The sequence below is a fragment of the Rhamphochromis sp. 'chilingali' genome, assembly GCF_963969265.1.
Source record: "Rhamphochromis sp. 'chilingali' genome assembly, chromosome: 7".
Classification (NCBI taxonomy): domain Eukaryota; kingdom Metazoa; phylum Chordata; class Actinopteri; order Cichliformes; family Cichlidae; genus Rhamphochromis; species Rhamphochromis sp. 'chilingali'.
Window position 1 is genome coordinate 24,582,113 of NC_137934.1, and position 60,948 is coordinate 24,643,060.

A 60,948-nucleotide genomic window follows, 5' to 3' on the forward strand; every position below is an offset into this window, starting at 1 on the left:
TTAAATATTCACCAGATGTTTATCTTGTTTTTTTCTCTGAGGACATGTAACCTGGATGCGTGTCCCTCTATCCTAATAAAGCGATCCACCCTACTGGCCCCAAGTATAATATCTACAATGTTCGGATCTAGGGCCTTCCAGTGTAGAATCAACACAAGGCTACTCAGACTCGCACTCACTAACCCACTAGGTTTCTAAAGGAGATTGGCAGTAGCAGACTAAATGGAAGCAAATGAGACCCCCAGCCCACACAACACACAGGAGCCCACGCTGATGAACAGGAAATTTCTTTATGTGAATACCTCATTCAATTTCCATTTAGCTTCTGTTAAAGTAGGGGTACCCCTAAAGTAAAAACAAATAACCCAAATATACCAAAAAGTAATCTTAACAACTTAGATGGGTGTAACAAGGAAAACAAATGAAATTACTCCAACAAATGAAGGAAATGTGGTACTACTTGACTGTCCAGGTTGTGAACCTCCAGTTCATTATGGTGTCAATTTATTCAGTCACCTGTTATCTTGGTTTGATAACAAAAAACAACCTGAGTCTCAGGCGGAGGAAAAAGGTAGCAAAGTAAGACAATAAAGTAGCTCTCAGGTGGACTCCCTTTTGTTTTTTCCCCCTACCAGCCTCCTGGTACGGCAGGCATCAATGTGTCGGCACCCTGACACACAGAAGGCCTCCACAGCCAAAACGGCATCTCAGATCCTCACACGACACAAATGGAATTATCCCTCAAAAAAAAAAACAGTCTGGGAACAACAGTTTCCTCATGAACTTCCACGGAAAGTTCTCCTTCCCCACGAACTGGACAAAACGTGCTTCCCTTCTATCTCCCTGCTCATACTCCTGTTTCGGCCCCACCCGAGCTGCAGGTGATGCCTCCAGGACAAGCCCAGAAAGAGCGTCACAGGAGAGCCAAACAAAGACCACGAGTGAGCCTTGGGTTTAAAGTGCAGTTTCATGTTCGCCTTTCTTTCACAGAACAAAGCTTTGTGACGTTTGGTGCAGCTGATCCTGTAAAACACTCACAAGGGCGCAAGGGGAAGATTAAAGTCTTTATCAGAGACCTTGTATTGATTAGTCATCTGGCTTTCATCACCTTAATCTAATCGGGTGTAAGTATAAAACCCTTGCAGAGCTTCAAGCACATGCAGCGTCTCTGAGGCTGGAGGATCCTCAGCTCTGCTTGTGTGGCCACAGTGGTGAAACAGGGCCAGGTTAAACACTGAAGAGGGTTAAAGGGAAAGAAAAGGTCAGCCGCACATGCAGAGGAGATGTCAGCAGAGAGGTGAAGACTTCAACAGAAGAAACACCTCGAGCAGAACTCAAATAAACATTAAAGAGACAAAAGTTTGAGACAGTAACCTGTCCTGATGGTGCAGAGAGCGGCGGCTGGTCGCTGCCTCTGCCACACACTCACTGAGTTTTGGATGGTAAAAGTCTGCGGTGGTCTGTTGGATGTGTCTCACTTTCTGGTATGCCACATGTGTTTCCTCTCCAGTCAGAGATACTTGAACTGAACTCACATCATTAAACCATCACAAGCAGCTGGAGAAATGAGAGCCCACTCTCCACTTAGTCTTCATTCAGCACCTCTCTGTGTGCTGTGGAGTCTCAGTCAGTTCAGCATGAGCACACCTTGTTCTGTTTAATGAGGGGTGACCGGGTCACCTGAACCACAGCTCACTTTATGAGGAAAAGTCCAAAAACTATCACCAGCTGGCCGGCTGTCATTTCCACAGCTGGAACAAAGACGTGCTGCTGCTCTTCCAAGGAGCTGGAGGGAGGGGAAATCAGGCTTCAGGCCTAGCTTTCATGGCTTGAACGTGATTGGCAACTTGGCGTTGGCATGCCAACTCCAGGTGAGTAGAGCAGGTGAGGGGATGACAGCCCTGCCCAGGGGCGGGTACGAGGAGACTCAGGAACCTGGTGGAATCTTCCAGCCACTCACCTTGACCTTAACAAGGAAAAACTCCCTTAAAATAGGAAGAAACCTCAAGTAGAACCAGGATCAGGGTAAAGGAGTCTGACAGATTGGAAAAGTTCAGATCAGCTTTAATGTTTCCATGGTGATCAGATGTGACATCAACGCTGCTTCTGTCACAGCTGCTGTTTGAAGATGGGCACATGAAACAGGACTTACTTGTAAATACAGGTGAGGCTGAAGTCAGCAAGGAGAGGACAGGTGAAGCTGCTGCGAGCGTATCTGAAATCATAACTTCTGCTTTTCCATCTAAAAAGTTGTACAAGCCCCGACATGAGTCGGTTATTATTAGGAAGGTTTTATTCTCTCTCAGATGCCGAGAAAGAACCAAAGTGACCTACAGACTTAGAGTGATCAGAGCTCAGTGCAGAGTGTCGGGTGGAGCCTAAACACTGAGCGTTTGGACCACTGGCTCCTCTCAGAGCACCAATGCCGAGTCCTGATTTCTTCCTGCTCTAAAAAATAGAACAAAAGATAAAATAAAGACATAAAAACATTCAAATGAAAATTACATTTTTAAAAATCCAAATGGGAAAATGTGAAAAAAGAGAAGGTCATCTTTCCACATAAGTCACTCTGAATGGTGAGGACGCAGTTGAAGGACGTGTTGGAGCCAGTTACAGAGTTTATTTCAGGAGCAGACCACTTGAAGACTGGGTGGAGGTCTTTTATGGTTATTTGAGGGCCTTTTAGTCTTTATTGTGATAGGACAGAGGAGAGAAGACCAGAAGAAAACATGCGGTAAATGTTTTCCGGGGCAGATTTGAACCCAGGACTCTGCATGGGCGTTACAGGTCACCTGCTGGACCCTGTGGGCTGAAACAGCACCACCGTTGTGTTATTTTAATGAGGACTGTGTTGATGTTCTGGTTGTGATGATACGTCCTTTGGGACTGTCACGAGTGGATAAATGAGTAAATTAGCCCTCTGACTGTGTCGGAGGGACTCGGCGCCTTGTTTCTGGGTTCAGTGCTGAACTTTGAAGCATTGTATTTGTTGATATTCAGACAGGAAATGAACATCAGTTTGTCAAGATGTTTTTCTGCATAACGACACTGAGACAGATCCTGTGATTTCTAGCGGCTGCTGTGACAGATCCTTAATATGACCCTGATTTGATCTCGATGTCCCATGAGCCTCAGACATATGGACCTTGTAAAACTGGAAGTGTTTGCGCTGGAAGCAGCTGGAGCATAAATAGATCAGATCCTCTAAGATGTGATTTTCCTGTCTCCTGGTTTCCCTATAGCTCTGATAAACTCAGGACTGCATAAAAGAGCAAAGAGAGCCTTTTCTGTCTTCACGTGGTCAGCATTTCTCGTCCTGATCCTTTTGATCTGGTCATCCTGACTTTTGTGTCCTTCTCGTTTTCTTTCCCCCATCACAGCGAGCAGCCTCGAGGTCATAACACACTGTACAGGAGCTAAAACCCCTCCTCCACCATCCTATATTCCCATCCTATTTATAGGCCCGCACCTCCCCTCCCTCCACAGAAAGATGTTTCCTAATGTGGTTATAAAGGAGGAGAAGAAGGATGAGGACTCAGACTGAGGCTGATTTAAATCATTCAAATCTGCATTACAGACCCCAGCTGAGAAGGTGGTGAGAGATTAGCTGGTCAGCCTGTTATTGATCAGCAACGCTCATTATTCACCACAAAAGAAGCAACAAGCATTACTGACTTAATGGAGTCTATAACCAAACAAGATGTGAGGATTTATTACTTGCAGAAACTACACGCCGGTCTGATACCGCCAGTTTAATAATAAAAAAAGATGAAGGCATGCATCAACATTTAAGATCAGAAGTGAAGCCTGCATTTCCTCTAACGCCCACAAGACGCAGGCTCCAAAACTGAGTCATGATGAAAAAGTCACACCAAAGAGAAACGTGGCATCTCTGGATGTGTGAGAGGAGCCGACAACACAACACCAGAAAAAAGCCTTAGATGTGTTTTTGGAAGTTCAGGTCGAGTGTTTCCGACAATTTTGACTCACACGGTCAGAAATATTATAATCCTGACAATTTACCAGTACATATCCATATTTTTATATCTGCGGATAAAAACAAAGCTGAGACTTCATCAGAGATGTAAGCATCACAGCAGATGTCTTTGTGTCAAAGTAACTGAGGATAAAACAGAAAAACAGGAAGGAGATTTTCCTGGCCTGGCTTTTTATGGCAGATAACTGCCTTTAAAATATTCTGCAGTAGATCAAAAACTGAAGAAAACCAAGAATCATTACCTGCTGCTGCTGAAGTGAAGCAGAGCAAAGTTACAGAGGTTTTATTAGAGACAGAGCCAAGCATTTTGCAATTTGGCGTCATTTTAAAACGTTTACATTTCTTTGGTATTGAATAGCAGATATTTATAGAGATTTTTGATGGTGAACTGGTCTCTGAGTAAACTGGAGAGAGAGTTGTGCAGGAAGTGTGACTTTGTTGTGACGGAAACAAAACTGCCAAAGTAAGAGGGAATTCATGACGATGTTTTTCAAACCTGAAGCATAGTTTTGTGAGCTTTAAACTCAGATTCTGATGTTTCTGACAAAATACATTTATATCTAGAAATCAATTCAAGATTTAATGAATCGATATTGGGTTATTTATACAGCTTTAAACGTGAGTGCAGACCTGCAGAACCAACTCATCAGCTGGTTCAGTCACACCTGCACAGGTAAAACACTGAGGGAAGAAACTTTACTGAGGTTTACATCACACCCTCACTACCCATAATGAACCAGTGATGGTGTGGCCTCTGCTTTTGTTGTTTGAATTATTAAAATCCTGTGGAAACGGCTGCATTATTTATTTTTTATTACATTACCACAACAGCATGACTGCAGACACCACGATCAATTATGGATGAGGTTTACCTTCAGAGGTGCACACGTGCACACACACGCACACACACACACACGTATATACACACTCACACATGATTATACAAACAGATTATTGAGTGAAGCTGCTGTTTGAACAAACTGCTGCTGAAGCCTTTAAATACTCCCTGAAGCCTGGAGGCTGTGACAGCAGTGCTGTGCGATACTGCGATGTTGGTATCGATACGTTGAACCTTTAACGGCAGCGTATCCAGGAAGAGAAGTGTGTCATGATTTATGAGATGATTCATCATCAGTCTATAATTCTGAATACATTTTAATAATCACTAAATCAGAGCTTTACTTTCCACAATAACGCGTTAACTCAAAAATCACCTTTCATATTTTTATTTATTTTGAAAATGTTTTTGATTTTTGGGGTTTTTTTTGTATGTTTAGGAGACCGGGGTGTAGATGTGTCTGTGTCTGAAGAAGTTGGAGTTTCTGGTCTTTACATGTCTTATAGGCTATAAAAACCAGATGTGACATCGACACAGAAAGGTTCAGACTGTCTTCATACTGCATGTTTGAGGGATATTTTTCCATCTGCAAATAATTCAGTGATCCACAAACTGAACTTACAGAAACAATGTATTGATCCTATCACGCTAGAATTAATTTGATACCGATACCTGTGTTGGTAAAATGACGAGCCCAAAATCAATACAGCATTTCTCTGCAATTACAAACTCTGTGTAAACAATCTTGGTATTAAACTAAAGCTAGTGCTTGAGACACTTCATCAGAGGTGTAAATATTACCACAGATGTGACTGTGTCAACGTAACCGAGGCTAGAACAAAAAAATAAGAAGATTTTTTTCCTGGTCTGAAATCCTTTTTCTATTTTATAGCATATAAAAACATGCTGCCGTAGACAATAAACTCCAGGTTTTAGTAAAAACAACCAGGCGTTCTTGTCAGGGTCCTGGGTCTGCTGTCCCAGTGTTTGTGATGTTTTTTGGTAAAAATTTGTTAAAAATGAGGCCGGGGGTCCATTTCTCGATTTTAAAGAAAATCAATAGGTCACTGCTTCACCCGTGCTCCACCTCTGCACTGCAGGTCATGAATCACACCTCAAAGAAAGATCACGTACTCCACAAAGACGGTAATGAGCTGGTGCTTGGAAGCTTTTCCACTGCGGGTGTATTTTTGCAGCTGTGATGGTGAAACGAGGGGAGGAAAAACAGATATTTATGATTGTACTCCATCTTTTCTCAACTAATTTGAGTCCAGTTTTCTCGGAGCAGAGCTGAAGGTTGTTTTTCGGAGGTTTCGCTGCCACTCGGAGAGCGAGCAGGAAGCTGTTCATAAAAACCTGAGAATGAAAGAACGGAAGCTCTCCTCCACCTGCTGCATCACATTCAACATTCATCCATCCACATCTCCTTTCAGCACATCTCTTCACATGCGCACACACAGGGTCATTATGAGACTGTTTTGGCCTGAGGCAGCTGCTCGGCGAGGACAAGGAAGATCCTGACCTTCATCTTTCTGAACACTCGTACAGATAAGGCCTACCTGTTTCTAACTACAGCACACAACTCTTTCACCTGTGTGTGCGTGTGTGTTGCTTTGAGGTCACTGTCCTGCTCTGTAATTGGCCACAGTGGGCATACGTGGAGACAGGAAGTGGGCTTCAGGGTCGAGGCTGGCATCCTGCTGCATTATTCATTCATCTTTAGTGAACGCTGCAAGGATAAAGAGACGAGAGCGGCTCTATTTACTGGGATCATTGGAGATCGATATCAGGAATCTGCAGAGGCAGAGGAGGATGAAGAGGGAAATTACTCTGAGTCACATGTTTCTCTGTGTCAATGGGACATCTACCACTAAAGCCTGACACAGAAACCGTTTCAGTCTCTGTGGATAATTTCCTCCTTCAAAACACCTGTTTTATAACACAATGTTTAATCATGAGTAAGGCTTAGTTTGCATTATTAGGGGGCGTGGCTTATTTGACAGACTGGTGAGTGATCCAAGTGTAGCAGAAGATTTTAAACGAGGTTTCATTGGTATTTTACTGTTTTATGACCTTGTTCAGGTGTGTTTTGCCTGCGTGTGCACCCTCAGAGGGACGACTGTGAGCAGGTCTGGAAGTCTTGAGGGCGGACATTTTGGTAAATTAAATCAGAGAGAGGGCTGAATGTTACCGTGTCCTCCAGGATGTCATCACATCCACCCATCCACGTTCTTCATCATGGGGAGGTGGAGGACATCTCAGTCCCACCCTCACAGGGCAACCACACAGACACAGACAACCACACATAGTAAATATGACACAAACTCACAGTGTAGGAAGTGGCCAAGCCTGGAATTAAGACACAGTCTCTAAAATGTGAAACTCAAACTTTTACCACCTTTGGATCAGCAAAAAGTTCCTTCTGTAATTAAAGCAGTGTGATTTTGCAGTATTTGGCCAGCAGTAATGTAATATTTAACCTCTGTGCGGACTCTCCTCTGGCTCACAAAGCCAATCTATGGAAGCCCATTTCTGCCACAAAAAAAAGGATCCATAACTCGAAATTTTGAGTTATTTTCTCGAAATTTTGAGTTATTTTCTCGAAATTTTGAGTTATTTTTTCAAAATTTTGAGAAAAGTAACTCAAAATTTCGAGTTAGCATTGCCAATCAATAATATACCTGGATGATGTTATTTCCTTGTTACCCGCAAGCTGAAGCCCTCAGGTAGAAATGCTACAGCTAAGCTACCGGTATTACATCCAGTCATGAATGCACAGATTGCTGATTATTTTCAGCATGGCTTCAAAAATGATGAAATCCTTGTGTTATTAGCTGAATCACATGGAGTTACTATCAGCAAACGTACTCGCGAAAGCGCCAATTTGTTGCAATCCGGTTTTGAGTGCACGTTACTCTGCGCCATATGATTCCGGGTAACAAGAAAGTGACCTCATTCACGTAGATTACCGATTGGCAGAGCTAACTCGAAATTTTGAGAAAAGAAACTAGAAATTTCGAGTTATGGATACTTGTTTTGTTTTTTATTTTAGTGGCGGAAACAGGCTTCCATACCAGTCGGCTTGTTTATAGTCCCAGAAATAAATCTGGGACTGTAGAGCTCAGTGTGAATTTTTACCTTCAGCTCTTCCAGGAAACAGCAGATCAACATGAAGCATCACAAGCAGCACAAGCTCAGAGCTCAGAGAGGATGGGCTGAAGGTGGGAGACATGGCAGATGTCCTGCTGCCATATGGTTCAAGAAGCAGAGCTGAAATAATGAGGATGTGTGATTGTTTCAATTTAATTTTTTAGACACTGTGTGTGCCGTGCTTTGCTTTTCTACAAGACAAACATCACAAGGTTACACCGACAATAAAACCCAGCGCAACAAAAACAGACGACAGCTCAAAAATGAAAAAGCAAGATTTTTCCAGCATGAAGACACAAACCAGGAGAACTTTTCAACAACGCTCAGACAGACAACTTGTGCAAAAGTGACAGGCGCCACAGAAACACCACCTCTGTCATCTCCAAGAAACCTGATCACAAAGTCAAGCAGTGATCAGAGATTTGATATGAAACAAAAACATTTACGAATGTGGCCATTGTCTGTGTTCTCTATACTGCTGAATTACTGCTGGTTCTATTTGGATACTGAAAATCATTCAACAGCTTTCAACGTACATAAATGGTCGATGCCACTGCCGACAGTTATACGTGTGTGGTTTGCCTCTATTGCTCTGCAGTTTCCCTCCAAAACAGCAGCTGGTCAGAGAAGAGACATCTAAGTAAACAAGCGTATCATCTGCATAAAGGAGCGCTTAATCAAAGAAGAAAGCAGGACCTGAAATCAAAGCATGAGGGACTCCTTTGTAGAGGACCCCAGGAAACATGACCTTTGACCATGCGTAGAAACACGCTGGGATGACCTTAAAAACCGTGAAGAAAACTTAGTGTGACTAACAGCAGCTCATGGTGGACTGAAGGAAATGCCAATAGCGCTGCTTTCTGTCCACAACATCTTTTTACTGTCCGAATCTTGTCCTGATGCAGGCTCACACTGCTTTGAGGAAGTTAAATAAATAAATGAATAAATATTTAATGCATCATCTCACACACTGGACCCAACACATAAATCCTTCAGCTTCGTGTAACAACAGGTGATGTAACAGATACAGCCAGAGTGAGGAGGAAGACAAGGAGAAGGTTCATTTCTCTCCCTCAGCACTCAGTTTCATCTGGTTCACTGCTGAGAGTGGACACCAGGCTCTGTGCGTGCGTGCATGCATGTGTGTGAGATCTAAGTGAAGGCAGGGGGTCTCCGACTGCAGCCAATCAAAGATCAGAGAAACATGAAGCTGCTGCTCAGCAGGAAACACTGGCAGAGGTTTAAATCCTGCTGCTGCTTGTTTGGGTTGCTGAGCAGGAGTGAGGATGAGTAGCTGTGCAGGTCGGTCCTCACAGGTTCTACATGTAGACTTTAACCCTCTGAGTGTCGGCCTGTTCTGCTTCTCTCAGATGGTCACATGGTTTTGTGGCTAGATTCTGAATTTTGGTTCTTGTTCTCAGATTTTTTTCTCTTTTCTTTGTGTTTTTAGTCCAGTCAGTGTTTGGTCTTCTTGCTTTGTGTGGTTGGGATTTAATTTTCTTCACCTGTCATGTCTCTCACCTGTGTGTCTCGCTGCTGTTCGTGTCCATCCTTGTGTCTTACTTTTAGACGTGGGGCTTGGTTATCCACTCATTGGTCATGGTTCATGTGCTTTTACCTGCACAAATATCTGTCACACGTTCTTAACCCGAAATTCCTGAAAACCACTTGATTATTTGATCATTTAAGGTTAAATTCTTATATCAAGTGCTTAGAAATGGAGAAAAGCTTTTTGTTAATGACCCAACTGTCTTCACTTTGATGTGATAAAAGACAGTACATTACAGAGAATGCTCATGGACACGATCATGATGCTGAGGTTGTCTGCAGCCGGCTCTTAGCTGTGTGCTTTTCTAACCAGTGCAAACAGTTCACAGAGGGACTGTCAGACTCAAGCTTATTGATAAATGTGATCTGCTCATCCTGCACATCCTGTGCAGTCACACACTTCAGCCTGCAGATATACACAATCCGTACAGATTCTTCCAGGTTTCTTGTGTAAACGTGGAAAAAAGCAGTGAACAATTTCTGACTATTAATAATTCAAAAAATTCTTGCTTTTTCAGAGCCTTTCTGCATCTCTGAGCCACCAATGAAGAAGAAATCTCCATCTGTGATTCGCTCAGAGCATTTCTCTCTGTGTGTAAGGGCACAGAAAAGTCCAGAAATCAGGATTATAAACGGATCTCTAACAGAGTTTATCAGCCATCACATCCTTCAGGTGATGACGTCCAGCTCAACGCCACCGCAGCCAGGGGCAGCCAATCAACCGCCAGCAGCAGAACAGTATCAATGCGTTATTTCCACAGTTGAAGCTGAATGTGTGTGTGGTGTCATTCGTTCACTCCGACCACTCATCCACTCGCTCGCTGTCACTTCAGATAAACAAAAACAGGCCACCATCGATCAGCCTCACTCTGAATCCTGAGAGGCTTTTAATTAATCCTCACCTCTGCCCCCCCCTCCCCGCCCCAAAAAATAAAAAATAAAAAAACCTCGCCTGACATCAAGGAAGGAGAAGGGGGCTAGAGAGATGGAGGTGGAGGGCAGAGGCGAGGAGGGAGTATGTAATTAGAAAGCAGAGCTGAAAGGAATCAGTCACCTGAGCTCAGGTCTGCAGGTAGAAACTGTCAGACAGGATTAATGCAAGAGAGACCGAGGGAGGAGGAGGAGGAGGTTACCAGCAGTTTCATCATCACTCCCCCCAAACTCAGCCACATGACCTCTGTTTACTGCCAGGATCACAGCGAGAAGGTCCAAACCAGTAGAAGAGAGAAAAGAACCCCAAACAATCATACATCATTAAATGTGTCTGGAAAGTGTGGATTTCATGACCTTCGCTGACCTGAGGCTCCACAACAGTTCAGGTTTCACTGCTTTATTCTTCAGGAAAGCTGTATCGGGCTGCCCGAAGAGACTGCCTTGCTGTGGTGGATCAGCATCATCAGGCCCCACAAACCCGAAAACCTCCTGTTCCTGAGAGCGGAGGTTATTTATGATCAGGTTCTCCTAGTTAATCTCCTCGCTGTCATCGTCTTTGTTGTTCTCGCAGACATAAGCTAACTGGGTTTTATGAAATTCTATGAATGTCTACCAGGAGCATGACTGCTGATAGACATCTGCAGTTAGTTAATTAGTTGGAGGTGCATCTAACACAGTTAAAGGGTCAGGATGCTCGGCTGCAGTGAAAGCATGAATCCTGCAGAGCTGAGCTCAGAATAGATCTCAGAGACTGAGCAGCATGGTTCAGATGTACGCCGCAGTTCTGGTCGGAAGCCTGTGATTGGTTGACTGGTCAATGATGAGCTGAAGCTGGGTTCACAGACGTTGGCCTTGCCTTTCAAACACCTGTGAGGTGTTCTCCTGTCAGAGAGCATAAACATTTGTCCTCAGCTCAGCAGGGACCACCTGCGCTCCACCTGTGAGGTCATCAGCAGGTGTGAATACTGATGCGTGCTGCAGCTGTATTCTCTGTCAGCCACCTGAGCGAGACTTGAGCAGCTGAACTCCATCGATCGCCTCTCACTGTTTTTCACTGGTATCAATGAAAGTCAGCAGCAGTCCTGCATGCTGATGCCTCTGAGTGTTTTCTTCTCTCCTTCTACTCTCACACTGAGCAGATGATTAATTATCAGGAAGTACAAGCCGGGGTGGAGACGGATCTATCAGCTCCAAGTCCAGAGGCCTCCGGTCTCCTTGGGTTTCACACAGAAATCATCTACATTGAGCTTTGAGGAGAACTCTTCGCTGAAATCTCAATGTGCCGAGATGAGGCGAAGCTACGGCTGAAATTATGATTCCCTCCTGCTTCTACACAAAAGCCATAAACTAAAAGAAAAGTTTGTTAGGCCTGTGACATGAGGCCCACCTGCCCAGGTCTACAATAACAGTTGAGACACTTCACCACCACCTCCACCTCCACTCCCATGACCTTGAATTGGATAAGCAGAAGAAAATGAGTACCATGCTAGAACTGAAATAGAACAACTCACAGCGAAGCTGGTTCTGCCCATGAATGGCTAATATGCAGCTCATGGATGCTGATTGGTCGGTAAAGGATTCAGAGCAGGCCGCGCTTGCTCGATGATGCCTGTTTCCAAGTGATAACTCCAACAGAGGATAGCAGCATGGTTGCTAACCTCTGCCCAGCGGACACAGCCGTCTGGTAGAAGGTGAATCTATCCAGGGGCTGCTGCTCGCTTCATGCCCCGAATCAAAATGGGGATGATGCAAAGCTGCTCAAGCAGTACTGTGCTGGGTTTCCGTCATTTATAAGACATGAGACTTGAAAAGAGCCCATAAACTCATGTCATAAAATTTCATTTTAGTGTAGTTTTTGAAGACTTTCCTTATTTGGACTGTGTGATGATGATGATGAAGATGATGATGATGACGATAATGATGATAAAAGGCTTCACTGGTATTGAAAGAGAAATGAATGTGGGCATCGGTAGGAACAAATACAGTGCTTCAGAAACACAGTGTTGTCTCAGAGGCAGCAAACGAAGCAGGACAATAAGTTATTTTGGTGGGTTTCAATCAGGCGGCATCTCAAAAACCGAAGGATCCTCCTCAGGATCTGAGTTAGTTCTGCCTTGTTGTCTATTGAAAACAAGCAAACATTTCAGACTTTTGTTAATAGAAATCATTTCCACTGACTGCCTGATGCCGGTGAACTACTTCCATGTTCTGCAGTGTAGGTACCTTGGCAGTCAGGTGTCGAAAATCAACAGTGACACTGCATTCCAAGGCTAAAGTCGGAAAAGCAGGAAAAACAGGTTTCATTTGCTTCTCTTGGAAGCACAATACATTTTTCCATTTAACTTCACTGCCGTCATCTTGGATTGTTAACTCAGGGTTGGCGGGGCTCTTCTGACTTTCCGAGTTAAGGTGATGATCCACATGAAATATTTCAACTGGGAACTTGGAAGTCCAGACTTGGGACTCGCTCTAGACTGCACTAATAGACCCTGCTACTGCTACGACATCCCTGTGTCAGTCTTTGGAGCGTTTCTCAGAGTTCATCCGAAAACCAGTGATCGAGGTCCTCAGCAGAACAAAGCATGAGATTTGTGACCGAGGCAGAGACTCAGACACATTTACAAACCTTACAAACCAGCTGCAGCTAATCAGAGACGACCCAAATCAGGAGAGTCACACATTAACTGAATACTAATGGCTGTCATTACTGCCTCCTCCTCCTCTCTCAGCGGGAGGAAGATGAGCAGAAGTGATGAGCTTCTCCTCACTCTGTGACAGCAGCAGGCAGCTCCGAATTTCATATCAAGTACTTTAAAGGATACCTTGAACATAGACACATGCTAAACTGCATCACAATGACAACTTCTGGCCTTGCTTCATTAGGTTAATTTACTTAAAGAGAAAATGTGATGAAGCTGCCGTTCTTCAGGAGAGCCCACAAACTAAACTAAACTAAACTAACCCCCCCCCCACACACACACACACACACACACACACACACACACACACACAAACACAGGTCACCCTCCATGGGTTTCAATCTGACTTCTGTAATGGTTTTTCTGCTTTGCGTGGAGACGATGGCTCTGACCATCAATCACCATCAGCTGACTGTTTTTGTGGGGACGTCTCTGTCAGCAGAACGAGCTAACACACACACACACACACACAGAATGTAAAACTACCCATACATGTATGTGTGTGAGGCAGGTTTTGGAGAGAAAGGTGTTTGTTCCCTGAGTTTGTCCAGAAGGCAGCGCTGCAGTGTTTGCTCATCAGTTGGAGAAGAATCTGTTTTTGTGGATGAAACGAGCACAAACCTGTTCAGTGATCATCAGCCCGACAGCCTGACCTGCAGACTGTGACAATGAGTGAATTAAAATAAAGACTAATATCTGGAGGGTTGATTTGAGATTCTCACGGTTCTGTGGTCGACAGCTTGGACAGACAAAGATTTAGTGTGTGCATCAAAGTCCAGTTGGTTACAGACAGGATGTGAGATTCTAAATAAAAGGAAGAAGCTGGTGGAGGTAAACACTGGAAGCCTAAGATACCTGGAGTACCTCAGGCATGCATAGTGGGCCCTGGGCCCTTTGTTTAGATATAAAAGATTTCCATGTGATGAACACAAAAGTTCAGTGAGGGTCACAAATGTTGTTTAAAAGAAGCAATGGCCAGTGTTTGGCGCCAATTTTCAAAGAATCCTGATACGTTTTATCTTGATTACAAAGAACGATTTAAAAGAAAGAGGGAGGATGACCAAAGTTCATTCACCTCAAACGTCGAGAGGAGGAGTCTGAATGAACACGCTCGCTGGGTGTGACTGATTTTCAAATTTACAACACAAATGGCGCTCTGAAGGTCAGAACAGACTCAGTGAGAGATTATGAAATGATAAAGAGTTGATGAAGAGACAGTCACCATGATGCTTTCACTGCCCGCTGAGGAGTGTTAACATGTCACATTTACAAACATTGCTGCCTGATGCAGAGACACCTCATTGTCGCACGCACACACACACACACACACACACACACACACACACACACACACACACACACACACACACACACACACACATTGTTGACATTTGTTGAGAAGAGGCGTCTCCATCCTAATGATCATTTCACACGTTAGTTTTTCCTTCCTGTGAGCGTTGTGAGCTTCACACAGCCAGGAGTATGTTAATAAGATGAATGGGTGGAGGAGAAGGTGGTGAGGAAAAAGGCTGAGCGCAGAGCTGGCTGTTACTGAGGCTGCAGTAAACCATTGATTTAGGTGATGGATGGAGTGATAAAAATGAGGAACATAAAAAGAGGAGAGTGAGCAGGGGAGCGGTGCTGAAGGACACAGGTTCAGGGTCTGAGATCAGCAGTTTAACAGGAACATTTTCAAGGCTGGAAACGTTCACTCAGGTCCTCTTTTCAGGAATTCACACAGCTGAGGCTGAGCCAGAAAAACCTGAATCTCAGATTTCAGCAGCACTCATACTTTCTCTCAACATTTACCCAGAAGAAGCCGTTAGATCCGTCTATCACATCACACAGTCGCCTCCTATTACTGGAAGTATGTTTGTGTTGCTGTGTAAGAACATCAGCAGCACCCAATCAGAACTTCTTCCTGTGAATCCAAACAGGTGTAGAGTGGAACAGCTTCTGTCTCCGACTCTGATCTCAGCCGGTGAACCTGGAGGCTGCAGCTTCCTGCTGGGAGGATTGATGGGATGGCTGAATTTATTCACAGAAGCTGGTGCACTCTACATGATGATGATGATGATGATGATGAGGTAATGGCTGTCAACGCAAATGCATTCACTATGTGTGAGCAGCCTGAGAGGCAGAAAGCAGGGCAGAGCTTCCATGTGGACTTTTGAAACCTCAGTTGGATCCAAACTGGAAGTGTTTGCAGAGATCATCGTGACAAGCGGTCATTTGGGGTCTAACTTGAGCTCTTCAAGCCTGAAGCGTGAGGCAGGAGGAGGCGGAGTAATTTAAAAGCCTGGAAGCACCCGTGTGTACACCTGTGAGCACTGGTGTACACACGGGTGCTCACACACACAAACTACACCCTTTTTGGCTCCTACCTCAAAGCACACTGTGCGCTGTCGATCTTACGTGATGCACAATAATATTCAATATTTAATATTTACTGTTATATTCACATAGATCATCGCAATGATGTAGTTTATTATATTGCCCTCTTTTTTTTGCTTGTTTTCTCTTTTTTCTTTCTCAACAGGTGATCCAGGTGATTGATATGTGTATTTTTTGTCTGTTTGTTTTGTTGGTTTTTGTTTTTTGCCCTTTATCCCCATTCCTCTTCCCCGCTGTTTTTCTTTCCCTCTTTCTTTCTCCCTTTTCTTTCCCCCAGTCATGTCTGTCCCGTGTGTAGCAAGTGAAAATAAAATAAAATAAACAATAAAAACAAAGGTGAATCAAATAGAACAATACGGCAAGGCCGGGATGGTCCATTTGGTAAATCCGTTGGGCATCTTTCTTTGCCTTTAGACAATAATTCTGATGGCAAAAGAACCAAACAAAAATAAAATAAAATAAAATAAAAGCCTGGAAGCTTAAAGGCGATCTCTGTCGACGAGCCCATCGAAGTCAGAAGCCGTTTTCCTGTTTTTCTTATCGTGTTCGCTCATCTCACACAAACACTGATAAGAGTGATCGCAGGAGGTGAAGAAGTAAATCACAGCAGGGCGGAGGGAGCGGGGGGAATACAGAGGAAACAGTGAGGAGGGGGGCAGTGTTTTATCACTGTCAGCATGGTGAGTACCGCTCGGCATGCTGGGATGAAAGAGTCTGAAGGAGGAGGCGCAGGAGGGAGTTCCACCTCACTAAACTCAGCTCGTTTGTCTCTAATCCCTCCGTTTCTTGCTGCCATCAGGGGTCTGATATCAGCGTGTTTGTCGAGTGGAGGCGTCATCAGGAAGAGATTTCTCACTGCGAGGCCGTTTGCAGAGGAAGAGCCCAGACGACACGATGAGACAGGAAAGATGAGAACACGAGCTGTAACACACCAGCTCAGCTACAATTCAGTGTGGCGGGTCAGAGGTCACAGAGACGCTGCTGCTGCGACAACACTGAACACTGAAACTGTTGCAATGGAGACGTGTCAGTGTTAGAGTTCACCAACTGTAGACATGCAAGCATTACACATTAGAACAACGAACGCCTCTTGGTGTACGTACAGCGGCTGTCAGTCATGCACACACCTGAGTCTCAGCCAGCCTCTGTCAACAAATAGCTGACAGGAAGCACTCATGACCCTGACAGCCAAAAACACAGGCTGAAGCAACAGAATGGGAACATGACAGGGAACTAACAAACCTACCAGGAATCACTGAGGACAAATTTCACAAGAATATAAGAAAACTACCCAGTAAATGAGCAGAGGTGTCTGCCTCAGCTATGAGAACCATGTTTGATAAATGGTCGACAGCTCGTTTACGTGTCTTCCTCCCCTCACCGCAACTGGTTTCTTCCTGTTAAAAGGGAGTTTTTCCTTCCCACTGTCACAAAGTGCTTGCTCACAGTGGCTGGTGTGATTGTTGTGGAGGTCTTTGATTTGGTGCTGTATGAATAAAACTGAATTGAATCTGTGATGTGCAGCACGTGGAGGACATGGAACCGAGCAGGATTGCTGATTGGCGTGTTTGTGTTCTTCATACAGGGACCTTCACAGTTAGCGATCAGGTGTTTGAGTCTGTGAGAGCTGAACCTTACAGGTATCTGCTGTGAGGTTTCTCCTGCCTCCTCTCAAGCAGAGATGGAGAAAAATGGCAGGGAGGTGGATTTCCTGTGTTTGTGGATGGTGAGGAAGCAAGATGTGAAGAGCACAAAGTGCATCATTGTGCTGGAATGTGTCGCTGCAGGAGGAGCCGAACCTGCTGGAGGTTCATCCACCATCACAGTCAGCTGATGATGACTCTGACACTGCGATGAAGATAACGATGCCTTCGTGTCCGGGTGCTTGGTCACTTCAGAGCCTCGTTATGCCTCGTTAAGCCTCGCTGTAGTGCTGACACTGAGCTGATTAGAAATAACGAGTGTTTCTGTGTGAACTTCTCCCTCCATCACCGATAACGCAGCCCTCGCCTTTCTGCACTCGGCCTTCATCTCACACTTAGCTTCACATGAAAGTCCACGTCCAGAACGGCAGGGCTAACTTTGGTTCTGACCCCAGACCGCAGGAAGTGATGCAGCCCTGTAACTATCACTCTGTACTCACATTAGCCTCCTTAGAGCTTTTCTTAATGCTTCCTGTGTGTGAACACGGTTTTAATTAACTGTCACAAAAATTTATGTTGAACGTTTAGGTGGAGGCAAATGGAGCATCAACAGGACACGCAGAGCCTTCGGCGGAGCACACAAGCAATTATGAATGTAGACAACGAGAGGGTCAAACGGGGCATCCTGATAGGCTCAGTCAGCTCTTTCAGCTTCAGAGGATCTCACCCACTGTGCTCCAGACCCCGCCTCTTCCAGCTGAAACCCAGACTGAAATCGGTTCATTTCACCTGTGAGGTAAAAACACCCTCTGACTCTGCCTGCTCACTGAGGCCTCATAGTTGATTTTAGGTGAGATAAGTAAACTACACACATACCTGCTAATCAGTAACATCCAGATAAAATCCCAAAACTAGAGCTCAGACTTACAGTAACTTCACAGCAGCCAAATTATTGGTCAGATATTTGCATTAAAAAGCTCCAGCAGTCTCTTAGTTATTTAATATATTGTCTCTTCAGTCCTTAGCTTCACTTTCACCTTTGGTTCTAAGAGTTTATAATGTTCTCTTACGGTCTCGTGTCCAGTGTCATTTCCACATCTTACGTTAGAAAACGCAAACATATTCCTCCTTAACTTAGCTTCACTGGTGTCCCTTCAAGTTTAGGATTAATACTAAGATTTAACTGATTGATTGGGCTGGCTCATGTTCACACTCTTGTCAGATCACATGATCACATGACCCCAATAACTGAGACGATCGAGCTTTGAGTTTCTGGGATGTATTACCATTTCATATTTGACATGTCCAAACTTTACATTCAAATCTTTGCTCAAGGCTCATTTTTCTTCTCTGGACTTTAATCCACACTAAACCTCGACCTCCTTTAATTGTTTTGTTTTCCATTAGCTTTTAATTTTGGCTTCCTGTGAAGCACTTTGGTAAATTGCGGTTGTAAATTTGCTATATAAATAAACGTGACCTTGACCTTTAACTGTGTTAGGTTATTCATGTGTGTGTGTTTCCTGTTGAGGTTAATAGTTTCTTGTTATTGCTGCTTCCTGCTCATTATTGTCATCTGTGTCTCTTTACCCTGCTGTGTTAGCTTCTCTTGCTTTCCCTCGTGTGTATAAATAGTCCAGTCTTCTTAGTCTTTGTCTCAGTGTCTGTTTACTTCCTTGCACATCTCCAGCCAGATTGATTAGTTCATTGTATTTTGGGTTTTTCATCAGCTAAAAAGCTATTAACCTTCATGCTTCATGACACCAACAGCACCAACACAGGTCCATTTAGCTGAGGTGAAGCCTAGCAGACAGCTAGCAGCTGCAGCTGCTACATGTTTCTAATATCTTACCTTTTTTTTTCTCTTTGGCATGTATATTAATAAAAGTTTCCTGATTCCTGAGTTGACTGGCTTTTTCTTCGTAGATATCTTAAAGTGAAGGTCGCTGAGCTGTGTGACTGCAGTGTGAGCAGATTGTAAAGCGGCGATCAGAGACTGAGGCCTTTTTATTGTCGTCTTCCTGCTGACAGATGATGGCCGGGAATCGTCCCAGAGAAACAATCGCATGGCGTGTCTACGGTCAGTCCAGCTGCTCACTGAGTCACACCTGATTTACCTGATGTGATTCTGCGAGCAGCGTCTGGTCCTGCAGCAGAGAAGGTGGAAAGGCTCGCCTCCTCCTCTGCAGTGGGAGGATTGTGCTGGAGGACAGGTGTCGGGGGATTTGTGGGAGCAGGCGTGCAGAAAGCCAATATGAGCTGGAAATGGGGAAGAATTCATGCGTGCTGTTTTGGAATGAATTGAAACCTGCAGAAGGCGTATTGATTCACGTCCCGGCCCCTCCGCCCACCCTCCCCTCCCGCTTTGTTTTTCGCTCACTGACTGATGGGAATGGACGGCGATAGGGCTGGGTATCGTCACTGATTTCTAGAATCGATTCAATTCCGATTCACAAGGTCCCAAATCGATTCGATCCACGATTCGATTTAATTCGATTCGATTCGATTTAAATCTGGGAAATTTTGACAGTCAGAAGTATAATTCAGATCAGAACATTTACATATTTTTGTATCTATAAAAAGGAAGCTGACACTCGCAAGACTTTATCCAAGGTGTGAGCATCACAGCAGATACCTTTGTGTCAAAGTAGCTGAAGATAAAACACAGAAAAACATGAAGGTGATTTTCCTGGCCTGGGATTTTATAAAAATATTCTGCAGTACATCAAAAACGAAAGAAAACCATTAATTAATGAACATTACCTCTGACGTTACAGCGGTTTTATTAGACACACGGCTAAGCATTTTGCATTTTGAATAATATTAAAAAGTTTAAATTTGTTCAGTATTGAACAGCAGAAATGAGGTTTTCTTTTCGGAAGAATGTAAAAGGGAAAAAAACAGCGGCCGACAGCGCTGTAAGCAACAGTAGACTTGTGCATAACAAGCAAGCGAATAATGAAGAAAGCGAAACTGTTCGAGAGAGAGAGAGAGAGAGGGTGGGAGGGAGAGAGGGGGAGGGAGAGAGGGAGAGAGAGAGAGCTGCGCATCGCAATGGAAGCAAAACAGTAAAAGAGTGAATTCATGACGATGTTTATGTGAAGCGTTTGGATCTTCTTTAGCTGCTGGTTCGGTCAATATTGTTTGGAGAGAGATCAAACTAACAGCTTTAGAATCAGCGCATAAAGGGCGTGAACACAAAGCGCCGACCCGGATCAGCGAGCTGTCGGCTTTCAGCCCCGACTGTGAGAAAGGCGACATCTAACTGATTCTGATCCGCGGGTCGCGCTGTGTGTTTAAGTCTATGTGCAGAATCCCTGTACCTGCTCTCATTTACTGTTTGGTGGTTCTTGAAATTTTGTGAGATGTCACCAGAGATTCTGGCATTTCGGACAAAATAAATTTATATTAAAAAATCGATTCAGGATTTTAATGAATCGATTTTACGTTATCCAAGCCAGAATCGATTTTAATCGATGAATCGATTATAAAAACCCACCCCTAGACGGCGATGATGGAGAGGAAGGCGGTGACCTCTGGCTCCTCTCAGCTGAAGTTTAACTGCAGACAGAATGAATTTGTGTCTGACGGCTGGAGGTCGCCAACAGAGTGAACCTGCTGTCACTCGGCTTTCTCTGCAAACACTCAAAGTGAGATAAATATGAAAAATATATTTGCTCTATCCTCCTGTAGAGCCTCTGACTGCGACAGCCTCCAATTCTGCAGCATGATTGAAAACGCTGTCAGTCTGTTTTTTCAGCCGCACGTGAGAAAGGAAAAGTCACAATTTCAGGCTTTATTTCTGAGTCTGTTAAAAAATTGTCTTCAGATCAGATTTAAAGATGGTAGTTGATATTTTACAGCTATGTGTTCAGGCTGGCCTCACTTTCATTGGAGTTTTCCTGCAATGAAGGCATAAATGAAAAGTTTAACTCATTAAATTTTAAGTGAATTCACTTTAAAATAAAAGGAAAATAAAGGAAAATAAGATGTTTGATTACAGATGTGTCAGAGTCCTGTTTCGCTGACGCAGTGTTTCAGGTTGGGGACTTTCTTGGTTTTCCTTGTGTTGTGCTTTATCTTCGTTTCCCAGTGATCATTTTGGTTTTTATTGTTCTGCCTATATTTTGCTCCTTGGCTCTGTTCTTGGTAGTTTAGTTCCTCTTATGTCAGTTTCTGTTTTGATTGTTTTTTGGTTTTTGTGCCTGCTGTTCAGTTTTACTTTCCTTTGTCTCGTTTTCACAGATTTTTTTTGCTGCTGTGTCTCATTCCCAGTTTCCCTCGTGTATGTAGCCCAGTCAGGACTTTGCTCTGTGTCCCTGCATCATTATCCCTCCCATCATGCTTCTGGTTCATGATTCTCCTGAACGTCTTGGGTTTTTGTACCTCTTGGATTCAGTTTTCTTGTGCATTATTTTCACAGACTGTCATTAAAAGTACGCTTTGAGTTTTCATCCTTGTTGGGTCCACAACCACACGCTCCCGAACCGGATGGAAAGAAAAACGGACCCCTCCAACTCCTTTAAAGAAAACATGATCACAGCTGGAAACTGACTCTGTTTTATGCTCTGTTACGTTCAGCCTCTGCGTTATTATGATGGAGCTGCTCCTGGGTGGAGGTAGGAGGTGTGTGCTGTTTAGAACAGTGTTAAGCTGCTTTGGTTTAGCTGGCTTAGCTGCTTGTTTTCAGTAGTTTTGTCTCCGTGACACATGAGGTCATCATGAGATTATAGTCATCGCTCCCTGCCTGAGAAACAGCTCTTTCATCTTTTCTAATAGTTTGTATCAGGCAGGAGGTGAGGTCCAAACACGATGCGATCCATGGTCCCCTGATGATCCTCAGACTTTGCACACTGGACATGTAAAAATTTGTGCAAATGTTTTGCCTTTTAAAAATATTTTTCGGACTCACTGTTCACACCGACCACATAATTTTGCTTGATGAATTTGCAGTATTCATTTCCCCCCTGCAAATAAACAGATCTGACCAATTAGATCACTGAATTTGGCAACAAGTGTGCTCGTAGCTCGAAACATACACCGGTACACAACAAACTGAATTATTTAATTTTCCCATTTAAACTGTAGTGCTGTGATTACAGGGGAGACTCCTCTGCACTCTCATATTGGAAGGAAGCTGGAAAGCAGGTCTGTGATGTAGAGTAGTGATATCCCCTCTTTAAAGACGTGGTGATATTATTGCTACAAAGAGAAGCATGTTGGACTTCCTGATATTGTTTGACTGTTGGTGTGTTTGGTGCTTTGTGCTCGCTTTTCTTTGCTGATGTTTTAAAAGAGCGGTTGAAGAGCTTGGCACCATCAGCTCAACTACGACCGAGCTGTCTTCTAGTTTGGATACTTCTGACTCTTCTACTGCAAACCACTGCAGAAGCAAAGCCTTCATCGTGATGCTCGGCAGCGTGAAAACGGACTGACGTGGTGACACCACAGCAGCTTTTTCAGAGACAGTCCAGTCTGATCAAAGTGAAAGCAAACTTTCTGCATGTGACGTTTCCATCAACAGTTCTCTGAGCCGGACCAGGCGGGGTGAATTGGGGTGAATGTAGTGTTTGTGTGGATGATGAATGGTGGTTCTGTATTCTGTCCCCTCAGCTGAGTAAAGAGCTGCGTGGTTGTCAGGTTATTTTCTGTGGATGACTTTTGTGTCTGTAGGAGGTCATATCTGCAAATGTGATCTCTGTGAAGTCACTGAAGCTGCGACGACTCTGTGAGGAAAACAACAGCACGTAAAGGAGCAGGAGGACATATTGGAAAAATGACTCAGGACCAGCACGCCCTCTGCACGTCGTGCTTCGAGTAGAGGAACTGTGAAAACGTGACCTGCAGTGTTTTTGTCGTGAAGCATGCAGAGAAGGAAAAATGAAAGATGGCTTCAGGAGGAGCAGCAAGCAGTTCCTCTCTTTAAATCCCTCGACAGGAGGAGCAGTCAGAGATCTAGTGACACCTCCTCCACCTGCTGGACTAGTTCGTTAAACCTAAAGTTCTATTTGCAGACAAATGTCACCTGTTAGTCAGTGAAGACCTGTCCTGATGACATGTCTAAGTTTTTTTTTACCTTCATTGACTTGGATGTTTAAAAGCACACCTGTCAGGTGAGGGGTGGCTCATTAAACCCTCCCCTACTTCCTGCTCCTCTCCGCTCCAAAATTTCCACAGTGAACTTCATGTTTGATTCAGTCTGACCTGAGACCAGGAACTCACCAGAAAAGAGTTCACCGAGGAGGCACTCCCTGCTGAACAGAGAGATGGTCTGTGGAGGTCAGTGGTCCTCAGAGTTCTCACATTAAACCTCATTAGTCAGTGTGAATTAAATCTTTCTTTTTAAAGCTCGTTTTGGTGCTGGTGACTCTGAAGAGCTAATGTCCGGCCCATCTTGACCTCTGACCTTGAACCCTTTAAAGTGGCAGTAAAACCATAATGGAGCCATTAAAGACACTTGGATCCTCGCTGACCACAGAAAAAGCAGAAATGAGAGCTGCAGAGGCAGAGGGAGGGAGTGGAAGTTTAATTTGCTCTGCAGACTGAGAGGTAATTAAAAGAGACTGACCTAATTAAGTTAGAGAGCCGGGACTCTCCCTCTGAATTACACTGTGAGACTCCACTGTCACTGTTTAATCACTGCAGCCACTTCACTTTAAAAGCCACTTTCTAACCACCAGATTACAGTTCAGATAACAGCTGGTATTTATTAGGAAGACGTACAGAGATCAAAATAAACTGCAGCGTGTAATCCTGGAGCTTAAAGAGATTAAATCATGTACGATGGAGCATTATGGACTTAAACACCCATAAAGACAACAGCAGTAGCTCCTCAGAGGTCTCATCCTGTAAAGTCAGGCTTCACATCGACACCAATGTGTGCTTTATTCGATTTTTTCCTGCACACAAACGATCACAGGGTCATGGTGGAAAGGGTGGAAAAGAGTGGAGTTTCCGCTCCCGCAAATATCTTGGGGTCCTGTTCATAAATGAGGGGTGAATGAAGGGTCTGCAGTGATGTGGGTGATGTACTGGTGTGTTTTCTGAGTTTTCTTCCCTCATCTGTGACTGTGAGCTGTGGGCAGACACCAAAACAGGAGAGTGAGGATACAGGTGGACGGTGTGAGCTTCCTCCAGAGTCTCAGCCGTAGAGAGCCTGAAGAACTGCTGCTCCTCCACATCAAAAGGAGTCAGCATCTGAACAGGAGCCTCCTACACCATCCCACGGGAAGTGACTGCCAGGTGCTTGGACAGACAGACGGACGGATGGATGGACAGATGGATGGGTGGATGATGAACTGACATGAAACTTCATGGGAGTGGGGGATCATTGAAGAATTAGTAGGGCCATCAGACGGGAAGTTACAGAGATGAGGATAGAGTTCCTGTGGGTTCTTGTGATCTTTTGGGGTTTTTTGGTTCCGGATAATAAACATGAAGCTGTGTGAGAAACCGGGACTGGAACCAATTCATCTCAGGACTTAAGTCTGAGATGATTTCCCTCTTGTGTTTTCAGTGCATGTCACACATTAACTGGCACATCTTCTGAAGGTTTATGTGATGTTCATGAAGGAATAGAGAAGTACCAAGTCACCTCTCACACTGGCAGTGACACAAATGCACACTAAATAACCACAAAGGAAGAAGAAACCAAGAAAAAGCACTCAAGAAACACAAACACAAGCTGTTCTCATTCCTCTGGGTTCAATTAGACAGACTTGTCAAAGCTAGTGGCATGGCTCATTTACACACAAGATGTCCTTCATTAGGAAAATTATGCTAATCAGCAGTGGGACAAAACACAACAACAGAATAGGCCAAACTAGATGTGCACAAAGCTCTCCTGACTGACTAACCTGTGACTTACGCCAACACTATCCCTGCAAACTCAAGCTGAAACTGCTGCGTGCAGTGCACAGCAACAGCATAAAGATTTAAACAAAGCCAAGCACAGAGACTGCACTGCTCTACCTGATGAGCAAAGCGGCTTTCAGCTTTTTTAATTGAACACTCGTAGAAACAAATCTGCTGCTGGGTCTGAAATATGCAAGCTGCGGCTTGAAACATGAGTTTGAGCCCAGAGCGAAAATCTTCAAGCAGCAATTCGCAGAGAAGGATTTTTGTTTGAAACAGGCAGAGCACAAGTCAGCTGCAATTGATGGAAACTCAGCTCAGACTTCAGACTCCTTTTGAGCTGTTTAAACTCCAAACTGCAGCTCGGTCACATGGCCAGACACACATATCTTTATGCTGATGTCAGCTCCTCTGCAGCTCCCACTGACACTGACAATAATTTTATTTTAACCCTTTAAGACCTACCATAGAACCAAGTCCGCCAGAGCTTATATTATATTTTTACATGCTGTGGAGCCATTTTTGGGAGCATTTCAAGTTGCTATACATCAATACAACCATTATAGCCCAGATTTTAATAATATGTATTCATTAAGTGCATAGTAATTACATAAATTGCAAAAAAGTGCAATAAACTACAAAAAAATTGAAAATCGTTTTTGATTTTTTAACATATATTTGTAGTTAGAGAAATTTAAGAGTCTTATCCCTCAAAACTGTAAATACAAAAAAGTTGCACAAAATAGTTTCCTACCACAGGAAATTTATTTTGAGTGTCTTCATAGTTTTATTTTTGAAATACACCAATTTTTATACACTGCAGGAAAAACGAAAATAAATATTATACTGCAAATTTGCAAAAAAGCAGCATATGCATCAAAATAAACTATTTCCAGCAGTGCAATATGAGTCCTAAGCATCCCAGAAACGACACAGAAAGTCATAAAGTCAAAGATAACTTTTAAAAAGAGCAGTATAGGCCCTGAGGCCCTGATCGCAAAAAAGACTACATTTCCGCGAAAATGACGTCACTTCCGGTTTCGGGCAGGTAATGGCGGAAATGCAAAAATTCGCGCTGACGTCTATTCCAACGTAGGAAGTGTTTTGAACAGCTGATCAGATCGGTAAAACGTGTTTCTGGAATATTATGTTTTTGTTCCTGCAAGCGCTTTTTATGCAGTTTTTGCAAAGCTATATGTGGAAGGAAACCGTGACCTAGGACAAGCTGATGGCATCAGATGTAAGTACAACTCCTCCGGTTTCATATGCAAAACAAATTTTTGCGCTAGCTTACGTGGTTGCAGTGCTACTGGGATTTAAAAATAGTTACGCATAACAGAGCGTTCCCGCTCCGATCGGCTCTAAAGGGTTAATGGTGTACAAAGCACTAAATTAGATCCAGGATATATTATAGAGCCACTAAAACCACATTCACACTCTGCACTCTTGGCTGTACCACATCATCGCACACACGAACTCTGGAGACCCATGCTGCTCTGGGAAATCAAATTAAACCTGCATCTACACCCCATTATCAGCATGAGCAGCTAATGCCAGCAGAGCAATGTCCAGCTACCGCAGGAAAAATTGCTTTTAAGGAGAAAAACCAGTTTTAAACACACTGGTCTGGATCGGCACACAAATGTAATGGGCTCTTCCTTTGGCTCGCTCAGCCCGTGACCACGAAGAAGAAACAAAAACAAAGAGCAGAAACAGCAAAACGTTTGAGAAGCTTCTCGTAGTTCTGTCAAGTCACAAAGTCCGAACAAAGATTCAGATTTTCATCCAATATCTAAGTGAGTGGAAAAAAGCAGAAAACAAACAGACAAAATAAGCAAAAAGTGATGTGAAAGACAAAAAAGACACAAAATGAGACAAAGTGATCAAGATTCACAGATTCATGAAGTTCAGCTCAGAGCTGCTACTGACAGACACTTTAACAAACCATCAATCAATTAATCGCCAATCAGTCGTGCAGGCAGCAGATACCTTTGCGCTTGCAAAAGTCCAACATGGAGACTTTCTGTGTGTCCTGGAAGACATCATTAAGAGAACCGTGAACTTTCAAAGCCTCTGCTGATGTCACAGAGGTGATCGGAGAGCTTTGATTGGGCTCTGATGTGTTTCAGGTAAAGTCTTTGATGGTGTTCCAGAGGACCTTCAGGACTTCGCAAGGGAGGGTGAGGAGGTTTTAGAGCCTATAGTGAAGGTTGTAGAGGATTTAACGACCTTCTGGGGATCCATACATCATTGTTACAGTGTTTACCTGCAGTTTATTTAGACCAGAACTCAGCCAATCAGAATCCAGGGCCAGCTCCCTGCAGAAGCATTCGTAGTGAGGCTGGATGGAAACAGCATGTGTCCTTCTCATATTTCGTGTGGTCTCTCGTGGAAACACGGCTGCAGGAGATGGGAGGTAATGATCATAAATACGGTGGAAAGGTCAGAGCATGAATCTCTGAGAGCGGCTGCAGCGTCAGTCCTCACCTGTCCTCTGCATCTCTGTCCTCAGGTGGTGCCAGGGTGGGTAGGAGTGTGTCGTTTCTGCTGCTTTGCTGTTCAGCAGTACTGCAGCACTGCGACAGCTGCTCTCCCTAGGCCTCATAATGGCAATATCAGTCAGAGCTGATTCATTACAGGCAGACACCAGAGAGTAGCCCGAGTCCCAAGTCTAAAGACGTCTCACACTGGCTCTAAAGTCAAGACAGCACATCATTCATTCATGACTCTTCTTTATCCTTTCAAACCTGCACAATCCTTTATTTTTCATTATTGAAGAGATGCAGGAGCAGACACCCTCAGGATTTCTGTTTTTTTTTTCTTTGTTAGCAATTTCATCCAACTAGGACTCATTAAACACCTCAGACAGAGAGGAACAAGACTACAAGTCTGCAACGGCAGGAGTTTAAGTTTAATGTGAGATTTGTATTTCATAAAATTGTGTAAGGCGTGTAGTCCTGGAGGCTTAGACAGACTGATATTTAAATGGACAGATTTGTTTCAAATCACCTTAGTGAAGCTGTGGACGGATTACGGAATCAACCTTAGCACAAAGCCCTGATGCAAGCTTTACTGGGAAACGCATGAGACGACGCACACACACAGCAGTGATAAAAGTATACAAAGTGACCACAAAGACACAAAATGACCACATGCACAGATTTCCTGAGCTGATGAGCACAAAATAAAGTTTAAACCATGCTGCAGAGAAACTTTCCTCGCTGTCTTTCTTCTCTCAGCATTTTATTGACGTGTTTTCAGTGGAACCAAAGGTTCAGCTTTCATTTTTTATTCCAGGAGCATTTTTTATTCATTTTTTATTCTTTCTTCTTCTTCTTCTTCATCTCTTCCTGTGGTTCTTCCCTCCAGCTGCTTCATCAAATGACCTGAAATCAGTAAGACCTCCCTGACCATCAGAGAGAGCAGAGCATTGTGGGATACCAGCTGACTCAATGAATCTCTCATCAGACAGAAAGTATCAGGTAGGTCCAGGAGCTCATTCACTTTTCAGGATGGCTCACACTAGTCCACACTACAAAACTAGCTGCGACCAGACCAACGTGGACTCCACTCATTCATTCACTCATTCATTCAGTCTCAGCTCAGAGAAACAAAAGAGGACTGCTATTAGGTTTATATTGTGGATTGTCATTTATGCTTAGAAATATGTACCCATATATGCTTAGAGTTTTATAATCGATTGCATATTGATAGGATGTCTGATCCTTAGCAGTCTGCAAAGACTCTGTGTGCTTCCCAGAGCACCCTGGCATACACACACACATCTTACGGTCATGAGAGAGGTCGTACCTTCTCTTACTGATTCATGGTATAGGAGGACACCTACTCTGTATTTGTTTAAGTATAAGAGCCCTTTGTGTAGGTGGACCGCTGGACTCCTGGCACCAGCTTTGGGGAGTCGTTCACAGGGTCACATCTTGACACCCCCCCCCCCCCCCCCCCCCCCCCCCTGCACACACACACACACACACGACACACAGACATGGAACTCTTTGTTTAATTGTATGCCTATGTAAGACGTCATATGTTAATGAACGTATGCCTTAGTCATGTAACCGCAATAAAGAGCAGTGTTACGAGGGAGCAGACAAGAGCGACTGGAGTTCGAGCGTCAAGAACAGCGCTCGTCACAGTTCTCTCCCTCGTGCACGAGATCACACAAAGAGCTCTGCTTGGTGTCCAATGCTTTTTGCTGTTGTAGTAGAATTGTCTCGTTCCAGTGGTGGGTCTGTGCTAGACAGACCCAACAACTGCTTTATATATGGGCAGGGCTTATTGTAAGCAAAGTAGCTGCTGTGATGAACAGCTAACATTAGCTAACATCAGTTGGTTCACAGGGGATCAGAGCCGACCCTGAGCTTTCTTTCTTCAGGCTAAAGACAGACTCATTAGATGCTCTCAAATGGGGGTTCCTGCTAACAGCAGAGGTGCTCTGACTCCAGCTCCAACCGCTCTGAACTCTCAGAACTTTCCTTTGTTTCCTGAAACCAAGTGCTCTGCCTCTTCGTTTATTCACCCAGTCCAGAGTTTACAATGTGAGAATGAACACATTCAGTTTCTGCCACTTTGACAGCAGGTAAAACACAGTCATCAGTCTCAGTCACACAGGTCAAAGGTCAGAGTCCCTCAGTCCTTACCCCACCAGTGTAAATGTGCTCCTGTGTTTAGTTTTTTGGCAAATCTGCTTCACTGCCTCCACAGTCTTAAACCTAACAGCCCGTTCTGCTGCGTTCCACTGTTAGTCTTCAAGATCATATGATCAGTGTATTAGCAGTCAGGTGAGCAGCTCTGAGGGACTTGAGTGGAACCCTGGGCTGAATGTCATTTAGAAAGAGAAAAAAGACACTCATCAGCTGGAAAAGGAGGAGGGGAACCTCTCTTTAACAAAGAGCTCACACTGAGTCTGAAGAAACTCAACAACCTGCAGAGTCTTTATTCTGATTCAGGCCTTTTGATCTCCCTCTCTGTCTGCTCCGGTTCTGATGTTTTCCATCACATCCCTCGGTCTACTTCCTGCCATCGAGCCAACACTTTGTCTTTTTTCTGCTTTCAGTAAATGAATGCAATGCTTTTTGCCCCAGAGGCAATTTATCAGGAACAATGTGCCTTCAGAATTCATGTATCTGAAGGTAGAAATGGTCAGGGTGAAGTAAGACTCTGGGGTACCGAGTGTACTGTACTCAGTCTGTGTTTGAAAATGCAAAGGGTATGCTGAAGTTGGAGAGCGAATAATGACTTTTATGACCTGAAACATAAAGATTTGTACAAAGAGTTGATGTGGATTTATTGCTGTGGAACTGAAGACTTTTTGGTTGGGACCTGGAATTAATTCCGAGATTTGTTCAGGTCTTAGAGCTGAGCTTGTCTTTACTTTGGATGCAGTTGAACTTCATAACAGCCTTTATGTGGAACACAATTTGTGAATTGTTAAGTTAGTTAAAACTTGTTGGATTCAGTTTACAGCTTGTATTACTTTAACAGGGCCTGGGTGGTTTGGCTCTGGAACTTGGAGCTAATATATCTAACATGTAATATAGGATAATCAAACTTTATCTTGTTGGATACACTGGGACTTGATTTTGGACTTCATTTAGGAGTTGTTAGATTTGACATGTGGATTTGTGGGTTTTCATTTCAGTCTTGATTTGGAGCTGATGTTGGATTTGATGGACTTGATTTGGGATTTAGCAAACTAGATCATGGTCGTCATTTTGTGATTTAGTGGCCTTCGTGCGGGACTTGGACTTATTTCAGGGCCTATTTTCCGCTGATTTGGGTTTTGTTGGATTATGTTAGGGACATGGAACTTGATTATGGGCCTCGATAAAATGATTTGGGATTTCTTAGCCTTGATTTGGGACTTGTTTTTCCTGTTCTCAGACTTGATTTAGAGCTACTTACTACTTACTTTGGGCCTTGTCTGGATGTGACTCTTGTTCGATTTGATTTGGGATGTTCATGTGTTGCTCTGGAACTCCTTGGTGTAAATTTTGAACTTGCTGGATTTGATTTATAACCTGATGGGACTTGTTGCTCTTGGTCTGTAACAAAACTTGGCACTGGCATGCTAACCCACTGACATTAAAGGTACTTGGATGAAAATAGCGTTTATACTTTTCGGCTGAAGCTGGCCTGCATGGCGCTGTTTGTTGACTCACCAAAGTTTTCTTTGCTTTATCTTCAGCTCTTTATTAATAACAGGAGCTTCATATGATGTATTTGTGCAGAGCGAGTCTTCATCTCCTTTGTTCTTGGCGGTTTCTTTCCTCTCACGTGGCTCCAAACATTCTTCTGATAAACACAAAGCCATAGTCTTGAACCTGCCGAGAGCCTTGAACTCACCTTTTGTCTGTAAAAAGAGAAAATTAATGTGGGCCAGATGAGACTCAAACAACAGCAGCGACTCGTCTCTATTGGGTTATTTATCATTCGGCAGCGTGCTCGGCTCCCTGCCCTCGCTGCTGCCGACACAAATTGGATTTTCTCCGTCACAAAAACTATCAGAAGAAGCAAAAACAATCTTTAAACAGATCCGAAGGAGAGGTTTCCTCTGTACACAAAGGCTGTCCTTCATGTGCCATCCTGCAGTAAATTCTCTCTGACACAAAACATCCCTGAGCTCATTCACTCCCAGTTTCATCTCTCAGCAGCCTCTATTGCCTCCCACACTGACAACATAAAATCCTCTCAGCTTAATTCTTCTTCTTCCTCTGTGGCCTCCATGTCCGCTCACAAACAGAGGCTTTCTGCAATTGATTGTCACATGGACGGCCAGCACAGCGCATTTAAATACCTAAAATATTTTCTTTACTGAGCAATCATCTTTCAAGGAAAATCACATAAATTTTTGTTTGTAACTATAACGAACAATCAAATATCTCACATTCACACAAAATAGTATTTTTATCATTTAGAAAGAAAATCAATGCATTCATTTTAAATTTATCCCCCATTAACTTTAACACGCCAGCCTGTACTAATGAAGGTTAAAATATTTTTGATTGGTTCAATGATCCTTAAAATTCACCAATTGTGGGACTTAGCTCTGAAAATCAGCAGAACTGCTGCGTTCAAATAGAACAAATCATCTTGAGTTACATTAAGATTGAAAAAGTTTGAAAAATATTTCTTTATAAATCTGACCAGACACAGAAAAAGAAATGTATTTGTATGAATAAATGTAATACTTTTCGGGATAAAAGTGAGCTTTTATTGTTATTTGAGACATGCAAACTTGTTTATCTTTATTCTTCAGATTTTACAGCTTTTATTGTGACTTTTCTCCTGAACCGATTCTCATATCATTTTATACTTGTTTATACAGTTATAATTCTGGCTTTCTAATGAATTTCACTCTCAAATGTCCACTCACTATTCTGACTTCTCCTGAAAATGGTCTGTTAATTAAAGAGTTGAAGCGTTACCGACTTTCACTTGTATGTGTTGATCTTCATCTTCCTCTTGATCTTCATCAGCTTTGTGATGGAGGGTAAGAGAGCTGTGCATAGACTGAGAGAGTAGATACCTCTGGGCTTTATTGAAAGCGAAATATGCTCGCTGTGTTTCAGGACAACAATGCATGAGCCGCTCTGCTGCCAAGTGAAGCGCCTCAGGCTCTTATTCACGTATATATAGAAATGTCTTCTGTTCTCCAGGCTGCGAGGAAACAAACGCTGCATCTTAAAACTCGGATGTAAATAATGAAGTTCTCTGAAGCGTTAATACGCTCATTCATCTGAGCAGCACATCTCCTCATTATTTATTCTTTATTCTCTTTGCTGCCTCAGCACTGAGGGACGTTAAAGTGTCTGCATGTGATTCATCGTAAATCCTCTTATGTAAATGTCTCTGCTCCAATATGAAGAACAGAGAGAAGACGACAACTTATTAGGAGAAATCAGCTGAAAACTGAAGGATCTGCAACAGCCGACAGATAATTACATATGAAAAGTGAGAGGGATCAATAATGCTCAGAGGAAATCCAATCAATCAGAACGCCAATACACTGAATAGAACTGCAGTCACATTACTTTGAATTTATTCCTTGAAGTGTCAGAAATGTACGGTGGCCCTGAGAGGCCAAACGGACTGCAACTTCAGAAAACACTTGCAAAAAGAAAAATGCTGTAAAAAGAAAAACGCTGCACTGCAACTTCAGAGAAAACCTGCAAAAAGAAAAACGCTGCAAAAAGAAAACACCTGCAAAAAGAAAAACACTGCAAAAACAAAAACACCTGCAAAAAGCACACAAAACACAACGGAAATAGGAAAAAAACACAATGGAAATGTTTCTGGGGAGACAATAACCCGACGGACCAGTTGTACGAACCAAAAGATGTATGTATGGCTGTATCCCAATTCAGGGGCTGTGTCCCAATTCAGGGTCTGCACGCTTGAAGTACGCGCACTACGCGCACTACGTACAGTGCGTACGGTCTAGCCTTCATTGCGCTGTTCCATACAGCTTTGTGTGACAGAAATGAAGGAGAAAAAATGTTTTGTTGGACATTAATTTTTGTCATGACATCACTTTGATTAGTTGAGTATCTGAGGCTGAGACCACAGGACTGTAAAACATGATTGTCGGGCTTCATTTCTGTACTGAACAGTTATTTCAAGATTAGTTAGTAAATAACAATTAGCTAATGTTGTTCATGAGACTAAGATCATCTCACTGTGGTAATGTAAATATAATATGGCCAATATTATATGTATTGTCAGATTATTATTATATATATATATATATATACTACAAAAGAGCACAAGAGAAGAAGGATTTAGTGTTTGTGTTATTACGAGTGCTAAACAAGAAGAGTTCCCAGATGGTACAGTGGACACATGTGTGACTCCTGTGATTAAAGCATCTTTCTTCCAGCTTAACGAGTGAACCGTCAGCTCGTTCAAACACACGTTAAAGTCCATTTGGCTTGACACCACCGAACAGAGGCAGCAATATAACATAGCTAACATTAAAAGTGCAGTGAATCCTGCTTGTGTCGTGATATTCAGGACTGCAAACCGAGCAGCATCACTGACTTTGAGCTTGTTGTGTTTGTGGATATATGACTGACTTTAATTATCCACAAAATCATCACATTCTCTGTAAGATTAAGGTCACCTATCGAACGGCGTATAAAGTAAAGGTTTTAAAGCAAAGTAAACGCTGAAAGTACAAACATCGCTAATGTCACATAACTTTGCCGACATGTGGCCAACAGTAATGTTTTAATGTTCTTCATTATTAAACATTTGCACATAAATAAGTGACATAATATTCAGTACTTACTTTTGAAAGTTTACTCTTTGGCCGCCCCGCTTCCACCGTTTTTTTCGGCAAAATTATCCACACCCACCACCGTGCTATGCATTCTGGGATATGTTGGGCCACGAAGTCTACACCGCCACATCGTTAAAATTCAGGGAAATGAAGGACGCATTTGAGGGCCGCATTTCGAGCAGCCTTTGAATTGGAACAGCCTTCGTCGCGTCGCTGTGACATAATCGCCCTTAAAAAGCGGCCTTTAAGGCTGCAGACCCTGAATTGGGACACAGCCTATATTTCAGATATCTGTAGTATTATTAGAATCATATGATTACAGTTGCAGTGCAGTGTTTTTCTTTTTGCAGCGTTTTTCTTTTTGCAAGTGTTTTCTGAAGTTGCAGTCCGTTTGGCCCCTCAGAGAAATGTCCCCATAGAAGAGAAATGTCCCCACGAAGCAGAAACGTCCTCACAGAGGAGAAATGTCCCTAGAGTGCAGTAACATCCCCACAGAAGAGAAATGTCCCCACTCTGCGGAAATGTCCACAGGAAGTAGAAATGTCTCCACTGTGCAGAAATGTCCACAGGAAGCAGAAATGTCCCCGCAGAGAAAAAATGTTCCCACAGTGCAGAAATGTCCCCACAGACTGAGGTTTTGAGCTCAAATTTGTCGAGTAAATGTGGAAATGCATTTATCCATTTACACACATACCGGCCTTTGTAAACCTGAACAACCCAACCTGTCTGACAGTCTGGACCATGCAAGAGTTTGTCCATGCTGAAGACTGTCCCACAGTGATGAGTGGAACAAATGTCCTCACAGTCTCTAAAATGCTCGCTGTTCCTCACAAATGCAGCCATGCAAGCACACAGTCTGGCATCAATCGTGCAGTGAACGAGGGCCGGTGTTTACGATCCCCTTCAGCCTTCGGCCATGATGGATTTAGTGCTGATGGGAGAGGAAGGGCTCCAAAATTCATCAGTGAGACACACACACACACACACACACACACACACTGACCCAGTTAAGTGGTCCAGGAGTGCTGCACTTTCTTCTTCTCTCCACAGCAGCCAGCAGAAACACTGAATGTGTGATTTATGTTCTTAATTACTCAAGGAAGCAACAAGCAGCTGGACAGGAAGTGGAAACAAATCAATGTCTTGGCAGGTCAGCATGCCGCCTCACCTGTACCTGCAGCCTGATACAAACACTGTTTTGGACTCTATAGTGACAACCTCCTCCTACATTATGGGAACGTGTTTATGACTCACCTGTCTTCATCATTAGGGCGCAGCCTCTTTGACTGGCAGGTGAGTGGCTGGACCTCTGGACCATGCCTGTGCTGTTGGATGTTTCCTGAATTGTTGTTAATAAAGTTACAGATTCAAGACGTCAGACTTGAGCTCGCAATAAGAAGCTCAGAGATTTCACAAGAACTCCTGATGCCTCTCTTCTCTCTGCTGCTGCTCCCTGTGTCATGAATCTTTATTGATGTTCACTCACACAGCAATCCGACACAACACCAGGAGCATGTGATACAATCTGCAGAAATTATAATCTGTGGGATTGATGAAGCCGTGTTATTACTGAACTGATCAATCAGACTGAGCGACGAGGCCATCAATCAGATTTTATCGTGGATCGACAGATTTGTGTCCATCATTTATTCATTTATTTAAAGTCAGTGAATTTCCTGGATTTGGTCAAAGTTGCCAAAGTGTGTCTGTGCTGTGATTGGCTGTGACAGTCCCCTGAATGAATGCTGGAGTAGAGCCATGAGTCAGTGCAGGCCGTCAGAGGAAGCAAATAAATCCTGAGAGCTGAGCGTCCGGACGCAGCATTAAAATGCAGCTCTCAGTGGTTCATCACAGCATCCTGCACACTCCTCACAGCAAAGACTCAAACACACTTTGACACACTGAGGAAGAAACGTCTGCTCTCCTGCTGCACGCTGGCCTCGTCGCTCAGTCTGATTGATCAGTTCAGTAATAACACGGCTTCATCAATCCCACAGATTATAATTTCTGCAGATTCCATCACATGCTGCTGGCTGTGTGTGGGATTGTTGTGTGAGGGAACAAAAAGATTAATGACACAGTGAGCAATTGAAGAGAAAAGAGAGGCCTCAGGATTTCTTGTGAAATCTCTGATGTGATCTTTGAGCTTCTGACATCTTAAATCTGTAACTTTATTAACAACAATCCAGGAAACATCCAACAGCACAAGCACAGTCCAGAGGTCCAGCCACTCACGTGGCAGTCAAAGAGGCTGCGCCCCTAATAATGAAGACAGGTGAGTCATAAACACATTCTCATTATGTAGGAGGAGGTCGTCTCTGTAGAAACCAAACAGTGTTTGTATCAGGCTGTAAACATGTTTATTTCTGTTGTAAAGTTTTAACGGGACGGACATACTGCTGGAGCCCCTGCTGGTCGTCAGAGGAGCTACAGGCTGTGCTGGGCTTCTGATTGGCTGTTTTAGATGCCGTTATTTTTGTGCCTCTATTCTGAGCGCACATTAATAAAATGCAAGCGCCAATGTTGCATTTTGAGGAGAAATTTATTTTGATTGAAGAAAAGTTTAATTTGAGAGAACAAAATTCATTGCTGCGTGTAAGAAGTGTATTTCTTTTGTTTGCTACTATTCATATACACCCACAATAACAGCCCCTCTTGCTCAGTTGTTGGCATTTGTTCTTGCTCAGACCTCTGCTTTTTGTGCTGACAGACATCCGCTGACCTGCTCTCAGTACGGAAGCGTAGAGCTGCCACCCAGGCAAAAGAAAAATACAAGTGTATCACGTTATAACGTGAAAAGTTTATTGTTCTAACAAGATACTTTTCCTGTTTGTACAATATACTATCATGTTTGTACAATATACTTTTCACGTTTGAACAACATAATATCACGTTATTACAATATACATAATTATCACGTTCGTACAATATAAATATTATATTGTACGAACGTGATCATATATTGTACAAATGTAAAAAAAACAAATACCATTACAATAACATTTTTTATTGTAAGAACGTAAAACGTGTTGCGTTCGGAAACCCAAATCCATGGTAGGTGTGGAGAGCTCACGCTCTTCAGAACTGGCACTTAACTTTGAATGCCCTGCTTTCAACATGGACACAAACACTGAAAGCCCACTTCTGAGATTTCTTCGGAATCGTGGTGTACCTGAGGACTGTCTCTTACGAATGCTACAAGAACACATAAGTGCTCTCCTGAGGGGGAAATTTGTAAAACTCGCTTTTTACGAAGTTACAGCATCTAAAAATGTGACATATTGCTAAGTTAGCAACCACAGCGGTTTTCGCTTCTCTCGCTTTGACTGCGTAAGGACGTAACGGTAGGCTGCATTGGTGTGGATCTATATGGAATGGAGAATGTAAAACAAATTAACCCGCTGTATAAAACTGGGTCGTTGTATGACCACATGTTACTACTTAACCCGTATGCAGATTCCAGGTTTCGTAAATATATCGCTATATTATGTGATGCACAATGTTTCCTTGTTTATCTAAAAACAAATGAATTAAACTGTGCTTATATTGATATTTGTCTTCAATTAAAAAAAAACTGTGAGTTCAACCCCTTGTTCTCTGTGCAACTGAAAGATACGTGAATACTAATTTACTTTTTCAAAAGTGGGCGTTGTATATACTGTAATATTTCTATTAATAACATGTTAGAGAATCTCATTAATGTTGCTGGCATAGAGAGAGGAAAAGAATAAATGCTAAATATTGATGGCTGCCACTAAAATAATAACAGACAATTATCAAAACACATGTGAAATGTACATACATTTTTTTAGTGAGGTACCTCATGTGGTGTGGCAGCAGGTATACCTTGTACTTCTGTATAGTAATAAATATCTCTTATTACAGATTGATGCCACAGTGATTGATTTCATGGATGACAAGACCCTGTCTGGTTACATCCCAACATATGGTGATCGGATAGCTGCCAGACGGTTCTGCTTGGAAAACAGTGGTGCAAGTACTAAGGAATCAAGAAAAAAAACTCATTGCTCGAAAAATTGAAGGAAAAGATGGGAATCAATGAAAATGAGAAGAAACCTGATCATGAGGAGGCATTTGTTTCTAAGAGAAAAAGAACATATGCAAAAAACAACAAATGGGCTGAGAAAAAGACTCGAAAAATTGAGTTAGGGTGGATCCATGAAGGTAAGCAAGTGAGAAAGCGCAGAGGAGGAGGAACAAGGACCTTTGATGTGCCCAAAAACTCCAAAAAAAGCTGACATATTACAGTATGCTAAAGATCTTTTCTTTCCAAGTGGAAAAAGCAAATTTGGAAGATGGGAGGTGTTCAGTCATGACATATTAGACTATCAGGAAGAGGCTGTATTTGATTAAGATGTCACAGTTGGAGAACTCTACTCAGCACTTAAAATGGGAATGTTGAGATTTTACTTGTGCACAAGAAGATTTTCCAATGATGAAGATGATGAAGAAGTTTATGATAGAGGGAAAACACATGTAAACAATGTTACACAACTGACTGATTCACATCAAGGAGATGAAGAAGCTTCTCACACTGTTGTGATCTCATCATCAGAATCTAGGAATGCTGATGAAGATGTATTATTAGACACATCTGAGGTAATGATTGGACCCTACCTTGGAGAGCCTCTGCCTTGTCAACTTGATGACACTGTAATAGATGAACCATTCCTGCAGTTTGAGGAAGATGATCTGGTCATCACATCCATTACACTTCCTCCAACAAACACAGCAGTCAGTAGTCCAGATACATCTATAAGCAATGAAGCAATAAGCTCTGCAGGATCATATGATGTTGTCTGTGTTACCATCAAACTTCACAGGGTTACTATTCTGGAGGAGATGATCAGCCAGTTCAAAGATCCAGCACTCCTCATACACCCTCTAAAATACACCTACATTAATGAAAAAGGAGCTGATGCAGATGGCGTATCAAGAGATGTGTATGCTGCATTTTGGTCAGAGTTTGTGGACAACACAGCTGAAGGAGAGGAGTTCAGAGTGCCATCACTGTCTCCTAAATGGCAGGAAGAAGAGTGGAAATCCATGGGTAGAATTTTACTGAAGGGATTTCAAGACCATGGATATTTCCCTTGTCGCCTTGCTTCTGTTTTCACAGTGGCACTCATCTTCGGTGAGAATCGAGTATCAGATGATCTGCTGTTTGAAAGTCTTCTCTTTTACCTAAGTCAATCAGATAGGGATCTGATAACAAGGGCACTAAAAGAAGATCTTTCAGATGAAGACAGGGATGAAGTGCTGGATCTCATGGATAGCCTGGATGTATCAGTGCTTCCAAACAAAGAGAACTTAAAAGGCCTTCTTCTGAAAGTCGCACACAAACAATTAATCCAAAAACCAGCATATGCCGCAGAGAAAATGTCCTTGGTTGCAAGCCACTTCCTAAAATAAGCTTTTCAAAGCCCACAAGATGTCCTACAAATGTATGAAGATAAAAAGCCAACAACGAGAAAGCTTTTGAAGTTGCTTACTGCCTCTCCCACCACTCAAGCAGAGAAGCAAAGCTTCAGATTTCTGAACCAGTACATCAGAGGACTTGACGATACAGGGCTCAGAAGGATGTTCAGGTTTCTTACTGGGTCAGATGTCATCTGTGTTGACAAGGTTGAGGTACTGTTCACGCCTGTGGATGGACTGGCACGATGACCTGTAGCCCACACATGCGGCCCTCTTCTGGAACTACCATGGACATACAGTGGGGCAAAAAAGTATTTAGTCAGCCACCGATTGTGCAAGTTCCCCCACTTAAAATGATGACAGAGGTCAGTAATTTGCACCAGAGGTACACTTCAACTGTGAGAGACAGAATGTGAAAAAAAAATCCATGAATTCACATGGTAGGATTTGTAAAGAATTTATTCGTAAATCAGGGTGGAAAATAAGTATTTGGTCACCTCAAACAAGGAAAATCTCTGGCTCTCACAGACCTGTAACGTCTTCTGTAAGAAGCTTTTCTGTCCCCCACTCGTTACCTGTATGAATGGCACCTGTTTGAACTCATCATCTGTATAAAAGACACCTGTCCACAGCCTCAAACAGTCAGACTCCAAACTCCGCCATGGCCAAGACCAAAGAGCTTTCGAAGGACACCAGGAAAAGTATTGTAGACCTGCACCAGACTGGGAAGAGTGAATCTACAATAGGCAAGCAGCTTGGTGTGAAAAAATCAACTGTGGGAGCAATCATCAGAAAATGGAAGACATACAAGACCACTGATAATCTCCCTCGATCTGGGGCTCCACGCAAGATCTCATCCCGTGGGGTCAAAATGATCATGAGAACGGTGAGCAAAGATCCCAGAACCACACGGGGGGACCTGGTGAATGACCTGCAGAGAGCTGGGACCAAAGTAACAAAGGTCACCATCAGTAACACACTACAACGGCAGGGAATCAAATCCCGCAGTGCCAGACGTGTTCCGCTGCTGAAGCCAGTGCATGTCCAGGCCCGTCTGAAGTTTGCCAGAGAGCACATGGATGATACAGCAGAGGATTGGGAGAATGTCATGTGGTCAGATGAAACCAAAGTAGAACTTTTTGGTATAAACTCAACTCATCGTGTTTGGAGGAAGAAGAATACTGAGTTGCATCCCAAGAACACCATACCTACTGTGAAGCATGGGGGTGGAAACATCATGCTATGGGGCTGTTTTTCTGCCAAGGGGACAGGACGACTGATCCGTGTTAAGGACAGAATGAATGGGGCCATGTATCGTGAGATTTTGAGCCAAAACCTCCTTCCATCAGTGAGAACTTTGAAGATGAAACGAGGCTGGGTCTTCCAACATGACAATGATCCAAAACACACCGCCTGGGCAACAAAGGAGTGGCTCCATAAGAAGCATTTGAAAGTCCTGGAGTGGCCTAGCCAGTCTCCAGACCTCAACCCCATAGAAAATCTGTGGCGGGAGTTGAAAGTCCGTGTTGCTCGGCGACAGCCCCAAAACATCACTGCTCTCGAGAAGATCTGCATGGAGGAATGGGCCAAAATACCAGCTACTGTGTGTGCAAACCTGGTAAAGACCTATAGTAAACGTTTGACCTCTGTTATTGCCAACAAAGGTTATGTTACAAAGTATTGAGTTGTATTTTTGTTATTGACCAAATACTTATTTTCCACCCTGATTTACGAATAAATTCTTTACAAATCCTACCATGTGAATTCATGGATTTTTTTTTTTCACATTCTGTCTCTCACAGTTGAAGTGTACCTCTGGTGCAAATTACTGACCTCTGTCATCATTTTAGGTGGGGGAACTTGCACAATCGGTGGCTGACTAAATACTTTTTTGCCCCACTGTACACGTCCTACCCAGAACTACAAAATGAACTGGACAATGTTTTGGCTGCTAAAAGCTCTCATGAGTTCAGCATAGCTTGATTAAAGTCCATCATGTTTAAACCAAAGAATGAAAGGTTTGCACTAACAATGACTGGCTATGAAGCTCTAAAGTTTGTTAAACCCATAAACAGGGAACACATCATTGTATAAAAAAAGAAAGAGCTTAAATTTCAGGGAAGTGTTTTATTTCATATTTGAATTTATTTTCAAAAATTGTGGATAATATCAATTTGTTTCCACCATGAAAAATGTAAATTTCAGTTTAAATTTTCATACTTAAAAGTTTTACTAGTTTAAATGTTAACTAATTATGTTTAATAAGTTCATATGGTTAGCAGCAAGAGGTGAACTATGCTTATTATTAGTTCTTATCATGTGTCAAGGTCCTTTTCCACAGGTCTGTGGTGCAGTTTTGTAGGATACAAGATGTCTGCTAGGGGATGTTTTGTTTAGTAATAATTCAAAAGACTTAATATTAATTATTTTCAAGTATATTTGTTTTACCTTTCCACCAGTCATTTGTTTAGAACATATTTTAAGGGAATAACTTTGGAAGGCAATGTGTTTGATGCAATAGTTGACTGGAATAAAAGACAGAAAATTGGCACATAAGTTAAGTTTTGTAGTGTTTATCAAGAGTCCGTGTTTTCTTCTCCTTGAACAAAAATAAAAGGGAGGTTAACATCTAACAGTGTTTGTTAATTATTAAATAATGCAGAATTTTTACATTTACCAGTTTACAAGAAACTGTTCGTGGATGAATAGCAGTTGCACAATGTGTTCAGTAAAATTGAAAACAATATTTCATGAATGATAATGTATAGGATCAGCAGTTTAAAAAATGTTTTTTCGACAGTCTTAAAACAGAAATCAGATATAATAGAAATTCAGTTAAAAAATAATTGGACATGCCAAAAGGTTGAGGTTTTTCAATGCACATCTTTACTGATTTACTTTTTAAAACATTTTGCGTATTCAAGCATTTACTTCAATGTTCTCATTTCAATTAATAAACAGGTGTCAGATGTTTTCTTTAGATGGGAAGAAAACACCAGTTTTTTGCATAAATCTCTCAGTCAAAATATTAAAAAAAGAAAAGCAATACTAATACAAGGACCTGCTTTAATTTTGCTTCTTCACTGGAGTACACAGATTTGGTAAAATATATTTAGACATGCTTGCTTGCTACTATCATGAACCGAAAATCCAAACAAAATAATAATGATTGTCTTTTCTATTGTTTATTGCACAATAAAACATTGTACCAAAAAATATGTGCGTAAAAATTCCCAAAGCCCAATTATATTTAGGTTTATAAGTCCTTCAGTATATAGGCTCTCAGGAAGAGATACAGTTCAATGGATTCATCTGCTGTGCTTGGTGGAAGTAAGAAGTTCTCTGACATTATAAGGCAACACAAGCTGAAAACTGTTTCATCACAGGTATAAGGTCCTCTCTGTTGACATTCTTGTTTACAAGCATCCACTACCTCGCGAGAAACCTCTTTCAGATGATCCTGTCCTCCAAAGAGATGAGGGATGGTGTACATGAGAATCGGACGTCCACTTGGAGCAACTGCATTTCTGCTTCTGCGTATTATGTGGGTGTTCCACATATGTGCAACTTGCTGCAGCTCTTCCTATTAAATATTAAAAATTAAAAAATATCATATCAGTAAAAGAACACATTTCTCTTGGCTCAACGGGTTTATTCGCTCGGTCAGCAGGTGGCGGTATCCTCGTACACTGGGGAGTAAACTGCCATTAAACGAACAAAAGAAGAAGAAAACATCTGCACATGCGCGGTACGGATCGGGTAGCCCCGATTTGTACGGTCAGACTTTACACATGCGCAGTAAGGATCAGAGAGTCCTGATCCGTAACTTTCTTTTTATTTTTCGTTTTTGTCTACATTGTATTGAAATGCTTCATTATTGCAAACATTTTAAGATATACTTGTTATTCTTAACAGATACTCTGACCCATAACTATCGTAAAACGCTACGACCGGAAGTAGAAACCTTTCGCGCATGCGGGGTACCGATCGGGTTTCCGGTACGGATCGGGTAGTGACACTTTTTTTTTTTTTTTTTTTTCTTTTATTAGTAATATAAACATACAAACAAAATGCACCATATATTACAGATTCAGAGAATAAACATTTCTTACATATTAGCAACTTTCATATATAGTGAAAATAAAATATAAAGATGGGGTCACATAAATTAACAGATTATTAACTCACTAAATCAAAATCTTCTACAAAAGAAACAAAAAAAGCAGCCTTTTTCTTTTTAACTAAAGTCAAAGATTTAACCAACAGGTTTAGGTCGTTTTTCCAGTGAGCCAGTGTTGGTTTAATCTTAAAAAAGCGACATTTATGTATAAAATACTTACACAAGATTAATAACACATTAACACCATAATTAGCTTTCTTTTCTTTCAAAAACACTCCAAACATTATCATATTTAAGGTAAATGGGGTAATTTGAATCCCACTGGAATAAAGCCAGGTATGAAAATCCAACCAAAATATTTGTATAAAATTGCACAAAAAGAATAGATGGTCCAAATCCTCCTCTTCTGTTTCACAAAATACACAATTACCCGTTTCTATTTTGAATCTATCACTAAGGAGTCTATTTGTCGGGTAAATTTTATTCAAGATTTTAAATTGGACTTCTTTCCCTTTAGGAGGGATAGGGAAGGTGATATAATCAGTTCTTATTTTTTCAATTTCTTCCCTTTGGAAATCTTTTAATATGTAATTACGTCTAAGTAAATTTGGAGAATAAAGACTCCTTAATGAAGATCTAAGAAACTTATTGTTGCATTTAACATCACAAAATCGAATACCATCTATATATAATTGCCTTAACTTGGGGGAGATGTCAGAATATATTATATCATTTACAACTATGTTTTTAAGTGACAATGGAATGGATTTTATAACCCGATTAAATTTACTTTTAGAACATTGGATATTAAACTTTTGGCAAAAATCTTGATGTCCTAGAACATGTCCTTCCTCATCTACAAAATGGGCAATTGCCCAAACACCTTTTGATAACCAATCTTGAATAAAAATAGATTTTCTGTTCATCAGTATATATCTATTGTTCCAAATTGGGCTATTATGTGGAGTGAAATTATGTTTAAATAACATTTTCCAATAAAGAAGGACCTGTTTATGGAATTCAGAGAGTTTAGCAGGTAGCTTAGTAATTTCAAAGTCACACTTTAGGAGAAAGTCGATACCCCCTAGTGTGTTAAAGACCTTACTTGGTATAAAAAACCAAATGGAGTGTGGATTATTTAGGAAGGATTTTAACCATTTAAGTTTCAAAACACCATTCATTATGTCAAAATCAATTGTGTTTCCACCGCCTTCAATGTATGGTTTAACCAAATCATCTTTAGATATATAATGGCACTTATTCCTCCAAATAAAATTAAAATTCAAGCTATTAATTGTTTTAATAACTTTATTCGATATTGATAGAGAGTAAGCTGGATATATAAATCTAGATAAACTATCCATTTTGGTTAATAATATTCTTCCAAAAATTGTGATGTCTCTTTGTAACCACTTATTTAGGATTGTCTTACATTTGTCAACATTATCTAAAATATTTACTTTTTCTAAGACTTTGTGATCTTTTGAAATTGTGATGCCCAAATATTTTACCTCCTTCTTCACCTTTATATCGTACAGTAATTGTGAATTACACTCCTTTAATGCCAATAATTCACATTTATTTAAATTTAACTTTAAGCCTGAAGCTTTTGAGAATGTAGTGATTATTTGTTTTACCAGGGGAATCTGATGTTCATTTTTTAAGAAAAGAGTAGTGTCATCCGCAAGTTGACTAATTATTAAAGAATTGTCCATAATCTCAATTCCGGCAACGCTGCTGTTTTTAATTAGAATTGCGAGCATCTCCACAACCATTATGAACAACAACGGAGAGCTTCCACACCCTTGCCTAATTCCTCTTTTGACGCTAAATCTTTTACCAGTGCCATAGCCTAATGACACAGAGCTATTTATATCATTATACAGTATATCTATTATCTTCCTAAATTTATCCCCAAATCCAAATCGAGTTAGTGTTTCTAAAATAAAAGGATGTTCTACTGAATCGAAAGCTTTATAAAAGTCCAAGAAAAGAATAAAACTGTCATCACTAATCAGATCATTGTAGTCCAGTAAGTCTAAAACCAATCTGATATTATTATGAATGTTCCTGTCTTTCAAAAACCCTGATTGTGTCTCACTAATTATACTTGAAACCCCTTGTTTGAGCCTTGTTGCAACTGAGCTAGAGAAAATTTTATAATCTGTATTTAATAAAGTTATGGGCCTTAAGTTATCCAATTGTCGTTTATCTTTGTTTGGTTTAGGAATTAATGTAATTAATCCTTGTTTCATGCTAGACATCAATTCTCCCTTTTCAATACTGGCCAGTATAGCTTTGAATAAAATTTCCCGTAAGTCTTCCCAAAAAAATTGGAAGAAATTAACTGTAAGCCCATCTGGACCAGGGGATTTATTAAGTGCCATTTTCTTAACAGATGCATCTAACTCTTCAATTCTGAAGTCAGATTCACATAATTCCTTAAATGATTCATCAATTTTAGGGATCAGATTATCTATTTGATCAAAAAAGACATCACAATCTGCTTGGGAGAACTGTGAGGAGTATAAATTGGAATAGAATGTATAAGTTTCATTCTCCAAAATTTTAGGGTCGTCACATTCAATGCCATCAATTAACAGAGAAGATATAAAATTTCTTTTCTGTCTGCTCTTTTCTAAATTAAAAAAATATGAAGAATTTCTTTCCCCCTCCTCAATCCACTTGGCCCGTGAACGCACAAAAGCTCCTTCTGCTTTATTTAGGTAGAGCTGATCTAATTTAGTTTGCAACTCCATAAGTTTACTCCTTTCTTGGGTATTTAGATCATCTTTACTACAGCAATAAGTAATTTCTTGGAATAATTTACATTCATATTCTCTTTGCTTTTGACTTATGTTTTTACTGAATTGAATACTAAATTCTCTAATTTTGAATTTAATGAATTCCCATTTATTGATATATCCTACAATTAGATGATCAGCCATAATATCTTTTATAATTTTTTTGACTATGTTGCAGTAGTCTTCATTTTGTAAAAGTTTGGCATTGAACTTCCAATAAGTTCTTTTATTTGATTGTCTAATTTCCGATTCTAAGCACAGTTCAATAAAGCAATGATCAGATAGAGGTGCATTTGACATTGCAACTTTTACAGTGTGGCTAAGAATGATGTCACTTCCTAGCCAATAGTCTATTCTAGATTTACAAGCTCCATTTGGTTTAAACCAGGAAAAGCTCTTAATTTCTGGATTTCTTACTCTCCAAATATCTGTCAAGTTGTTATTAATCAAAAATTCTATAATTAGGTTATTTTTTTGTGGTCTACCTGTCCTTGAGGGCCATCTATCAGTCCATTCATCAGGAGTCATATTCCAATCACCACCCATTAAAATGTATTCTGTAGGGTATCGACCTTTAAGTTCAAAAATATTTGAAGTTATATCTTCTAACATAATTTTATTCTGACTTTCATTGTTATATCCATAAACGTTGACTAAAATGAAAAACAAACTTTCAACTCTCATTACAGCAATCAACCAATGACCATTCAAGTCAGTTCGTTGTATTACAAGATCCCCGGGAAAGTTATTGAATAAAATTGCTACACCCCCCGACCTCATTGAGCCATGGCTAAACAGGATTTTGCTACCCCATTGGTTTGACCAAAAAGATACATCACTATCAGATGAATGAGTCTCTTGTAGAAAAATACAGTTTGATTTTTTACCTTTGCAGTACAAAAATAAGGCTTTTCTTTTAACAGATTCTCTTAAACCCCTAACATTTAAAGAACCAAAACAAATGTTAACATTCAACATGAACTATAGACAGAATATCACTCACCACGTGAGAAAAAGAAGAAAAAAAAAAGTACTAAATGCTGAGCTCCTCAGACCGCGAACAAGTTTCCACTATTTCAGTTTTTGTCATTTTTAGTTCTCCTGTCTTTCCTCAACTTTGCGTCCATCAATGAAGGCATGTGGACCACGAAAGTAGGCCCGTTTACCCGCACGTCTTGCTTCCTCCACCAGAGGCCATAGGCGCTGTCGATCTTGTATGTCCTCCTGCGGCAACATCTCCGCGAAGCCGATGCTTTCTTGCTTGCAGGTTGAAGAGTCTTTGGTGCGCCTCCACAATTCTTCTTTAATTCGCCTCTGTGTAAATAGAATAATGATGTTTCTGTTTCTGCCATCAACTCGTTTCCCTAAGCGGTGGACAATATCAACGGCCTCTTCTAAGTTCAAGTCAGGGGCAATCTTCTGAAGCGTTTGCAAAACCTTCACTCTAATGTTTTCATCTTTGTCTTCCTTCACCCCTTTCAGTTTTAGGCACCACCTCATTCGGTAGCGCTCTTGTTCTCTCACTCTTCTTTTCAAGTCTTCATTTTCTTTAAGCAGCTGTTCATTCGCATTTGCCAGTTTAACAACTTTCAGTTTGCAATCAACTATCTCTGCAGCATTAAACTCTACAGCCTTAGCCAAGCTGGCAACCATAGCTGCACTTTGTTTGTTTTGTTCCTTGATATCCTCCAGTTGTGCTTCAAATTTTTTGTCAAGTCCCATAATGGCTTCAAAAATAGTTTTATTGGAGATATCATCTTCCTTCTCTGAAGATTTTGTTCTTTTCTCCTCTGGCGGTTGTTTTGAAGGAGTTGGCGGCGCCGAGTCTGTTCCCCGTTCTCGCTTGTTTAAGCCCACGTTGGCAGCTTCAGTGCTAGCATAGCCATGGTCACTGACTTTAGCATGCGACGACGTCTTAACAATGGGGTTTGACGGCACAAATTGCAGCTTTGCATTCTTAATAACCTTTTGGGAATCCATAGTTATAGTTCGAGTGGAAAGAGAATAAAGTTACTTAGTAAATTTTGCGGTCTTTCGGAGCTCCTGAAAAAACACGACTGTTCAAGCCGCCATCTTGGTGCCTCCCCGGGTAGTGACACTCACAACTATAACATCTCTGCTCCGTGCGCTCAACTCTCTGTACACCATTATAAGTGTGCCACAATGATATGCGACAATGGGACTCAATCTCTATCCTTTTAATGATTGTGTTTTTGGTGTACTAAGTAAGCCACATGTATGTTAAAGTGTTCGCAGAAAGGAAACTGTTATATCTCATAAAAATGGCCTTCATATATTTATGTATATGTATATATGTGTTTTTTTTTGTTTTTGTTTTTTTGGGGGGTTTTTTTGTTTTTTTTTTCTATTTCGTTTGGTTTCTTATTCAACCTTTTCAAGATGTTGTTGCACTAATGTTGTCTCCCAACGAGAGATTGTAATATGTGCATAAATTTAATTAAAGTATGGGGGGGAAAAAAAAGTGTGCCACAAAACCAACCAATCACAGACTTGGATGTCAATATTCTGATTGGCTGTTACGGTATCCAATCAGCTGGCTAGCTACTGCATTCCGGAAACACGGTCCAGAATGTAGTTAAATCCAGTGGAGTGGTTTGGTTTAAACTAGATTAAAACAAACACTGGTCTTAATTATATATATTAAAAAAAAAAAAATTTAACATACTAACCGAAAATGGATTTAGCTATATTCTGGACCGTGCTCCTGGAACAGGAACAGCCGATTCGAATATTGGCATCCAAGTATGTGATTGTTTCGTTTTGTGGCACACTTATAACTGTGTACAGAGAGTTAAGCGTGCAAGGAGCAGAGATGTGAGCGCGAACCACACATTGAGAGCAGGTCCGCAGATGTCTGTCAGCACACAGAGCAGAGATTTGAGCGAGAGGGGTTGTTGTTGTGTGTGTGTATATGGATAATAGCAAACACTGAAATACATTTCTTTCACGCAGCAATGCATTTTGTTCTCTCAAATTAAACTTTTCTTTGCTCAAAATAATTTTCTCCTCAAAATGCAACATTTGCGCTTGCATTTTTTGTTTACACGCGCTCAGAAGACAGGCACAAAATAACGCCATAATTTTCCTCCGTCTTCATCACTCACGTGGAGTAACAGCTTCTGTGTGGAGTCTGCATGTTCTCCCTGTTACGGCATTTGTTTTCCAGCTTCCTCCAACAGTCCACAAAACACACATGCAGGTAATGTGCTCTTAGTCCCCTTCTATTGGCTGCAGAGGTGACAGCCTGCTCACCTGTCCAGGTGTGCTCCCCTTCTCAGGCAAAATTAAGCTAAATAATAAAATAAACGTTTGGGTTTGTTTTTTTTATCATTTACAAATTCTACATTCATGTAGTTTTTATCAAATCATTCATTTGTTCACATGTTTAATCGGGGATTTGATATTTTATCTCTGAATTAGTGTTTTTCCTCACACAGCAACTTTGAGTAAAGTTGAACCTGTGACTCGCTGTTACTGTAAAGACGCGGCTTTTTATTTCATTTATCGTTTTGTTTAATGGCTTAAAATTTTGTTGCTAACATTCGTTTCTAATCATTTTGGCTTTCAGTTAATTGCTTTTATTATTAAGCATTTTAAAAAATTATCTTATATTAAACACCATGTTTTCTAATATTTATTATTTTGCTAAATTTTGAGGGATATTTTTATTATTCAGTATTTCAGAGTGTTGCCTTATTATTATTTTCTGATCTTCTTCTTCTACGTTTTTATTGCTTCATATTTTTTTCTTTTCTTATATATTTATTCTCATAAACTTGATTTTTAAAATCTTTTGATGTTATTTTTTCTTTTTTTCAAATTCTAACTTCATTCTAAATATTTTAATCAAAAACTTTTAATTTTTATTTTTTGGTGATGATTTCTTTCCCCTTTATCTGAAATGTTGTTGTTATCATTAAATGTTAATATTTTTGATTTCTATCATATAGTTATATCGTAAAGTAAATACTGTTGTTATGATTATTTGTGTCAGTCACTCAGTACACCTGTGTGAGCAGGGAGTGGTGGGTGGTTGGTGTGTCATTGAGTTGATGAACATACTTGTCTGCAGACGAGGTTTCATCTTCCTGCTTTTACCTTTACGGTAAAAGCAGGAAGATGAAACCTCGTCAGCGTTTCCTGAATCCTTCATGAAGACGTCACAGACTTACGACCCCACAAGCTTTCAGCCACAAGCTTCTGGCTGGAGGGCTTCAGTCTCTAACAGGAAGCACCTCTGCTGTGTTTCTGCTTCACGCTGCAGTCGATGGCGAGAGGATCAAAGTATCTGCTGTGTCACCGGCCTCCAGAGGGCACTCAGTTTCCTCCTCCAAACATGGCGGGTGGCGTGGATAAAGCTCCATCACTCTCCTGAGGACCTGGAAACACAGACTTCACTCATCTTAATTGGCCCTGAAGCAGTGCTTTGCCACTCTCGGCTCCCTTGGCGGCTTCTTTGAGTCTGAGGAGGGAGCTCGTTATGCTCCCATGCAGGCCTTTAACACTGAAGCGTGATATTAGAAAATGATGAAAAACTGTGATCAACACGTCAGGAAAACGAGCCGTTTGCTCAGGAGAGGAAAATATGTGAGCGGTGTGCTTCTCACTGATGTACAGACATAAAACTTAATGATTATGCTGAAGTAATGAGGGTTTAAAAATACCACAGCTCAGGCTTAGAGCAGAGTGAAGACCAACACTCTCAAACACCACCTCCAGCCTCCAAGCAGCTCTTCTACCTGCCTGCACTGACCTGCAGGAGCTCCTGTCTGCTGGACTGAGCTCTGAGGTGACGCCCTCCTCAGACACCAGTCTGTGGGCTGAGCTTGTGATGATGCTGGCGAGCTCCACTAAATCTCTCAGCTGGAGAGTTTCAATACAGCCATTAAACCACAATAGAATCTCAGTTCCAGATGTTTAACAGCTGTGGTCAGAGGTGCCTTTAATCCAGGTGTGAGGAGCATCATCAGTCACCTGAATCCTAAAATTGCTGTTTAAATGTTCACAAACTCATCTCTGATTTTGTTTCTTAGTTCTGGATTCACGTTTTTGTTCCTAAATCCTGCAGCAGGACGCAGGATTTCCTCTGATCATCGCCTTGGTAACTGATGCTGAGTTCCAGGTTAGAGATCAGCACGTATGAAATCATCGCCTGCTGACCAATCAGACATGTGTAGGACAGCATCACCCTAGCTGTGTAGCTTCAATGTGCAGGCCAGTGGCCATGTTCTGCCTTCTGTTTCTGGTTCCTGATGCTCTCCTGTGATATTATTCATCAGTGTCTCCTCGTGTTTGTTCCTCCTCACCTTGCAGAGAGTTTTTGGACAACACCTCCTCCTTCTAGGATGTTTTGGTAACAGATCCTGCTGGACGAGGAAGAGCTGCATGTGAAACACACAGAGGCGCCTATCTGTCCTGCACTCCACGTCTCCAGCTGCAGACGTTTCATTTTCAGTCACTTCTTTTTCACCTTGCTGCACTTGCCAAAGTCACATGGTCCCAAACAAAGCTGAACCCTGACCAGGTCAGACTCACGTGGTCCTACTGCAGCACCAAGGAGTTCCCGCGTTACGTAGGAGCATTTGAGCTCAACTGCCAGAGGATTCCTCCACATCTGGACAGAGCCAGGGACCAAAGCAGAGACACATCTGGAGAGGAGAGGGGAGCCTCAGCAGGCTTACGTAAGACACCATCTGTCAGTCAGTCTGATCACAAACAGCTGCAGCCCCAAATCCCCCGACACTTCACAGACTTCATCTGTCCACAGCCTCGCCCGTCAGCTGCCTGCATTGGCCTGACCCCCCTCCTCCTGCTCCTGCTCCTGCTCCTCATCCTCATCCTTCTCCTCATCATCACCCAGAAGGTCGCATTTGAACTCATGCATGAGTCTTTTTATCCCACTGGTGACGGCTGAATATTAATGTGCATTATGACTTTAAACGTCCCAGCAGTGCCGGCTAATGTGAACAGAAATCTAATTTGTTGATGCTCCGCACAACACAGTAGAGTGATTATGTTAGCACAGCCACAGGTGTGTAATAACGTCCAACAGGTCATTAAATGTTCTCATTCCCTCGCACTGCAGCACAAATGCGCTCTTTTATGTCACTAAATCTCATCTAACCTTCTAAAACCTGCAGATATGTGCAGTCCTGCCACCGAGAGGTCAACAGCAATAATCTCAGAACCAGGTGTGTCAGACTCCGCCTCCAAACCTCATCTTTAGGCATTTTTTTTAAATATTTATCTATGTATTTAGAAAGAGGGACAATACATAATAATTAACATTTTCACAAATGTAAATATGCCAGATTATAGCCTTCAGCTAATTTCCATCTGAAAACCCTCTGACAGGTTGGTGTTGCACACAAGTTAGTAAAGAACACACAGAGACAGTATTTACAGACCATTTATATAGAGAAACAGTTATCACATCATATTAGAACAAACAATGACAAAAACAAATGGACAACATAGCAAACAATAACAGAAACACATCAATTATATATTGCACATGCCCTGATATTGCACTGACCCATTGCACCAATAACTGTTTCCCTTTTTGTAATTCTATTTCACGTCCAATATATAATCAAGATTAATTAGACATGATCACATGCTTGTGTGTCCATCAGCCACCCTTTTAAATGACTCCTAAAAATAGAGGGAGACTTGTGCTTTCCCTCACTGGCAGTGGAAGACTATTCCAGAAGCTCCCTGATATGACAGAGCATTCTGTGAAAAGGTGGTCCCTCTAAATGCCAATTCACAATCACCTCTCACCGTGGCTTAAGTCAATCAAGACCCAGTAATACTGCTAGACTTTTGTTTAATAAGATCACTCATTGGTGGAGGCGCCAGACCACCTTATAGATTAGACAGGCAGATTTAAATATTTTGAAATTAATAAAATGTAAAAGCTTGTATCTATCTAGAATTTGACATTGGTGGTATGACAAAGGTTTCTTGTCTAATATGTTCATCCTGGGTTTCAGAACAGCTCCTGCAGGAAGCATGGTAAACTTTTCTAATTCCTGCTGAGGTCTTGTTGTTTTTCAGGTAACTGATGTTCATTGGCTCGCTAAGTGTGACTCACAGCTGATAAACACAGGCCTGTGTCATCTGCACATGGAGAAAGGGGGCGGGCTCACAGGTGAACAGCAGGTCACAGTGGCACTGCTGAAAGCCAGCACTGGAGCCGGTTCAGTCTCACGGTGGGAGGTGAAGCTGAAGGTTGGGTATCATGTGCTGGAGCGCCATCTCCAGCAGCTGATGGAAGCTTTGCTCTAACGTGCTGGGTTTCGTGTGTGACACTCAGGTCCTCCATCACACAGAGACAACAGCATTTCACTTTAAACTCTTACATAACGCTGCTGGAGACCATGTTCTGATCTGCAGCTAACGTCTCCCTGAGAGGCCGGCACACTGAGGTCAGAGGTCAGACTGGAGGAACACAGGCACTCGAGCAGGTCAGCGTTTTCTCCCTCATGTTAGAAGGTGTGTGTGTGTGTGTGTGTGTGTGTGTGTGTGTGTGTGTGTGTGTGTGTGTGTGTGTGTGTGTGTGTGTGTGTGTGTGTGTGTGTGTGTGTGTGTGTGTAGTCAGAGCACGATGTCCTCGTTACACTGGACGGTCCTCATTATAACTCTGACCCTCCCCCTCCTCTGTCCGAGGTTATCAGGCGGCTGGGCGCGAGCATTTCTGTCTGCGGACAATTGAGGGCACGCCCCCTCCTGCGCAGCCTGATGGGAAGGATGGAAGAGAGCGCTCTAATGGAAACCAATTACAAGGCCATCATCGTGGTCACAGCTAACGTCAGAGTGAGGTGACACCAAGGACGGGGGGAGGTGGGTTAGCCTGCAGGTAGCTCTCGGTAGCTCAGGTAGAAACATTAGCTGTCCTGCTCGTGAAGACAAGCAGAGATCAGGGAGAGACTTTTCTATTCACCACAAAAACAGTTAGTTAACGATGTACGTCTTTACCTCCTAACAACAAACATCTGAGCTGTCAGTTTTTTTCAATTCAGCCACAGCTCACTGTGGAGTCAAACTGGTGTGTCTTTTATCACACCAGTTCAGGTTTGAGGAAAGGCGTGTGTATTATTCACACACCTGAACCCTGAGCTGTTTCTCTTCATGTTTTACTATCCACAGTCCTGACTGCACAAGTGAGAAAACAGTGTGGTCATCACCCTGCAGCAGCCTGACACACAGACGCACACTGACATCATCACGAAATGCGACAGCAAAAAACCTGTGAGACAAACATATTTTACCACATGACACACATCCATCCATCCATCTGTCATCATCCACCCACCCATCATCCATCCATCATCATTCATCCATCCATCCATTATCCATCCATCATCATCCATCCATCATCCATCCATCATCATTGATCCATCCACCCATTATCCATCCATCATCATCCATCCATCATCCATCCATCATCATCCATCCATCATCATTCATCCATCCACCCATCATCCATCCACCCATCATCCATCCATCATCATCCATCCATTATCCATGCATCATCCATCCACCGATCATCCATCCACCCATCATCCATCCATCATCATTCATCCATCCATCAACATCCATCCATTCAGCCATCCATCATCCATCCATCATCCATCCACCCATCATCCACCCATCATCATCCATCCATTATCCATGCATCATCCATCCATCCACCCATCATCCACCCATCATCCATCCACCCGTCATCATCCATTCAGCCATCCATCATCCATCCACCATCATCCATCCATCCATCATCATCCATCATGCATCCATCATCATTAATCCATCCATCCATCATCATCCATCCATTCAGCCATCCATCATCCATCCATCATCCACCCATCATCCATCCACCTATCATCAATCCATCATCCACCCATCATCCATCCATCATCATCCACCCATCATCCATCCACCATCATCCATCCATCCGTCATCATCCATTCAGCCATCCATCATCCATCCGTCATCCATCCTTTATCCATCCACCCATCATCCATCCATCATCCATCCATCCGTCATCATCCATTCAGCCATCCATCATCCATCCACCCATCATCATCCATCCATCATCCATCCATCATCCACCCATCATCATCCATCCATTATCCACGCATCATCCGTCCATCATCCATCCATCATCCATCCATCCGTCATCATCCATTCAGCCATCCGTCATCTATCCATCATCCACCCATCATCCATCCATCCATCATCATCCATCCATTATCCATGCATCATCCATCCATCATCCATCCATCCGTCATCATCCATTCAGCCATCCATCATCCATCATCCACCCATCATCATCCATCCATTATCCATGCATCATCCATCCATCATCCATCCATAATCATCCATCCATCCGTCATCATCCATTCAGCCACCCATCATCCATCCATCCGTCATCATCCATTCAGCCATCCATCATCCATCCACCCATCATCCATCCATCATCCATCCATCCATCATCCACCCATCATCATCCATCCATTATTCATGCATCCATCCATCCATCTACCCATCATCCATCCATCCACCCATCATCCATCCATCCCTAATCATCCATTCAGCCATCCATCATCCATCCACCCATCATCCATCCATCATCATCCATCATCCATCCATCATCATTCATCCATCCATCCATCATCATCCATCCATCCATTATCCATGCATCATCCATTCATCACCCATCCACCCATCATCCATCCATCCGTCATCATCCATCATCTACCCATCATCCATCCACCCATCATCATCCATCCATTATCCATGCATCATCCATCCATCCATCATCCACCCATCATCCATCCACCCATCATCATCCATCCATTATCCATGCATCATCCATCCATCATCCATTCACCCATCATCCATCCATCCGTCATCATCCATTCAGCCATCCATCATCCATCCACCCATCATCCATCCACCCATCATCATTCATCCATCCATCAGAGCTGCTTGGCCTCTGTGGTAGTTGGGATTTTAGCGTAAGAGAAACGATTCATGAATGATCGAATGATTAGTAGTTCTGCTTGTTTCGTTTCAGGATCTCACCTCAGTATATGGCTGAGATAAGCAAAACTCACTGAGGAGTTCAAACTGAAGTAAATCTGAAACATCAGAGTCAGGGCAGAGAAAATCCACTTCACATGTGAAACAACTGGCTTCAGCAGGTCCACATCAGCTGTTTGCTTTGAGAATCATTTGTTTTTGCGTCATCACAGAATTAATCCAGAAACAGCGAGCACACTTGAAACAGCTGATTAAAGCAAGCTGCTCTGTGTGTGGTGGTGAACTCACTAATCAGTTCTGTGCGTCTGTAATGTGCGACGCTGATTAGTAAGCAGGTCCAAACGAGCAGGAAGATCAATAGCAGGCAGACCAGAGCGGCTGACAGGAACAACATTTACAAACGAGCAGCAGCCAAGCAAAGACGGCAGCGAGGACGGGTCATTACAGTGGCCAATGAGCTGGAACTAAAATACATGGTGAGCTCAGAGAGCGAAGGAGGAGGAAGTTTGAAACTGTATGTAGCATGTACAGAGGCCCTGTTGGGACATCTCAGGAGCAACACATTACACGGGAAGAGGTGTCTTCTTCTTTGGCTCAAGGTTTCAAAGAGATCTCTGTGTGTCATCGGAGGTAAACCAAAAAAGTTCTCTTTTTAAAGCGAGCCCAGATCAAAGTCTCTCAATAACAAAAAGATTCTTTTTTAACATAAGTTTAAATCAAATCTGTCAAACTTTCTCCTGTTCTCTGCTGGCACTCTCAGCCATCTGGATTTTATGGGACTATTTTTCATTCGGTCTGGCTGAATAGCCGATCTGAGTAACGAGCCGGGGGTGGCCGATCCGAGCTCAGCGGAGGAGTTTCCCGGGACAGCGCTCATTTTTCCAGCCTCGCTGAGGCTCGTTGGCGAGGGAATGATCCCTTCACCCGCTCCCTCCATCCTTCACCTCGCAGACAGACTCGGCAGAGAAGTCGGACGTTTTCTCTCTCCATCATCCTCTGCCTCACCTCTTCGTCATCCTCCTCTGCCTTCCTCAGATGGGATACAGCTGTGACTCCATCAGTACATCCATCTTCCTCTCAGAGACAGAAGCAAGGGGAAAAGGTCAGAACCAGAACAAAACATCATATTTTATAAACCCACTGCATGTTCAGCCTGGCAGACTTTAATCTACTCACTAACAGTAACTCCACCTGAGGAAGAAACTTGGAGATCTGCTGATGTTAGAGCACAGAAGAAAGGTGAGGTACTCTGGGAAACATACTCCAGGAGACTGAAACCTGAAGACATTGGTGAAGCTAATAGCCAGAGAGCCATCTGATCTTTATCAGAGTCCAGGATTCCCTTCAGTTCCAGGACTTCAGCTCTACAGAGGTCCAATCAGAGTGTCAGATCACTGCGATGAAGGTGACACCTACATGTGTCTTTGTTTCATTCCGAATTATCTGCTGATTAAACAGGCGTGATCAGACCGTGTTCACTACAGCACACCTGTTTTCCACATGTAAACAGCGCTGCCGATGTCTCACAGCAGCTGGACCACCACCCGAAGTTTTCCCAGCCTGGTGGATCTGACACTAAATGAGCACAGAGACAAGCAACACAACCAACGCCATAAAAATACATGGAGTTGAGTCAGCAACAAGTCAAACAGCTGCTGCTCCCCTGCAACAAGGTTCAGAATCAGAATCAGAAAGGGTTTTATTGCCAAATGTTGAGCAGGTTTACAACATTAGGAAATTGCTGCAGTACTTAGTGCAAAACATACTGTCACACAACCAGTGTTGGGGAGTAACGGAATACATGTACCGCCGTTACGTATTTAAAATACAAAATATGAGTAACTGTATTCCGTTACAGTTACCGTTTAAACAGGTGGTATTCAGAATACAGTTACTTTGTTGAAATAAATGGAATACACTGGGGTACTTTCCTGTTTCATTTTGTCGCGGGTCAGGACTGTTTGGGTTTTGTTTGACAGCTACGTTCTGTTGTTCCAGGCGGCAGCGTTACGGTTGCCATGGTTACAGGGCAACGCTCTCTCTCTCTCTCTGCGACTGTGTGTTTCCTGGGTGAGAGAGCGCCTTTTCGTTGTTGTTGTTGTTGTTGTGCTAAGCTAACAGGCAGAATGCTACAAGCATAGCTCTAAAGAATGTAGCATCATGGGCAGTGTAGTCCGTGTTTCAGGGAGAATGGACTGCCATACACATTATGGGTCTGTGAGCGCGAGGAGGGAGAAAAAGGGGAGCGGAAAGGTACGAGTTGTCATCGAGCAAAAACGGGAGCTGGAAGCATGTAAATATAATAATAACCACTTCAGCCAAGAAGATATGGAACGCCAGGACTGCCATAATGAATTAATTAAATACACCATTAAATAATTAATTAAATGTGGCAATAATTAATTAAAATTGGAATTAATTAATTAAATAAATAGTTATGATATATGTAATTAATTAATTATTGACACATTTAATTAATTATTTATGTATTTCACGTTTTAATTAATTATTGACACATTTAATTAATTAATTATTGACATATTTAATTAATTATTTATGTATTTCACATTTTAATTAATTATTGACACATTTAATTAATTATTGACACATTTAATTCATTATTTAATGATATATTTATTTATTTCATTTTGGCAGTCTTGGCGCCTGGCTCTCATCATGAAATAATTTTATCTGTCAGCCTCACCCATCAAACTCAGGGGGCGGGGTTAACGCTGATCGAGTCAAAACCATTGCTTTGGCCTGGTGGCCATTGTTTCTAGCACACAACAACCGGCATGTGGAAGCTAACAGAACTGAGCTTTGAAAAACCCTGTTTGTGTGTTACCAAATACCGTTTTAATATTTTTTTAGCCGAGAATGTAGTGGTTTAATCTTCATGTGTCTGGTCGGTTTGTCAAGATACAGCCTCTTTGCAAAAGTGTTTCGATGATTTCGGAGATGTCGTCCCAGTCTCACGGCAAAGCGTGGGATAGACCCGCTCGCCTCGCAAGCAATCCCACCGACAAAGCGCAGGCCCCGGTACACAGCTGTAGTAACCCCCGCTGACTTCTTTTACTGAGGTTATATTTATCGATGTTTTATTTCCTGATGTTCTTATGTGTCCTACGTGTTTCAGTCGCCAATTCTGAATTATAACTAACATTAAAAACATGTTTAAGGAGGAGAGAGAGCAAATAAATCTGTTTAACATCTGATCTTTGGGTTTTTGTTCAGTAATCAGCGTGACCTGTGTATAAACACATAAAAGAGATAACGTTGGTGTTTCCGTCATGTAGTAACTGCTGGCTTTAACTGTACAAAGGTTGTTCGACACTATGAAACACATACAGACTTCATGATGTTCGGCTAATATTTTTATTGTGAATATTAATCATGAGGGTAAACGGCCCTGTACACCACGCAGCGAGGTCAGCATATCCACGATATCCTCAGCTCCATGAGTTAACACAAAGTTTCCCAGCTGACTATCTAACTGCCAACTATTCCAGAGACGTGAAAATATACAGCATAAAGAAAAGTGTAAGAGACTCAGCAGCAGATTAGAATAACAGTTATACATTTAATAAATCACCAAATGAATCCAAGAAACGAGCAAACCTGTTCCGACAATTTGAATTTGTATTCCCTCAGCTGCAGACTCGCTGCTGTTTAAATGTTTGAAAAGGAAGATTAGATATAAAAAACGTCAAACATAGACTCAGTCTGCCTTCACATTTGATATGAGGCCAGCACGTATAGTGGCCTCAGCAGGCTATTACTGAAATACACGTGCTATATCATAAACTATGATATAAACAGGGAGGTCCTATTAACATGTTTAGTTTTAAAGGACACCTTCCTGCCTTTAGTCTCATTCATGAGCAGTATTCGTTTTCTTCTAACATCCAGAAGTCTGCACGATGTGTTTCATAGTTTGTAACAAGCCTTTGACAGGTAAACATAACATGACCGAAAAAGCAAAAAAAAAAAAAAAAAAAAAGAGAGAGAGAGAGAGAGAGAGAGAGTGTTGACATAAGAAGAGAAAATGCTCTCAATTATGGAGACAGGCAAATGGTTCATTTATGTTTGATGTGTGTTTATTCCTCCCTAAATATCGTCGGTGAAGTTCGCCATGCACGTCAGATTTTCCTGCGCATTTTTAT

The 60,948-nt window shown here is 42.1% G+C and overlaps 1 long non-coding RNA gene across 3 annotated transcripts; it reads left to right on the forward strand.

The window, feature by feature from the left end:
* The first annotated feature begins 25,517 nt into the window (after nucleotides 1–25,517).
* On the forward strand, nucleotides 25,518–59,388 carry LOC308399308. 3 transcript variants are annotated; one of them, XR_013972119.1, is made up of 5 exons: nucleotides 25,518–26,296; nucleotides 28,426–28,538; nucleotides 52,052–54,561; nucleotides 54,890–54,991; nucleotides 56,820–59,388. It is a non-coding gene; the product is annotated as an uncharacterized lncRNA (long non-coding RNA). The 3 variants fall into 3 exon arrangements; XR_013972120.1 differs by having other exon boundaries at nucleotides 52,052–54,556; XR_013972121.1 differs by lacking the exon at nucleotides 54,890–54,991 and having other exon boundaries at nucleotides 52,052–54,556.
* The last annotated feature ends 1,560 nt before the right edge of the window (nucleotides 59,389–60,948 follow it).